Source organism: Vicia villosa, linkage group LG5, assembly GCF_029867415.1.
Source record: "Vicia villosa cultivar HV-30 ecotype Madison, WI linkage group LG5, Vvil1.0, whole genome shotgun sequence".
NCBI lineage: Eukaryota > Viridiplantae > Streptophyta > Magnoliopsida > Fabales > Fabaceae > Vicia > Vicia villosa.
The window spans coordinates 111,663,121-111,735,209 of record NC_081184.1 but is presented as its reverse complement, the minus strand read 5'-3'; the positions used below and the strand labels follow the sequence as shown (position 1 = coordinate 111,735,209).

General features: G+C 38.9%; 2 protein-coding genes across 2 annotated transcripts; both read left to right on the top strand.

Annotated features, from left to right (window-relative positions):
- Positions 1 to 17,301: 17,301 nt before the first annotated feature.
- Positions 17,302 to 18,642, top strand: LOC131605172 (uncharacterized). Its single transcript, XM_058877562.1, has one exon. It carries the CDS (start codon positions 17,302 to 17,304, stop codon positions 18,640 to 18,642), a length of 1,341 nt encoding a protein of 446 aa, XP_058733545.1.
- A 1,673-nt stretch (positions 18,643 to 20,315) lies between these two features.
- LOC131605170 (uncharacterized) lies at positions 20,316 to 70,756 on the top strand. The gene is made up of 2 exons (XM_058877561.1): positions 20,316 to 21,480; positions 70,578 to 70,756. The coding sequence occupies exons 1-2, from the start codon at positions 20,316 to 20,318 to the stop codon at positions 70,754 to 70,756; spliced, it is 1,344 nt and encodes a 447-aa protein (XP_058733544.1).
- The last annotated feature ends 1,333 nt before the right edge of the window (positions 70,757 to 72,089 follow it).

Below are 72,089 nucleotides of genomic sequence, written 5' to 3'. Positions count from 1 at the left end.
TAACCACTCGGCCAAAGCGACTCGGTTGAATGCAATCTAGTGAACCAATTATTAGAAGTATAAATACTGCTTAACATGTTGACAAAACCCAAATCTATATCCTACTGTTTTTATCTCATACTAGTTCTATAACAAACTAACATTTTCATAATCATATATTAACCTTTATCCTACTTCTAACTTGTATAAATAATTACACGCTCCAATTTAAACAACTTTTTCTTTTTTAATTTTAAATCACTAGAAAACTATTTATTCTTTAAACAACACTACTTTTTTTTTATTTTTTTTATTTAAACAACGCTATTTTTAAACTTGTTTTTTTTTTTTGTGCTCTAAATGTGTTTGTTAAATATTTTTAAAATAGAAAATCAATTTTAAAAAATAAAATAATAAATGCTTTTTATAGATTGTATTTCAGAAATCAAATTCTAAGATTTTATAATAATTATTTTATATTTAAGAGTATATGAAGATGTATTTTAGAGGCGATTGTTAACACTTGCCTTCTTTAAATAATAGATTAGAAAAATTATGGTTCCTCTAATCAGGGTTCTAGGTAATAATAGAATTGAGTCGGGGTCCACTCCATAGCACTTCAAAGTGTCGCAGTATTTGACAAAGATCGGAAGGTGCGAATTTGGGTCATCTGTTGGGGAATCGGAGAACTGGTTTGATATCTAGCATTATCTTCTTTTAATTGATTGATTAATCTAAAAAGTTAAGCGTAAGATGGTTTGATATATGGAATGGTATCTCTCTTGTAGAGTTCCTTTAAGCACATTTCATCTTCTTTGTTAGAAGAGGACTCTTTGATATTTCTCCCCGATTAGTTGATGTTTCTCATCTTCTTTCTTGTTCGAGTATTGAAGTGAATTATTTATCTTCTTTGTTATTCCTTGAACAAGGGGTTACTTCGTTTGATGTTGAATTTTCTAAGGATCTTTCAACTACTAAGTATGTTCTTATGAAGGATTAAATAGGAGTTTTATGATAGGAGTAAGATGAGGATGATGATTCTTCAATTTAGATTCCCTCATGTTTAAAATTCTGGCACTTTCAATATAGATGTCAAGACAAATGTTACAACATCTTTTGACAGACAGAAACAAAACAGAATAAACCACACTAGACTGTAGGTATGCCGACTTAAATTACAAGATGTCTCAACACAAATCATAATATCAGGCAAGATTTCTTGACATCATCTACTGACAGAACATACTTTTACGAAATAGAAAATCATGTAGAGTGGTAAGTAACACAACATATTGTTTACATAATTCAGTGCAACATCATCTACTTTAGGGGATATTAAGCCAAGAAGGAAATTGATCTCACCTGATCAGAATGGATCGTCACGGCAGCTGGATCTGGCTTGAAGAACAAGGTGGGGGGTACCTGCAAGGTTCTTCGATGCTAAAGTCAGAAGCTATCAGAGAGAGTGAGGGTTTAAGAAGTAGAGAATGAATACCTGACCCTCTAGTGAAAGAGGGTATTTATAGCCCCTAGCGCTGGGCCAAAGTCTCCTAATTGGGCCAAATCCAATTGGAGGCCCACGTGCTAGGAGACTTCCAAAACAACCTTTGCTAGGGCTGAGTCAGCAGGTGACTCACGTTTTGGGTGAGCATGGCGTAGGATTCGGAGGTGATTGACCGGATCCTTCGCTGAAGCGTTACACACGTGGTCTTTATGCTTGACAAGTTCGTAACGGTAACAAGATGGGCACAAATGGATTGGGCCTGCTCGGCTGGCAAGGGGAGCTGGGCCTGCTCGGCCCAGTCCAGAACAGGAGCCCCCCAAGTCGTTAGTTCTGTGGGAGTGACGACTTTCGAGCATACGTCCAAACAAGTGTTCATGGTAAACTAAGGTCTTCTTGTAATCTGGGTCCTCGGCTCGCGGGAGCGGAGTTATTGTGGAGAGACGTCCAGGTCGAGGAGACGATCGGTTCGATGGTGCATAGTTCGGCCAAGGAGGTGGACGGAGTTACTGTTGGTCTTAAATTGAAACGTTTTGATCCGTCTGGTTAAGCTTTGGCTGACAGGTGGCGATTGCTTGGAGCGTCATCATTATTCTGGCGTCTTTTAGTTCAGGCATTAATTACGCCTCATTAGGCTTCCCAAGGCACTTTATGGTGCCTTTTGCGTTTTTCCATGCTGGGAGCCGCCTTTAGGGTGTAGGCAATGATTGCGTTTCTTAAGCTCCCTAGGCAATCATGGCGCCCTTTGGCCTCCTTCCCCTATATAAAGAGTGAGGAGGCCATTCATTTGTCACTTAGCATTTGAAACTCCCAAGACTCGCTCAAGGATTTCGCCTTCCATCGTGTGCTCCTCCTCTGCTATCTCAAGTAAGTGTCCTCGTCTTCTCCTTCATATTTACTTCAAATTTAGGAGATCTAGCTATGAGTATGCAGAGCGGGTTAGGAAATGGCGTATATTTTGTATGTGTTTGCCGAGAGAGGTTTAGGGTTGACGAGGGAAAACGGTTGCGTGAGCCGAATAGGCTATGATCCTAGAGGGGAGCCGAATGTGTGCGTCGACCATGTTGTGAGAGTAATCTTTGAATTGTGCGTGTGTTTTCCTAAGGTAGTTTGAGTGAGACGAGGATGTTATTTGAGGATTTTGTCTAGTTGGTCGTTGAGGGCCAGTGTTGTCGTCGAACTCTAGCCGGATAGACTCAGCCATCACTGAAAAGTGCCTCGGCGGTGTCGGTCATAGGTGGGAGCTTTTCTTCGCCTGTTCTCCTCGCCCTTTCACTTGGCTTGCGGTGGAAGGGTGGATTTGACATGTCAAATTCACTGTTTCCTCTGCTTTTCAGGTAAATGGCCGACGAAGCCCGGAACGATGCTGTCCTCGACATATCCGACGAAGATGAGGCGATTGGCTGTTCGCAAGATGAAGACGTTCCAGTTGTGGAAGTCTCCTCGAGGAAACTCGAGGATTGGGTGGCCGTCGCCCCTCGAACAATCGCCTCGTGCTTTACGACGCATCCTAAGGAAGCTTTTAACGTTTTTGAAGACCTTGGGTCGGGCATGGACCCTTCATGGGGTGCTTTCACGCCGAAGTCTCACCAGAGGATCTGCTCGGCCTATGCCGGTCCTCGATTTGCTATGTATGAGTTCGTCTTCAAGGAGGTCGGGCTGAGGCTTCCCTTCACGCACTTGCAGTGAAGCGTTTTCAGGTGGTTGCAGTTGTGTCCGTCCCAGCTTCATCCCAACGCCTTTGCTTTTCTATGGGCTTTCGAAATCGTGTGCGGCTTCTTGGAGGTCGATGCAACTCTGCCTCTCTTTTTTAGAGTGTTTCATCTTCAGAGGTTGCGCGATAGGGACGACAAATGGAGTTGGGTATCCTTTAAGCAGCCGAAGAAGCTGTTCACTATATACCAGAATTCTATCAAACACTTCAAGAGCCGATACTTCATGGTCAAACCTTTTACTCCTGAGGCTAAGGATCATTTATTTGAGATCCTTGAATACTACCAGGATGGGGTGAAAAAGGTGGGTCCTTCTGCTCGGTTTCCATTGGAGTGGCAAACGACCATTTTGAGAAGGGGACCGACGCCTATATCTTCAGGGACGAGGACCTAAATGAGCGAGATTCGACGGGATACAGGAGGCTCGTCACCTTTGTGGATGGGTTTAGGCCGGCCATGTGCATGCTGCCCAACGGGGATCCTTTGTTTGACGAGGATGGGGGGCCTATGCTCGAACCTCGACATATCAATACCAAGGCTATCCTAGAGTGTGAGACTGACAGGGATGCAATGATTTTACTTGGTGAGGAAATTTTTTGGTTGCTTATTTTGCACTTCTTTGTTGCTAATTTCTTTTGTTTTACAGGACAAATGGCTGACTTGCATGACAAAGTTGTGAAGATGAGGGCGAAGAACAAGGCGGACGTACAGGGGGCGGCGAAGAGGACTCGCGTCGAGGAGATTAAAGCGGCTGTTGCGGCTGGTGTCGGCTGTAGTTCACCTTCCTCGGCAGGGATTACGCTGGGGAACTCTCCGGCTGAGAAGAAACAAAGGACTGATGGGGTTCCTAAGATTCGTCCCCTGATCAACGACAACCCTACTGACGATGACATTGTGCTGCCTCCTTGCACCTTGCACCGGGGGCTCTTCTCGAGAAAGAATCTCTTGCTGGAGAGGGACGAGGTGAAGCATATCATTAAGCGGGACAAGGTAGCTCGGGGAAATGATCTGGCTGAGGACGTCGAGGGGATGATGAGGGTGGCCGCTCTGTATATGGCTCTTAATGCTCAAAGGGTTTGTCCCCAGAAGGATTACGACGTCCTGCTGCAGAACTATGAAACGCTGGAACATGAGTTCGAAACTTATAAAGATAAGTATGAGATTCACACTCATGTTGTCGAAGACCTCTGCAAGGCTCAAGACAGGGTCAGGGAATTGGAAGCCGAGGAGAAGAGGTTGCGCGAGTGGGTCGCCGAGTTGGAGGAGTCTCATCTTCCCGCGGCCGACGAGGCGGAGGACGAGAAGGCTTTGGAAACTTGTTCCCAACTGTTGGGCAAGGTGAGGGAGCTCGAAGTGGATTGTGTCGCCACCCTGGGGGTTAGTTTCAAGGCGGCCGTGGAGCAACTGCGGGTCCTCAACCCGCGTTTGGTCACTGTGGGGATTAACCCGTATAACAAAGTTGTGAATGGCAAGATTGAGGCGCACCCGGACTTCGATGAGTGGGAGGCCGAGCAGGGTGATGAGGATAACGGGGGTGAGGAAGATGATGGTGGTGATGCGTGATTGGTTTGTATTTTCTTGTTTTTTTTTCGGCCTGCGTGCCAAGATTTTGTCGGCCTTAGAGCTGTGTATGACTTGTATAATGGGCGTTTGCCCAGTATTTTTGGGGCCTTCGAGTCGTCGTAATGCACTTCTTTTAGTGATTGTTATTGTATTGTTTGTATGTTTATTTTAGCAATTTGTTGTGTTTTCTTTCTTATGCTCGACCAGTATTTGTCATCCAAGTGTGTAGGGAACGAATCGGGTAGGCGGGGTGTATTCCCGACCTGAAGCGAATTTAAGGCTGCGTTCGGAACCAAGAACTCAAAGCGCGGACTATCCATCGCGAGCTGGCGTCCGGCCAGTGTGGTACTACGACGGCGTAGTTAGATGTAGGTCCCCCCGTCAAATTGAGTAGCTGCTAGGTGGGAGTTGCGACGCGATTTATGATGTTTGAGAAAAAACGTCTGTACCGAGACGCGTCTCTTGGCCGACCAGGTGGTGTCGTTGCCGAGCGATGGTCGGTGATCTTGACGTAAGTTTTAGCTGTAGTATTGACGGAGTTTTTTGGCGTTCCATGGTCGAGCGAGTTTTTCCCCGAGTAAGTTTTCGAGGTAGTAGGCTCCGTGCTCAATAGATACAAACGTCACCATCATGTTTGCAAGGTCCTAATTAGCCAAACTGGGCATTTTGTTTTTGTGTTTAACAACGATTTTACAAGTTTGATTGTTCCAGGTATTAGCTATAAAAAAAGCGTCGCTAATTCGTAGCTAATTTATAGCTACAACTCAAATCTGGAATTTGCAGAAAAACCGTAGCTAATTACCAGAATTGGTAGCAAAACCGTAGCTAAAACGAAGCTACTTCGTAGCTAAATTGTCCAGGTTATAATAGCGAAGATGAATACGTGGCATAAGGGCGTGTTCTAATTTATCCCTTCCAACATGCGTGGGGCCCAAGTCTGACTGCGTTTGACTTTTCCAATTAATCCTGCTGATTTTAGATATATGCTTTTTTGTTCATTCTACTAACATCAAAATGTTACAACTCACATGCAAGAATGGAGACCATGCAACCAATTTTTCACCGATTTCACCGATTTCCCAACTTTTCACCAACTTTTCATATTTTCTTCCAATTAACTAATTTAATTAATATTAACCACTAATTAACCATTAGCATTAGGATTAGGGTTTAGGTTAATAAAATAATTTTCTTTCTCACACTCAACTAATTTAATAAATTAGGTTTTATTTATTTAATCATGTAATTAATTTATTCATAAAGAAATATAAAAAAATAATTAGACTTAGGTTAGTTGATTTACTTTCTCAACATTGTTTTTTAATTGACTTAATTAGGATTTGTTTTTAGGATTTAATCAAATTAATCAATTAGAAATTTAATTAGACTTAATTTGTACATAATTAGATTAATTGGATTAATTATTTAGAATTAGGTTTTCACTTAAACATTAACATCAAATATTTTTCTAACCTTAAATCTTTTCCTTCTCCTCTTCAATATTTTCTAGACTTTTCAATTCATTCACTATTTAATTCTCTCGCATAATTTTTTACAATTTATGTATCTGCTCATGGGATGTAATAGATTAATTAGGACTTTTAATTTCCGTACTGTACTTTTTTGCAGTTTTTTTTGTAATCATCGTAATCCCCCCATCCTGAAGCCTTGTAATAGCGTAAGACTTTACTTTCCGCAATTTACTTTCCGCACCTTAAACTGCTATTATCACTGCTATATGTATGCTAATAGGATTGTATGGTAAGACTAAAATTGAACATAGCTAACCCTAATCTCAAGATTAAATATCTGAATTGACACACTTGCACTCAATCACCTCTAGGGTAACCCTCTCTTCGTTGCCTTTCGATTAACATGGTCATGTCCCTCGAACGTAGGGATATCTTGGCGAAGTTTCCTACGAATAAATCATCATGGCCCCTTCAATATAAATATCATAGTCCCTCGATAACCCTTCGATGTTGCCTACGAAATATGATCTAGTCCCTCGAGTTGCCTACAAAAACGATGATAGTCCCTTCGAACGCTAAGATGTCCTTACATGACCTTCTATGACCATTCGACGACCCTACACCTGTCCCCTCACATCAAATAGATAGGATTTACTACCAACAAATGGTATGGATAATACTATCTCCAAAACAGAAAAGAAATAGAATAGGAAAGACAAATACTTAGTGGGTAGGTGTTCCTAATTGCTTCTTCACACTCATATTCATTTTCACACCTCATACCTTCAAAGCAATTTTCAAAAGAAAAACATTTTGTATACATTCATACAAGAATCATTACAAAGTCAAGTTTTCTTACAAACTATTTCCAAACACAAATATTTTCAAAAAATAAGACTTTGTATACATTCATACAAGAATCATTACAAAGTTAAACTTTTTCAAAGTACTTTCAAATACACACACACAAGTCAAAACAAAGTGAGCTAAGAAATTAAGAGCCCATGGATAACCATGGATACAAAGGGTGCTAACATCTTCCCTATGAATAACCTACCCCCTGAACTCAAAATCTTTTAAAGGTCTTTCCTGTTCTTTTATGCCTTTCCTAAATTAAATTGGATAAAATAAAAGTCGGTGGCGACTCTTGCTAACTGCAACATGTTTTGCGAAAAACAAAACAAAAATTTAGTTCTCCCACTGTATTACAAATCCTTTTGGGAATGTCTGGTTACCTTTGCTTTGGGTTTCTTGAAGTAGACTGCCTCAAATTGATAGATTCTTGGAGTGACTGCTTTATTACGCGCTTGAAATGCTTGCCCCAACATGAGTCTTGAAGAGATATTCTTGGTTAACCAATACTCGGGACAGTTTGCCCTAATCGACAAATCTTGAACTGATTTTTTGATAAATAGGACCTTGAAGTAATTTGTCTCTGATAAGATCATTGATCAAGTTTCTCAATTCTTGGAGCTTCCTTGATGATGAATGCTTAATTGCAAATAAAATTGTTCATTCAAAAATGGTAATTTTAATGCAGTGCTCATGCAATTTTTGAGACGAAAATCATTATAGGAATGATGTTCTTGATGTACACCAAGTGGATTATTGGTCAAAACACAATATTGGTTTAGACATTCAAAGTGAAACATAGTGCGAAGGTACGGTACCAAAACAAATGATTAGCAAATCTATTTGGAATAAGTTTATGCAACCTTGTTGTAGTATGCATTCAAAATAAACCTAGCTTCAATTAAGTCTTTTGAGGGTTGTAAGGTGGTATGGTTCACTGTTTTTGAAACAGAGAATATAAGGATCAAAATTTTATTTTAAACCATCACATTCTCCATGATGATCTTCATTCTTACATTCACTTAATTCAACCTGTTCATTCAGATTCCAATATACTTTTGGAATCACACTTCTAATAATGATGATGGCTCAAAAGCCAAGGGAAATTTTTGAGATGGCGGTCACCTTTATCTTTTTAATAGTCACAAAAATTTGTTTTTGAAGAGGATTTTGGTTACTTCTCTTGATCGATTTTTCTTTGGATTATTCCTAATTTTTTTCCTGTACTTCTTCTTTGAAGTTTCTAGTCCACCGATATGCCCTAATTTTTGCCTAAGTCACCTTCTTAGGTTTTGACTTAGCGGACTCTTTTTAATTTTTTGGAAAGATAGTGATTGCCTTACTAATAGTTGATGAGAACAACCATTATAACCTTTTTTTATTTTCATGACTTCTCTGACACTCTTTTGATGTGTGTGAAGGAACACTTATGATTGGAACTCTTATTAAAAGTTATATGGAATGACTCTTTTGAATTCGAATGCCTAGCCAAATTAACTGAGAACTACCCTACATGTTAAGATTACAGGTTTTTTTGTACATAAAGAAACACCATCTTCTAGGCTCAAAGGGGTTGACAATGGATTAACTTCCTTATTTCTGCAGTGTTTGGGAATTGAAACAATGTGTTATACCCCAAAATTTGCCCGCGTCTTTTTTCAAAGAGAAGTTAACAGACTTCTGTCTAAAAATTTGAAGTTTTATACAATCTTGGATTTTTATTTCATAAATATCCTGATTTTATGAATACTCAATTTTTAGAATTTTTTATACAGTATTTTGGTTCGCTGTTGAATTTATTCTTACATAAACGCCAAATACTGTTTATCACTTCATACACTGTTTATTTGAGATTTATTTTCAGATAAATAATGCTGACGCAGTTGGTACAGAATTAAAATTTGCAGGCGCAGAGTCCGGGGTTTCAGATTATACTGGTAACAATTAAATTATTATTGGTTTTGTTTCCAACTAATTTTTATTTTATACTATATTATTTTTCAAAATCTCTTTCTTTCTTTTCAATTATCTTCTTTCTTTTCAAATCTCCTTCTTTCAAATCAAATCCTAACTTTATTTTATACCTCTTTCTTTTCAAAACCTACCATATTTTTTTCAAATCCTACTACTATTCAAATTTTCCCTTTTTACGGTGCCACTCTATTCCCCAACGTCTCTATCTCTCTTTTCACTCTATAGATACTCCTCATTTTTTCCGTAATTTCTCACATCAAATTTCACTCATCTCCCAAATTTCTATCATATTATCTCCTAATCATTTTCTCTTCTTCCTCGGCAAAAATGGCAAAGTGGAAGGAAACGTTTCTTCTTGGGGTCATCACTATTTTTGTGGTGATCTTGTCCTTTTTCTGTCTTCATAGTCCTGAAAAATGCGGACCTGGGATGTTTACACTCCCGGGCATCTATCTACTGTTGTTTATAGTGTGGATCTTTAATCGTCATACTTAAAGTTTGTCGTGTTTGTTGTTTTCAAATAATGTACCGTTCGTTGTATGTGTTATAATGTATTGTTCATTGTTTTTGTCGTTATGTAATATTTGTATTGTCAGTATTAAATATTGTATTGTCTGTTGTACCATCGTTTAATTATTGAGATAATATTATTTGTGTTTATTGCTAGTTAAATATTTATTTTTTCTGTGCATTAAATCATTTATCATTTTATTTTCAATATTTATTCGCGTACGCTATATATTTTATTTATTCTGTTTTTGTTTTACTAACAAATCATGTAAATAATTTTCCACAATCCACAACAAAAAGAAAAAATTAACTTTAACTGTTAAGTTTTCACTTTAACTGTTACGCTAATACCCGGACAGCCAGTTACTAGTCAAACACGCTATCAACGCAGTTCTCCATGTTTGTACCATCAGTCAAATCAATCTTTCGCACTTCAAATTTCCAAGATTTTTGTTCTAGAAGTTTCCTGATAACCACATGATCAACAGAGACTCAAAACTGCACAAAAATCAGGTACGCCTAACTGTCTCCTACACAAACAGTCCCTAACTAGGGTTTTTGTTTTTTTCAGGAGAACGAGTTTTTGAGACCTCAAATGGATTTCATGGATTTCCATATGTCTCAAAGTACCACCAAACAAATTTTCAAACTTCGATTCGCTCGGACGCACAGTCAACAGCTCAAACGGTCAACAGACGACCAGTTTGACCAAAAAGTCAACAAACAGTCAAAAATGCAATTTTTTGTCAACATCCATATTTTGTCAAAATATTCATCATTTGATCAATGGTTGATCATAATTCATCAAGAAAAGTTCAGAAATCGACAAAACTCCAAGTTTCAAAATTAGGGTTTTTTCCTAAAAAGTCAACTGAACTTTGACTGGCCATAACTCTCTCCTCGTTCATCAGAAAAATTTCAACCAAAGCTCATTTTGAAGGAAATTCAATTATCTTTCAAATGAAATTGGTCCCATGGTCATTGGATTTACCATTTGGGAGATATGAGCCAAGACATTATATGTCATTTTCAAAGTCAACAAAAAGCAGTTTTTTGTCAAAGCCCATAACATCAAGATAACTTCTCCAAATGCATAAAAGCTTCCAAAGTGACTTGTAGAAGACATCTTGAGGATTCTAAAAAGTACAAGAACTCCTTCATATGATCAAAATTGAGGGAGTTATGCCTTGTTGAAATTGGCCATTTTTTTGGGAAAATACATGAAACCAACATTGATCAAACTTGATTTTTTTTCCAAAGGGGCCTAATCTTTTGTGATCCAAACATGTTTCTAAGATTGCTTAAGGCCATCCATGACCAATCTTAGGCCCATGAGGGTTTTATTTTATTTTGATTTAATTTTATTTCATTTAAAATTAAATTAAAAAAGAAATAATCAAAGATATTATCCAAGGCTTTGTTTCTAGTGTGAGCTGCCAATCAAGATTGATTCAAAGGGGCAGAGGGTGCAGAAGACTTATTGCAAGAGTGGTTGAAAGGAAATGATGAAAAATGGCCAATTTGTCAAGATTTCTATTCATGAATATCTCAACAAAATCAAACCACTCAAGTAAGCAAAATGGGACTTTGCTTCATTGTGATCAGCTTCAAATCATTGCCTATAAATACATGAGCTTATCAGATGCAAAAAGGACGAATTCACAAGCCAAGAACCAGATTCTAAGCACTTCAAATTTTTCATAGAAACTTGAAATTTGAATTTTAAGTTAGAGCTCAATTCAAAGAATTCTAAGCATCTAAACACGATCCTTAAACATCACTGAACCTATCCCAATCATAAGCAAGCATTGAAACACACTAAACCAAGCTCTATAGCTCACAGTTTGTTCAAACAAAAACTAACACGAATTCAATCATACATGCATATTTAACAAGATGTAATTGCATATCTGTGTTTGGTTAGATGCTCTGATCGTTTCTGGAGCTTTAATTTGATTTTAACGGATGTTTGAAGCATATGCCATTTTAGGGTTCTTGGAGCTCGAAACGGGGTTTTTCGTTTAAGGCAAAATCAGACAAAACTAAGGCCATGGTTGTGATCAGTGGACCATTTGCAGTCGATCCATGGTCTCATGTTTTATTTATATTGCATGTCTTGTGATTTTTGATTTGCAGGAGTTTTAGTGACGGAAAAAACCGTAGGTAAAACCTTTACCTACGGTTGCAGGATTTTGGAACGAAGAAGATGAAGCGTGGCGCCACGTGATTGGTCCATTTAAACCAGCGCGCGTTTTTACCCTCCCTGGTTCCTGTGCTTTGCAGTCCACGAGCCTGCCATGTTCCCTCAACTATCAGCCATCTGATCAAGATCCAACGCACCTGATCACGCCTTCCACACCATAGACCCTCCGGTCTACCACACTTGATCCAAATTTAATATTTTTCTTTTTTAATTTAGTTTTCTTTGTAAAATTGTTTTAAAATAGTTTTTAAAAAATCAGAAAATTATATTAATTTTACTTTTAGGTTAAGAAAATGTTTAATTATTTTATGATTAAAAAATATTTTATTTTTCTTCATGATTAATTTATTTTGATAATTAATTAGTATTTATGTAAATATTTACTTTTTAATTAATTTCTAACCTATCAGAAAATTCCAAAAAAATATTTCTTTTATTAAATTAGGTTTATATGCTATAAACTAATTTTAGACATAAATAGATTTATTTTTATTATTAAGTTTAAATTATTTGTATAATTATTTGCATAATTATTGATTAATTAACTTAATAACCTCAAAAACAATTTCAAAAATCACAAAAAAATTAATTTTATTTTAAAATTAATTAACAAACAACTTGGACATATTTTAGACTTAATTTTTTTAGGTTTAAATTTTTTTTCTAATCTTTGACCTTTTAATTAGATTAATTATGCCTTTAATTTTAATTAAAACACCATCCAAAAATCCAAAAAAAAAAAACTTTTCCTTTTATCTTATTGCAATTTAAATTCTTAGATAAGTGTATTAGGTTGCAAATTTCATGTAAATAGCGTAGTTTACATTTCTCGCACAATCGATGTAATAGTGTTGCACCCCAAAATTTGCCCTCTTTATTTGAGCTATAAGTTAATAATGACGTTTATTTCGTCATTCAAAAATTGAGAAAAAATAATAAAGAGTTTTCATGGGTTTAAGAAGATACGGTGTGAAAAATGGTTTAAACAGTGGAAATACGAGAAAATTCGCAAGTCATATTTGGAAGGTGATATGAGCTAAGTTCCCGCGTTGTCTTGACTGTTTCGACGATATCTACAACTTTCGTGTTCGGCTCGGAAGCCAATTCTTTGAGGAAGGTCGTCAGATTTGCAAATTACTTGAGGTTTCACAGTGAAAAAACAGTGCTGAATGTAGGGTTTCGGACCTCGGAAAATTCGTATCTCTTAATCCGCTCGTCGGATTCACTTGAAAATTTAACTGGAGATCCGTAACATCATTACCAAGATTTCATATGTTCGGACCGAAGGCCAATTATGCACGGAAAACTCCCAGAATTTTAAGGATCGTCGCGTTGTTTCGGTAAAAAGTGTGTTTTCGAGTATGTCGCGCCGAGTTCGAAAATTCATAACTCCTTCGATTTTTATCGTATGAAGTCCATTCCGGCGGCATTTACTTGGAAATTTCGTTAGCTTCGATTCTTCGTCACACATGCCTGTTCAGATTCTGAGCCGAAGATAGGGTTTTATCGAGTTCTTTGAGCGGTACTCACAAAATTCTGCACAGTCGCGCCAGATGAATCGACGTTTCTCGTCATTCAAGCGCGCGTATTTTCTTCATCGCTTATCGGATTGAGGTGATTCTCGCGGCTACGAGTCACGAATTTGGTCATCTTCACAGTGGCATTGGTTTCGTTCCGAAATTCGGAGCCGAACCGAGTTTCCTTGAAAACGAGCCAAAATAAGACGCATCGAGGGCAATTTGGACATTCCGCGTTGACATTATATAAACATTTTGCTCTTCACAAATCAAGGGGGGGACTCTCATAACTTCAATTCACCAAAAAGATCACAAACACTTTCTCTCAATTCTCTCTCAATTCTCTTGAATCAAAACTACAAATCACATAAAACTTTCATCAAAATTCATCAATCTTCATCAAGATCAAGAACATGGATTGAAGAATCAAGATTGGAAGTTCGAATTTCTTCTCCTCTCTCCACATAGAGTTGCGCGCCTCTCTCTCTCTCTCTCTCTCTCTCTCTCTCTCTCTCTCTCTCTCTCTCTCTCTCTCTCTCTCTCTCTCTCTCTCTCTCTCTCTCTCTCTCTCTCTCTCACTTCGGATTTCGTTCGAGTTCGTGTTCGCGTTCGTTCGTGTTCGTGTTCGTGCTTCGGTTAGATCTTCATTCGGTAAGCTTTCGGATCTTGAATTAAGTGCTTAATTGTTGATTATTATGTGAATTCGAATCCCGATCCGCCTCTTGTTCTTGATTAATGGATGATTGATGATGATTGATTGTTGAATTTGCTCATCTTTTGCTCAAATTAGTCGTGTTCATGTGAATCGCGTTTGAATTGATGTTTGATTGTGTGTAATTGATATCCGTTGATGATGAATTGTGGTATTCGTGTATGGATCTATGATTCGGTGTTGATTTTGTGTGCATAATTGTTAATATCCATGTATGTTACTTGTGTCGCACTCAAAGTGTTTGTATAAATGCATGTGGTGCACTTTTGCTTGATGTTTGCTTGGCTCGACGCGTCGCACTTTGCATAATTAGGATAATTTTACTTGTGGACTTGTGCTTAATTCATAATTTGATGTTTGCTTGTGATAATTGCCTATTGAAAAAACTTTGGATTGAGTACGAATGGCTCCGAGATCTTAAAAATGCACAAAAAACTTGTTTTGCTACGCCAGGAACCGGGTTGTCCCAGGCGGGAACCGGTTCCCACTCAATCCAAAGTTTTGGCCTCTGAGTTTTAGTACCAGGAACCGGGTTGTCCCTAGGTGGGAACCGGTTCCCAGTTTTCTGTCTCTGGTTTTTAGTACTAGGAACCGGGTTGTCCTATGCAGGAACCGGTTCCTGTGTGTAATTTTTGTGTTTTCTTTTCTAACTTCAATCTTGCATAACTTTTTACTCATAACTCCGATTTGCACGTTCTTTATATCGTCGGAAAGCTTACGAGACGTACTATCTTACTAGATACTTGGTTTTCATTAATTTGTAGATCCTTCATGTTTAATTTCTCTTTGATGTTTCATTGTCCATTTCATGTTTATGCTACTTGCCCATTTCTTTTGGTTTATAGCAATAACGCAATTCCGATTGCGATGTTTGTTATCTCTAACTTGTGTGCTAGTGTGCAAGGCCTTTGGATAGTCACCGATCGACGATTATTACCCGAGTGTTCCGCTTCATTTGCGGACACAATCCTATTCATCTGTATCGTGTTCTCATCCGGGAGACACGATCCTTTTACTCTATACTTGCTTGTTTGGTTTGCTTGTTCCTCTTGCAGGTGTATTGTGATTATGCTCGACGTGTGTGTCGATCTTTGCGTGCTTTCATGGCTAATCGGTGTGCTGACCATTTGCTTTTGCTTTGCTAGCTCGCTCGCGGGATTCTTAGTTTCTTCGCTTTGCTTCGCTTTAGTTTACGGATCATCATCCGTTTGGTATTGATCCCGTTTCATTTTATTTCTATTGCACTTTATCGCTTTCTCGCATCATCCAATAACATGAGAAGTAGGATCTAGGCATGCATCTGGCCAAGCCCTCGAAAGAGGCTCTGTTTTTGTTGGTGTGTTTACATTTGTGCTTTGCGGCAGGGAGTCACAGTGTAATAAGTCCTATATGGCACTCCGTTAAGTCCTCATGGAAGGCATGCGGAAAGGGTTAGCAATCAACCCCCGCCTAGTCTCATCGAGTCCGTTCAGTATGCGCATGCAACGCGTTGCTCGCTTCTGAACCTGCACAAGATCTTGTTATCGAGTATGTCAGGAAAAGGGTTCATGCAGCCGGACCCCCGCCTTTCCTATAGCTCACGTCGCTCGACGTTGATGCTCGGTGTACGCACGCACCGTTTTCCTTTACGATCCGTGACGGCTTGGTTGCTGAGAGGGGTCCGTCCTCTTGTCTATGGCCTGATCATTTTCGCGAGGTCTAATGCTTGGTTGACTTGGGTTGAGCTGCTCCCCTTGGCTATGGCGGGACCGCTTTTCTACCATTCGGTCAGTACCGTTGGTTTTGTTTGCTTTACGAGCGGACGCTCGTTTGTGTGATATTATTGTGTGTTTCCCTTTTCCCTCGTAGGTTGATTGCTTAGCTTAGAATTGCACCCTTTGTATGATAACATTAGGTAGCAAGCTTCCCCCCTTAGCTTAGGTTTTCCTCATGCATTCTTTAAAACACAAACCACACTCTTTGATTTTCTTTTCTTAAGAACTTGTTATTTCCGCTCCATTCCCAAGCATAAGTCTCCAAAGGTCGAGCAGCGGAGTGTGAATGTAACTCGTTCACCTAAAAAACACAAAACAAACAAAAATTAGTTAGCCGAGCTACGGTACCTCTGATTCCGCAAAACGGATACGTAGGCAGCGGGGTAGGGCCCGTGCGAGCATAACTCTTTCTTTTCCCTACATTCTGCATGCATTTTAGTCCAGATTAGCGCAGTTTGTTTACACACCCATAGATTTAGACACTAGCGTGGATACCATTGAGTACGATGGGCGCGAGGGGTGCTAATACCTTCCCCTCGCGTAACCGACTCCCTTACCCTTTTTCTCTGGTCGTGAGACCGTTGTTTTGTTTTGTGGTTTGCTGGCATTCCCTTCCTTTTCAGGATAAATATGTTAGTGGCGACTCTGCTAATTTTCGCGGTAGCGACAGCTGGCGACTCTGCTGGGGACGTCTCGACCTGTTGCTGGTCCGGACCTAGCGAGTCGATCCTAGCGCTTATGTGTTTATCATTGGGTGTTTTTATTTCTTTGCATATTATCTGTTTGCATTGCATTCTATGTGCGCTTTTACTTTCCTGCATCATATTCTGGACTGTCTGGATTTCTATCTGTGGGTGGGTGTTTCAAGAGGTAAAAGGCCCAATACCCAGGCTATGAGTGATACCATAGGAACTAGGACTAGAGTGGCCGTGGCGGACAGAAGGCGTATGCCTGATTGATCTGATCACATATCCACGGGCAGAGCTTGGTGGAATGAGGCAATATCGTATGATAACGCCTACATTCGATCCTCTGTTGGCTTTTTGACCTACCTTGGCCTAGATTTACCCGTGAGTGGGGCGGGAATCAATCATTGATTAACAGGTACATTGATGGTGACTTTGTTCTTGTTCGTGGGTTACCGCTGTTCTTGTTCGTGGGTTACCGCTGTTCTCGTTCGTGGGTTACCGCTGTTCTCGTTCGTGGGTTACCGCTGTTCTCGTTCGAGTGTACTATTGGTTCCTGTTCATGGGGTACTATGGTTCTCGTTCGATTGGTGATCTGTGTTCTATTCCATTGTGTCGTTGACTACGGGCTTTGGTTCTGTGGATTGACATTTTATGTTCCGTGCGATGTACCATTTGGGGGCTGAACCTTTGGCTCTGTACTATGTGTGTTACCGGCAGTCCAGAATGCCTGGTGGGCGGCAACAAGTCCCACCACTTTGCATCATAGCATATTTATTTCCAAAAGAAACGCAAAAAAAATGTATAATAATAAGCATTTGCATGTCATATTTTCAGGGATATTCAGGAGTTCACCCAAGTTGAAGATGGACATTCCCACTGATACCGTCAAAGAGCGTACGAGGCATACCGGAGCTTATAAGATTCCGGATATTGATGTTTCGGGGTTGATTGGTTTGAGTTCTCGGTTGGAAGGGGAGGTTCTCCGTGACTTCAATCATGATTACGGCAATTTGCTCTCCATCCTCAATACATCTTTCGATCCAATGGCTTTGATCACCCTGTTTCAGTTCTATGATCCACAGTTGAGGTGTTTTACATTTCAGGACTATCAATTGGTCTCAACGCTCGAGGAATTTTCTTACATACTCAACATCCGAATCACTGATGATGTACCTTTCATTCGAGTCCCCGAGGTTGTAAGATTTGAAAAAATAGCTGAAGCTCTTCACATGTGTATAAAGGAGGTGGAAAGAAATTGGAAGTCATCAGGCGGTGTTTCTGGTTTCTATCTTTGCTTTTTGATCAGTAGGGCTGAGGATGCGGCTAAGAAGGAGCAGTGGGTTGATTTTAGTCGTTTGCTTGTTATCATGATTTATGGTATTGTCTTATTCCCATCAAGAGAGAACTTTGTGAGTTTGGCGGCGATTTGTGTCTTTATGAACAAAAACCCCGTGCCAACGTTGCTTGCAGATGCTTATTTTTCGATCCATTCGAGAAGTAAGAAGGGAGGATATGTTGTTGGTTCTTGTCTTCCGTTGTTGTACCAGTGGTTCATGTTGCATTTGCCGGTGAGAGGACCTTTTGTGCTCAAGAAGAGTTCTCTTAAATGGTCAGATAGGATTGTTAACCTCACATCTTATGACATCAGGTGGAACTATTGTGTGGGGAAAATTTGGAACATCATCACTAGTTGCGGTCAGTATCCCAACGTTCCTCTCATTGGAACCAGAGGTTGCATTAGTTATAATCCCACACTCGCCTATCGTCAATTGGGATATGCGATGGAAAGGGCTCAGAATGATGTAGAAGCGTTTGAATCAGTGTACTTTGCTGATGGTAAAGATCCTCCGGAGCTAGAGAAGATAGCGTCTGCTTGGACTAAAATCCATAGGAGAGATCAGACTACTTTGAGCAAGAAAGTTCCTATTGCTATGGGTCCTTACCGAAAGTGGGTTGAAGCAAGAGTGGCAAATCTGTTGTTGCCATTTGCGAGGTCATGTCCATTGTATGAGCAACCTCCCGTGGTTTTATCTGATACCGTTGCGGCTGAACTATATATTCAAACTGAAGCGGACAACATCAAACTAAGAGCAAAGGACAATGAGGTTGGCTTGGAGAGGTATTTTCAAGATCGAGAAAAGGCGGAATTGGTTCGTAAGCTCAAGCATGCGCGAGGTGAAGGTTCAAGCATGACACGTGCCTAAAGGCGATCGCATGACTTGATGGAAGAAAGCTTATACCGAAAACAGCAGGAATGTGCGAAGTTGCGAAGGTTCGAAAACAATAGCAAGAGAAGGATGCAGGATTCAGAACAACAGTTGATGGAAGAAAAAGCCAAGTCAGGTCGACTTGAAGAAGAGCTCGCAAGCCTCCGATCCCAGCGGAAAGGAGATGGAGGAGCTCATTCTGTTGTCAGACGATCCTAGTGCTGCTGTGGATTGGATTTGGTTGGCCCATGGTCGATTTGCTGTGTATTCTTGATGTTTGTCGCCCATGTCCAGGATTGTTGGATGGGGTCGCATTTTGATATTCTGGATTTCTTTTGTATGCCTTATGAGCACTTTGTGACACGATTATGTGTTTTATCTGTATGAACTCAAATTCTCAGTTATGTTTGAATGAAATATGCTCAGTTTGCTGAATTATTCTCGTGCGTGGATTGCTGTTCGAATATATTCAGTATCAGGGTCTCTATGTCCTATCTGAAAGTGGGATAAACTCTGGGATACCTGAAAATTGGCAAACATTTCATGCATATCATTCATATATCATACATGTCATATATTTGCAGGTTTTGCAGGTCTTATATCTTATGTCTTGCTGTTTTGTTACCAGAAGGAGTTCTAAGACGGCTAATCACCCACATCCGACTAGGAACAATCAGAGAAGGCAGATGGAACAGATTCAGGAACAAATGGCAGAGATGAGAGCTCAACTGACAGAGCAGATGAATGCGCAGATGGCACAGTTTATGGAAGCATTGACTAATGTGACCAAGGGGCAGGATGACTTGCGGGTTCTCGTCGAGAACTCCAGAAGGGTTGAGAATGGAGGACATCCAGGGCTGTTTGACGATGTGTCTAGTAGAATTGACGATCACCATGATCCGCATGAGTTTGATCACGTGGGAGGACACTATAATCCTTTCAATCAACATCATGGTTTTCCACCTCTTCCTCCTTCTCGTCTGTTGGGAAGGAGAGATCATCAGAACCGTGGTAATTTGGATTTCAATGTTGAGAACTTTGACCAGGTATCAAGGCATAGTGCTGAGGGTGCACATGATGAAGTTGAGAGGTATCGTCTGATCGAAGAACGTCTCAGAGCTGTTGAAGGCAAAGGGGTGTTAGGCATGGACATCAATGACTTGGGGTTGGTTCCTGGTGTGAGGATCCCACCAAAATTCAAGGTTCCATCTTTTGACAAATACAATGGGGCGACTTGTCCCATGACTCATGTTAAAGCATACTATCGCAAGATGTCAGTTTATTCAGAGGATGAGGGTTTTCTAATGCATTTCTTCCAGGATAGCTTGGCTGGAGCTTCCTTGGAGTGGTATGTTCAACTTGAACGCACCCATATCCATTCTTGGAGAGATCTTGTGGAGGCTTTCATTAAGCACTATCAGTACAATGTTGATATGGCACCCAACAGGACCCAGTTGCAGAGTTTGGTTCAGGGGTCTAAAGAATCTTTCAAAGAGTACGCTCAGAAATGGCGTGAGTTAGCTGCGAGGGTTCAGCCACCTATGACTGAACGTGAGATGATTGACATGTTCACCAGTACCTTGTCTGGACACTATTACTTGGCTTGCAGTGCTTCAGCTAACTTTTCTGAAATGGTGAGATATGGCGAACGTGTTGAGATGGGTCTAAAGATGGGGAAAATTCAGTTGGGAGCTTCTTCTAATTCTGCTGGTGGGAAGAAACAAGCTGAAGGTTACGCCAGAAGGAAAAAAGGAAATGCGGATGCCATATATGGAAGAAGGGGTTCAGGGAGAAGCAATTCACAGGTTAATGCTGTCATGATCCCAGTACCACAACAACCACAACAGCAGGGACAGCGTTCCAGTAATGATCGCTATCCTCCCAGGACTAGACCTCACCGAAAGATTGATCTGATTCCTATGACTTATGCTCAAGTGCTGCAACATTTGCTCAAGATTGAGAAGATTACTTTGAGAGATGCTCCGAATGCTCCGGACACGCAATCTCCGAATTACAATGCAAACGCACGATGTGCTTTCCATTCAGGTGCTGCTGGGCATGATACCGAGAGGTGTATTGCGTTGAAGAATAAGGTCCAGGACTTGTTGGATCAAAAGATTATTCAATTCACTCCTACACCAAATATTGTCAATAATCCGATGCCTACTCACGGAGGTTCGGGTGTGAATGCCATTGAGAGTGAAGAGATAAGGGTTGTATCTGATGTGAGCTGTTTGATTTTTCCTCTTGTATCTGTGAAGCAACATCTGATTAATAGCGGTATCTTCCCGGGCTGTGAAGTTGATTGTGAGAATTGCAAAAGTCAACCGGAAGGTTGTGCTGATTTGAAAAGTATGGTACAAAAGTTGATTGATGAGGGTCCTCTTCAGTTCTATCGAAGGTTGAGAGGTGCGAAGAGTAAGGATGGTGAAGTGTCCGTGATCTCAATTCCTTATGATCCAGTTGTTCCAATATGTATCCAAGTGCCTATTCAGATACCTGTCAGTATCCCGTATGAGGAACAACCAGCGGCGTTGATGATTACTGTGCCAGGGCCTATTCCATATGAGAGTGAGAAGGCCATCCCTTGGCATTATGGTTCAGACGTATATTACTATGGCACGAAGGAAGAAGGCGAGCCATCTAAAGAGAAGCTTGTTGAGGCCTCAGTTGCAAACACTGATTACTTCGCTGGTACTGGTAGGATCACTCGCAGTGGTAGGGTGTTCTCTCCTCAGCTTATTCAAAACAATGCAGATGCTTTGGCTAAGGCCAAAGGAAAACAAGTAGTGACTGATGTCCAGAATTCTCCGACCCATAAGGGGGCACCTGATAGTGCTGTGTCTTCCAAGGATGTGGAAGAATTATTGAGAATCATCAGGAAGTCTGATTACAAGGTTATTGAGCAGTTGGGTCAGACCCAGTCAAAGATTTCTATCTTGCAACTGCTGATGTGTTCAGAAGGTCACAGGAATGCTCTCTTGAGAATCCTGAATGGTGCTTATGTAACACCCCTTTTATACCCCAAAATAAGTAAGCATATAATCAGAGAATAAGCATGCATATAATTCAAAAGGGCGTCACATCGATGTTTTCAAAAACTTAAAGCTTTTAAAAACCGACAGCATTTACTTACAATATATGATACACTTGGTCATTTCAAATAACACTTCTCAATTCATCATATTTTATCCAGAATATGCATTCACAGCGGAAACTACTAAATACTCATGTGTTTCATAAAATGATCCATGCCCCATACCATGATCAAGTCTCAATAATCATATCAACATAAATTAAAACATAATTCAGGATATTTGGCTTGAAAGCCTCTCAAACAACAAGTAGCCAAATAACAAGTTCTCAAGTCATAAACATAATACATAACCAAATAGAAACATGAGTTCAACACGACTAATCTACCCAGTGTTACATGACCAGAGCATCGACTCACTACCTAATCTCCAACAAACACGGAAGAATCTCCGGCTAGATCACACACGAGCTACTAAACTCCAGAACCTGCATGTCGCCAAACGAGGGCAACATTAAAACAGAAGGGTGAGAATACGAACCATTATGAAGAAAGTATAATGAGATACAATGGTTAAATCAACAATTATAGGAATGCATTACACTTGCCTAATCATAAAATTAATGCTAATCATAATTCACATATATTAAGCATACACCAAGTATAAGAGTATAATATCTCAATACTATATTCTCAATTATACACATAGCCATAATTATCACATATTCCCGCATTTAACCAATTACGTATTCAAACATCACCCATTCTCAATTATCAACTAATACAAATATCGCTACAACACCAAGTGTACATAATCAATTACCAAACTCATACACATAGCATTACGACATCAATGCACATAATCAATTGTTCACTCGTACACTTATTACAACAACATAATGCACATAATCAATTATCACAATCATGCACATATCATGACAACATAATGCACATAGTCAACTATCACATAACTCTAATGTGACTCAATGAAACATGTGACACTATGCATGTGGTACCAATGTGAAATTCTAAGTTTCACCGGCCTCCGATTCATATCTCTAGAATCTAAGCCACACTTCCGATCCGGACAAGACCAAAGTCCACCAATTGTAAACATATAGTTTACGGCTTCCGAATCACTCTAGAATCCAAGCCCGCTTGTGTTTCAAAGCAAATCCACCTGTGTTTCAAGGCACACTATGATATGAATGTATGTACAATATCACAAATATATGCAATTAAGATCATCTCTACCATCTTAACTTTCCGCATATCACAATAATTCAACTCTATGAATTATCCACCAATTGTACACAACATTCACAACACACACACATCATTCACATGTGAGAGGTCAATTAATAAATTACGATTCACACAATCTAATTAACACTAGTAACCATACTATCTCATGTTAATTCTCATTTTTGTCAATTATACATGAACACACACTTTCCACATCAAACAATTAATTATTAGAATTAATGATATCCAACTACTCATAGAGAATCAATATTAGCACAACATCATGGCATATACATATATTTATTCTCAACATAAACATATTCAAGCCAAAACACAATTACGGACAAATTCCCAAAATACCGTAATTTACCGATAACCGAATAATTTATCCAAGTCCAAGTATATTCCAAATAAATAGTCTTATTAAAATTAATTCAACTATTAATTTAATTAACCAATTAATAATCACACTATATTAATTTAATTCACTTCTATTTCTACTCCATTTCCAATTTATAGCATTCTATTGCTCAAGACCATTTTTTTATTGAAAAGAATATCGCGCTAGCTTTCTAACGCTTCGAACGGAGACTCAAACGGAGTTACGGTTCAAAAGATATGAATTGTTAAAGTTTCAGCGAAAAAGCAAACACCGACATCATACACTAACAACTCTAAACATGTCAAAATTACGCAAAACAAATAAAAGTATGACTCTTAATAACTCAAAACAACTCTGACAACTTATTTTCAACTCTAACAAATCTATTGACAATTCTAACAACTCTATTAACAATTCTATTAAATTGTTATAATTTATTTATAAAGAATATTTAAATAAAACTCAATTTCGGTCGATTCATAAAAATCATAATTTCAACAAAATTACACCACCACGTTAATCAACTAATTAAACTTAGCTACCACTTAAATTTTCATTAAATTTCGGACAACTAATTATACCGCTTAATTTCGCTATTCGGTCAAACGGGACTGTTTGAATTATATATAATTCCTATTCTCTATTTAGCACTACTGTGTTGAAGAAAGACTACATACTACCCATTTATTCATCATGCTGTGGCAAGTGTGAAACATGTATCTACTTTTCTTTCATTTGTTTATCCATGTACCATTTATTATATGACATAAAAAATAATATGGTACTACTCATCTCTAATTACTACAGGGAAGTAAAAATAACAGGTAGTATACTATATATATATATATATATATATATATATATATATATATATATATATATATATATATATATATATATATATATAGCAATTAGTAATTCTAAATCATAGAACCATGGAAATTTAGGGGTTTTACTCTAAACATGTTAAAACCTAAAAATTTGAAGAACAAAATTCCTAATCATGTTAATCTACTCAAAGACCCAATTATACTAGCCCATAATAATAGGGATTCCCCCCCTTACCTCTTCAATGTGCTACAAACCCTAGCTTTCTCCCTTGTTGTTCTTCCCCTAGCTTTTTCTCCTTTCTCCTCTCTTAGTCTCCTTTCTCCTCTTCTTTTGCAAATGAACAAAGTTATGATACCTCTACTCTTCCAACCCTTACTATATTATTCATATTGGGCTTAACCCATATAATTCCATTTCCTAACTAATTAGGCCCAATTGATGAAATAGAGTAGTTCAAATAAATAATTATGCTCCAACAAATAATATTATTACCCTTAATATTATTTTCCGATTAATCCAATTAAATCCGACTTTATCTCAATTAAATAAAAATACAATAATAATATTATTTCTAATATTATTTCTCAGCATATTCCACTTTATTAATTCTTCGATTAACCGAATAAATTCCAACTTCACTTAATAATCCGAACATGTTTCTCAATAACAGTGACGATCCAATTAATTATCAAACTTCGTCCAAATTAAGTAAATAAATCCTTATTTTAATTTAATTAGTCAGTTAATTAAATTCGGGTTATTACAACTCTCCCCCACTTAAAATATTTTCGTCCTCGAAAATTCAGTCGACACAACCATCTCAACACCAAAACCCCGTCCACTCTCTCTCTCTCTCTCTCTCTCTCTCTCTCGATTCATACCGATACAAAACGTTCTACACTTACGACCACACAAAGCTTCAAAAGATGTCATTCCAATATTAGAAGAAAATACCATGCAAACACACAATCCTTCGATGCGCAACTTAGTAAGTCTCTTAATCGAATAATCCATCTTCATCGGAATAAACGAGCACATTTCGTCAACTATCCCCACTGACCCAACTCACTCCACAATTACTCAATGCCTCGCCAATCTCGAAACAAAATCCATAGAGATACTATCTCACTTCCACTCAAAAATAGATAACTGTTGCACCAAACGAAAGGGTTCCTGACAAATCCAACTCAAATATACAATTCTGGTATATCCCTCTTCATACTTTACCACTACACATTTCCTCAAATCTCGATACATCATTAACACCATGATTAATACTCCAATCATTACGATGTTCCTCATCCAAAATTCTCTTTTTCCTTGATTAATCAATATCATCTTGTCAACCAATTGAAAAATCTAATTTCTAACCTTCTCAAATCTTGTCAAAATATTCCAAGTAGGCTTCAACATACCAACTTAACACACGAAGACGTCGCTTCACAACCAAACTTAACCCTCTAAATCGTTCCAACGATTTCTAATTCTTGAATCCTCAACATAACTTATAAAATTATTTCCTACTCAATGCATCGGTCACAACCTTCACTTTTCCAGGGTGGTAATTCAAACCAAAGATTAAAATCCTTCGAAATTCTACTCGTCTTGTTTACCTCATATTCAACTCTTGTGATCACTCAACTCATCAAACCTTGATCCAAACAAACAATGCCTCTTACACTCCAAAACAAACACAACGACAAACAACTCCAATACATACATTGAATAATTCCCCTTATGAACTTTAAGTTACCTTGAAGCATAAGCTACCACTTATCGATATCTGCATCAACACACCTCAACTCGAAATCCCATATCCAAGAAAATTCACTTCTTCCAACCAAAACCCATATTCATAAAACTTTACATAACCTTCTTCTCTTTCAGCACCGATAACACAATCCTTAAATGTTAAACATGATCATCGTCGCTCTTTGAATCAAATGTCTTCAAGAAACATTACCTCATAGAACCTTCTTTCTTCTTACTCGACGAACAGGGGTAACTCTACGACTATACACTCAGACAATGAACCTCTCCTTAAACAATTCCTCAAATCTACTCTTCAACTTCTCCTTAGTCGCTTTACACGCTACCAAGTTAGTAAGACAAGTCTATCTCGTTCAATACGATGTCGTCTCCTATCGACAATAGATTAAGGGTGATCAAGTCCTCAATTTGTCAATAGACAATCGACAATCATAATGAAACATAAACTACCGTTACTAAACTATAATAGTGTTCCTTCAGAACTCTCACTCGAAATCACTTAAAACACCAAGATTCAAAATCTCCCCTTAAAGTTACAATTACTTGATTCAACTCCAAACAATTCATACCAAAATTCATCAACTTGGTCTAACGGAAAACAACCTAAATGAATTCTCAAAATATGTACCAAAGATGCTCAACGGATAATTCAAACACGTAAAAGAAATAGAAACAAAGCCACAGCAGTTGTATCAATAACTACACTTCTATGCATAACAGATAAAACAAGATCCAATCTTATAGCACAATCCAAAGAATGAAATAATGTGTTGCACCATTATCAATAATAAAGCACGTACCTCAGATTAGCTTATCCTTAGAAGTAGTCTCAGCACCAGACAACGCAAACACTTTTCCTTTCGCTTGATCCTTCTTTGGCTTATCGCACATGGCACAATTGTGTCCTTGCTCACCACAACTGTAGCAAATCCTACTCGAACCAACTCCATAATCAACAGTTTTGTGACCCGTCTCGCCACACCTGTAGCACTTAATCGGAGTAGAAGCTCCTCCCCCACTTGGCTTCTTGCCAAGACCAGATTGTTCCCTCATGTCATCATACGATTTCTCACGGAATTGTTCTCCTCCTCGTTTCAATTGTAGAAACCTCACTTCTTTCTTTCCACGCACATCTTCTGGAAAATAGTTTCCCAAAAATGCATCACGGGAAAGAGTCCAAGCAACTTCAATACCTTCTATACATCAGTACAACTCACGACTTGAAAGATCTTCTCAATTTCTCTCATCCATGCGTGCGCTTTGTCCGGTCCATACCCTCCTTCAAAGATCGGCGGGTTGCACCTTTGAAAGTCTCCAAAAGCACGGAACTCATCCTTTCCTCCATAACCGACATTCTCTAGCGGCGCTTGTCCAATCGCACCAGTCCACCTCATCATTCCCTCAACATTAATGTCAACATTCCTTCCCGCAACCATCGTCCTAAACAACCAAACAACCAGAAAAAAACAGTATCGATCGTGTCAACTACACGAATTAAATACAACAGGATAAAAGACATTAATAACCTTGACCAACTGGCCGACCATGCTCTGATACCACTAATGTAACACCCCTTTTATACCCCAAAATAAGTAAGCATATAATCAGAGAATAAGCATGCATATAATTCAAAAGGGCGTCACATCGATGTTTTCAAAAACTTAAAGCTTTTAAAAACCGACAACATTTACTTACAATATATGATACACCTGGTCATTTCAAATAACACTTCTCAATTCATCATATTTTATCCAGAATATGCATTCACAGCGGAAACTACTAAATACTCATGTGTTTCATAAAATGATCCATGCCCCATACCATGATCAAGTCTCAATAATCATATCAACATAAATTAAAACATAATTCAGGATATTTGGCTTGAAAGCCTCTCAAACAACAAGTAGCCAAATAACAAGTTCTCAAGTCATAAACATAATACATAACCAAATAGAAACATGAGTTCAACACGACTAATCTACCCAGTGTTACATGACCAGAGCATCGACTCACTACCTAATCTCCAACAAACACGGAAGAATCTCCGGCTAGATCACACACGAGCTACTAAACTCCAGAACCTGCATGTCGCCAAACGAGGGCAACATTAAAACAGAAGGGTGAGAATACGAACCATTATGAAGAAAGTATAATGAGATACAATGGTTAAATCAACAATTATAGGAATGCATTACACTTGCTTAATCATAAAATTAATGCTAATCATAATTCACATATATTAAGCATACACCAAGTATAAGAGTATAATATCTCAATACTATATTCTCAATTATACACATAGCCATAATTATCACATATTCCCGCATTTAACCAATTACGTATTCAAACATCACCCATTCTCAATTATCAACTAATACAAATATCGCTACAACACCAAGTGTACATAATCAATTACCAAACTCATACACATAGCATTACGACATCAATGCACATAATCAATTGTTCACTCGTACACTTATTACAACAACATAATGCACATAATCAATTATCACAATCATGCACATATCATGACAACATAATGCACATAGTCAACTATCACATAACTCTAATGTGACTCAATGAAACATGTGACACTATGCATGTGGTACCAATGTGAAATTCTAAGTTTCACCGGCCTCCGATTCATATCTCTAGAATCTAAGCCACACTTCCGATCCGGACAAGACCAAAGTCCACCAATTGTAAACATATAGTTTACGGCTTCCGAATCACTCTAGAATCCAAGCCCGCTTGTGTTTCAAAGCAAATCCATCTGTGTTTCAAGGCACACTATGATATGAATGTATGTACAATATCACAAATATATGCAATTAAGATCATCTCTACCATCTTAACTTTCCGCATATCACAATAATTCAACTCTATGAATTATCCACCAATTGTACACAACATTCACAACACACACACATCATTCACATGTGAGAGGTCAATTAATAAATTACGATTCACACAATCTAATTAACACTAGTAACCATACTATCTCATGTTAATTCTCATTTTTGTCAATTATACATGAACACACACTTTCCACATCAAACAATTAATTATTAGAATTAATGCTATCCAACTACTCATAGAGAATCAATATTAGCACAACATCATGGCATATACATATATTTATTCTCAACATAAACATATTCAAGCCAAAACACAATTACGGACAAATTCCCAAAATACCGTAATTTACCGATAACCGAATAATTTATCCAAGTCCAAGTATATTCCAAATAAATAGTCTTATTAAAATTAATTCAACTATTAATTTAATTAACCAATTAATAATCACACTATATTAATTTAATTCACTTCTATTTCTACTCCATTTCCAATTTATAGCATTCTATTGCTCAAGACCATTTTTTTATTGAAAAGAATATCGCGCTAGCTTTCTAACGCTTCAAACGGAGACTCAAACGGAGTTACGGTTCAAAAGATATGAATTGTTAAAGTTTCAGCGAAAAAGCAAACACCGACATCATACACTAACAACTCTAAACATGTCAAAATTACGCAAAACAAATAAAAGTATGACTCTTAATAACTCAAAACAACTCTGACAACTTATTTTCAACTCTAACAAATCTATTGACAATTCTAACAACTCTATTAACAATTCTATTAAATTGTTATAATTTATTTATAAAGAATATTTAAATAAAACTCAATTTCGGTCGATTCATAAAAATCATAATTTCAACAAAATAACACCACCACGTTAATCTACTAATTAAACTTAGCTACCACTTAAATTTTCATTAAATTTCGGACAACTAATTATACCGCTTAATTTCGCTATTCAGTCAAACGGGACTGTTTGAATTATATATAATTCCTATTCTCTATTTAGCACTACTGTGTTGAAGAAAGACTACATACTACCCATTTATTCATCATGCTGTGGCAAGTGTGAAACATGTATCTACTTTTCTTTCATTTGTTTATCCATGTACCATTTATTATATGACATAAAAAATAATATGGTACTACTCATCTCTAATTACTACAGGGAAGTAAAAATAACAGGTAGTATACTATATATATATATATATATATATATATATATATATATATATATATATATATATATATATATATATATATATATATATATATATATATATATATATATATATATATATATATATATATATATAATCGCTACAGTTTGATATAACATTTGAATTTTAAGTGGTATACCCACTTTTCGCTACTGTTAAAACATAAAACATATATAGTCTTCTTTTTTTTTTTTTCAATGTTGCTGCTACAGTGGTTTAAAAAAACATATATCACTTATTTTTCTATGTTCTCGCTACAGTATCCATATATGTATATATATATATATAGCAATTAGTAATTCTAAATCATAGAACCATGGAAATTTAGGGGTTTTACTCTAAACATGTTAAAACCTAAAAATTTGAAGAACAAAATTCCTAATCATGTTAATCTACTCAAAGACCCAATTATACTAGCCCATAATAATAGGGATTCCCCCCCTTACCTCTTCAATGTGCTACAAACCCTAGCTTTCTCCCTTGTTGTTCTTCCCCTAGCTTTTTCTCCTTTCTCCTCTCTTAGTCTCCTTTCTCCTCTTCTTTTGCAAATGAACAAAGTTATGATACCTCTACTCTTCCAACCCTTACTATATTATTCATATTGGGCTTAACCCATATAATTCCATTTCCTAACTAATTAGGCTCAATTGATGAAATAGAGTAGTTCAAATAAATAATTATGCTCCAACAAATAATATTATTACCCTTAATATTATTTTCCGATTAATCCAATTAAATCCGACTTTATCTCAATTAAATAAAAATACAATAATAATATTATTTCTAATATTATTTCTCAGCATATTCCACTTTATTAATTCTTCGATTAACCGAATAAATTCCAACTTCACTTAATAATCCGAACATGTTTCTCAATAACACCGACGATCCAATTAATTATCAAACTTCGTCCAAATTAAGTAAATAAATCCTTATTTTAATTTAATTAGTCAGTTAATTAAATTCGGGTTATTACAGCTTACGTCCCGCATGAAATATCTGTGAATCAGTTAGAGGCGGTAGGCAATAACATCTCCGCTGGGAATGGTTTGGGATTCACTGATCATGATCTTCCTCCAGAAGGGAGAAACCATAACAAGGCTTTGCATATTTCGATTGAGTGTAAGGGGACGACCTTGTCCCGTGTTTTGGTCGATACTGGGTCTTCTTTGAACGTGCTTCCCAAATCAGCTCTAATGAGAATTGACTATGCCAGTGTGGAATTAAGGCCTAGTGAGTTGGTAGTGCGCGCCTTTGACGGTTCAAGGAGGTCTGTGTTTGGAGAGGTAGATCTACCAATCCAAGTGGGTCCTGTAACACCCCGTAATTTCATAAATTAATTTAATTAAGTTAAATTAATTATTTGGAAATTATTTGATTATTTAGTAATTAAAATTGGATTTTTGGAAGAATTATGAGAATTATTGTTATTGGACCGTGACGTAGTTAGTAAAATGGGAGGTGCCAATGGAGAGGCCTTACTCACTAATTATCCTATTTTTTTATAAAATAGAGAAATTGTGAAAATAAGGAAAAAAGAGAAGCAAAAGAGGAAAAGAGAAGGAACGTGAAAGGGGAGAAGAGGAGGAAGAGAAGAATTCAAGGTTCTTGGCTAAGGTAAGGGGTGACTAATCCTTTTAGCCTATATTATCAGTTTAATGATGACGGGATTGATTATGTAGGTTTTGTATCTCAATTGAATGTGTGTTAGATTTTGGGGTTTTGGAATCTATAGGGCAAATTGGATGTGTTTGTGATGATGTGAATGATGTATGATTTATGTTCAATGGATGGAATTGATGTGTGTATTTGAGTAATTATATAATGCTGGTATTGAACTTGAAGAATTAGGACTTATAATGATTTTCTGGTGTGTAAAAGATGGGTTTTTGGGGGTTTGAAGGTAGAATCCCGTAGCAGAAGAAAAATACAGATTTTAACACTTCTTCAGTGATGTAACCGGTTACATGGTTGAGGTAACCGGTTACCTATGAAAAATGATGAAAAACGCAACTTTCTGGGTATTTTTGGGTGATGTAACCGGTTACATGGTTGAGGTAACCGATTACATCGAAGAAAAATGGGGTATTTTCACTACTGGAACTGATGTAACCGGTTACATGAATGATGTAACCCGTTACATCGCTGTGTTGGCATTTTTTTCAAAACTTTAAAAATTCATAACTATTGATCCGTAAGTCCGTTTTGGGTGCCGTTCGAAGCGTTACAAAGCTAACGAAATGCTCTTTTTGATGGAAATAAATTGATTAGCACAAGATGATTTAATTATTATGTGGTTGTGAAAATGACATGTAACCGTATATGTGTATGTCATGGAATAATGTTATTTAAGAACAATATGTATTGGTGTTGTGTACTATGTGCTAATTGTGATACATGGGATTGATGAATGATAAATTCTATGCATTGTTGTGATTATTATGTGATAAATGCATATTGTATAAGTGGTGGATAATTCAATATGTTGACTTATGGTGATGTGCGTAAATATCAGAATCGCATAGATAATTCTTAATTGCATATGTTTTTGGTAATTGTATGTATACATGAGGCTTAAGTTATCAAATGTAGATGTTGTTTTTGGTGGTTGTTGAGGATGACATTGATTGTCTTGTGTGCAATATGTCATTTGTATTTGACAAAGGCTATGTGATTGCTGTGGTGATAATATATTTATGTGTTAAATGTATTATGTTGTGGTGAATATCAAATGGTTGTGATATGAGTTTTCTTTGTGTGTTATGGATGAATGATTATGAACCTTTGGTGGATGTTGATGATGTGCATGTTATGGTTGATGCATGTATTTCATGATCATGTTGTGGGCTGTATCCTTTACGGTGGTGGGACAACGGTAGCTAATTCCCATTGTGTGGAATTAGTGAGAGAAGTAGCCGAATCTTTATGGTGGTGGATCGGTGAGATGGGTTTGTCCCATGTTTGGTACCACATGCATTAGTTGCATTGCATTAGGTTGTTGTGTAGGATTATAACATGAATGGAAGTTGTCCAATGTTATAATTCGTATGTGTTTGATATGAATGGTTGTGTGTTTGATTAACTGTTGTGTATCTGAAATACATGTGATGATTGGGTGGATAATCTGCTTATGATATTTTGTCGTTATGAACTTATAATATAGTTTAATTGTGATATGTCTCACCCTTACTGTTGACATTTTTCAGATTAAGGAGTAGCGGCTTGTGCTTGGTGAGGATAACTTGTAGAGTTACTTCGTTTAGTCGGTTGTGTCGGGTCATGCTCTGGTCTTGTAACACTGGGGGACGTTTATTTTAGTATTGTCTGGTGGATTAATTCTTATGCTAGAATGATGTTTTGTTGGTTTTAAATCGGTAAATTCTTGGTGTTGAATACCGTTGTTTTATGTTATTCAGTTTTGAATTATTTTTCCGCTGTGTTAACATGATTACTGAATAATGTATTTTGAAGTTCCTCATAAGGCATGACATGGCTTAATGTATTAAATATTTTGAAGTTGTAATACCCTTTTTTTATGTTTTACTCTGATTTTTGTTAAATTTTCCGCGGGGTTTAGAAGGGTGTTACAATAGTGGTATCAGAGCAGGTCGGTCCGTCCGGCCAATTGTAGAGTCAGTTGAGTTGCACGGCTGTTGAATACTGTCGGCATATTATCCCTTGGTACGCGACCTGTGAGTGAATCACTGTCGGTACTTAGTTGTTGTTGCGGAAGTTGGTTTGAAACAAGTGGGGGAGAAGCTTGGCTTCTCGGTTATGTTTCAGTTGTAAGACGATTGATTCAGTAGGCTGTTGTTGGCAACCGTGCAAGCGTTGTTGGAGTTGTTGTTTTCCGAATCGAAGGTGACTTGAAATTAGGACTTGACTGGTAGTTAAGTTGGAACATCTGGAAGGAAAATGATTAGAGGTAATTGATGATTATTTATAGGAGAGGGAAATTAAGAAGTTGTAATGTATCAGCTCTGCTGATGGGCTGCGAAGTTGTCAGTTGAGTAGCCGTGCGTCTCAGAAGAGGTTCAGCTGCAAGTTTGCAAAGAGGATTGATGTCGTAATGTTTCAGAAATCACACTTCGGCGATTGGATGTGTTGCTCAAGTTATAAGAATGTTTGGAAGTGAAGAGATATGATAAGGGGATGTTTGGAATATGATCGAGTTGAAGAGAATGAGTTTTGGAGTGAAATTTTCGTAAGCAAAACGCAGGAAAATTGGTAAATAGCTGCAGAACTTCGAAAATTCATAACTGGAGTTCTGTACATCCGATTTGAGTTCTGTTTGAAGCATCGGAAAGCTAACGAGATGAACTTTGTTATAAAAATGGTTTCAGCAGCTGTAACATAATTAATTGTGACAGGATGACGTTGGAAAGAGGTGAAGTTACGATTACTCTTGTTCTTTGAACTAGACTTGTTTATTGGTACTGCACGGGATGTCAGTGTCAGTGTTGAATGGATTGAAGGAATAATTAGAAGGTTGTTGAGGAGTAATGTTAAGAATTGAATATACCATTTGAAGAGTTTTGGTAATACCATATAGAGCGTCGCTGCATGATGTCGATGTTGCATTTTGGATGACGTTGGAAAAAATTCATATCTTGAGTTCCGAGTGTCGAATTAACTTGCCGTTTGAACCTATGAAGAGGAGAGATTATGTTCTACATTATGAGAGATTTATAAGTACAGTAGATTAATCCTATGAGGAGATGTTGTGAAGTCGGTTAAGGAAGCGTGAAACTTGTCGAATAAGAATGCCTACTACCGCGATTGTTTGAAACAAAGTTGAGTAGAACATGTTGTTGATTAATAGGTTGATGAGATGTTCGATAATAAAGATGATTCGAGTGCCTATGGATTTTAGTGAAGAGTGAATTAGTAGGAAAGATGAAATAGACTTTAGAACGGTTGGAGTTATATTTGTGATGCTAAAGCAACGACAAGTATAAAAGAAGAATTGTAGAGAATTTCTAACATCTGTTGATGAGAGGAAGACTTCATTGAGATTCCGAGTGGAATGATATTTGGACGTGAAGGATGTCATGAATTTGGATTAAAACCACGAGTTATGAATGTTGTCTTGGTCTTGCAGGTTAATTGTATGGTTCAAGATTCGAAGTATTTAGTGATCATAAGAGTTGAAGTACCTCTTTGATCAGAAAGGGCTTAATATAAGGCAGTGGAGATGATTAGAGTATTTTTTTTTTTAGGATTATGATTTTGGTTTGAATTACCATCCTGGTAAGAAAAATGTTGTGCTATTGTGTTGCGTAGGAAGTCTTCAAAAATGTCGGTGCTAATTGTGAATAGTTGGATTTAATTGGAAAATTTAGAAATTGAGTTTGGTATATGAAGGTGATCCTAATAGTGTTAGATTGGGTATGCTAAGGCTGACTAGTGGTATTCTTGACGAGATTAGAGAAGGTCAGAAGGTTATGTTGAGTTGATCGATAAAGTTGACTTTGAATTACCAAGGTAAAGGCGGTGAATTCAGAATCGACGAGAATGGTATAATGAGGTTAGTGATTGGGCTTGTGTTCCTGATGTTTTGAGCTTAGAAAGAATATTATAGAGGGACACCATAGTGAATTATTAACCTATGACAATGTGAATGAGTTTGAGTGCAAACTCGGAAAGGACACTATTATGTAGTAACGACGGTTTATGCTTACATATGGTTGTCGGCTATCTATTGACAAATTGAGGACTTGATCACCCTTAATCTCTTGTTGATAGTAGGTGGAATCATATAGATGGGATGAACTTGTTTTGTTACCTTAATTGTTTAAAAAGTGATGAATACTAAGCCGTGAGAATAATCACTCACTATGTTGTGTGAACTTATGAAGAGGTGAATACGAAAGAGTGAAATATATTGGATGATGACTTAAGACGGGTAATCAGAGTCGCGCAGCGAAAGTGTGATGTGGAGTTGTGTTGTGAGTACTACTCGTAGGCAATGAGGAATTAATATGTCGGGAACCTACGTAGAGAACATGTATTGATCTATATGTTGGATTTATGATCTAGTGGATGTAAAGATGTTGTACCAGAGAGTTAGAACTCTTTTGAATAATTGTCGAGATGATGAATATGTTATTATGGTTGTACGTAGTTAACGAGTATGTATTCGGCGAAATTAAAACGAAGAGTTGATACTATATGATGCTATAATAATTTTGTGTTGTTGAAAGATGTTATGGTAGATTTCCAGATATAATGAATAATTATACTCTATGAAGGACGAAGTCGATTTAATTCTTGGAGAGGAGTGAGACTCAGTTGAGCTATTTCGTAAGCAATGGTATATTGAGGTTGATGAGTGTGGTTATAACTACTCATGTGTACTCGTTTCGATGGTTGGAATGTCTTAATAGGTGTAGTAACTCAGGAATTTGTTGTTGAATGAGTATAGGTATTGCTAAGTGGTAAATTAGTACCATGTATGGTAAAGAATGATTTTTGAACGAATGAGTAAAGAGGGCCAAAGTTGGGTATAACTCAAAAATCTAATTGGTAATGATGGTTGTAATGAAGAGTCAGAATAGTGCAACAAAAGTGGAGTGTAACATGTTAGATAATTACTGGTGTGACTTGAGAGGAGTCAGATAATTGAAATCCAATAGTATGAAGAATACAATTATTGAGTTTTCTTGAAAGAAGCAGTTGGTGAAGAGTGTAAGTATTATTTCATCGTTCAAATGAAAAAGTATGTTTAAGAATGGTACGTTCGGTATATGGAATACATTACTGCAGTGTTGATCGGGTGTGGTCATACCATGGTTCTGTAATTATACTATCCAGTTATTGAGTGCATTGTATGGGATGTACTTCAATGTTCTTTTGTCGTTAACCTTTTGGAGGTACAGCGAATGGTACACTTGTGAGGTGGTCGAATGCGACGTAAGAGCTGAGATTGAATGCGTGAGATATAATTTCTGTTGGTTATGTCAAATGAATTTTGAGGATCGACTATGGAAATGTTACCTGGGAACTAGAGAGTCAGATGAAGGACTCATATTCAGAACTTTTCACTTTAAGTATGTTTTCGAGGACGAAAACTCTTTTAGTGGGGGAGAGTTGTAACACCACGTAATTTCATAAATTAATTTAATCAAGTTAAATTAATTATTTGGAAATTATTTGATTATTTAGTAATTAAAATTGGATTTTTGGAAGAATTATGAGAATTATTGTTATTGGGCCGTGACGTAGTTAGTAAAATGGGAGGTGCCAATGGAGAGGCCTTACTAACTAATTATCCTATTTTTTTATAAAATAGAGAAATTGTGAAAATAAGGAAAAAAGAGAAGCAAAAGAGGAAAAGAGAAGGAACGTGAAAGGGGAGAAGAGGAGGAAGAGAAGAATTCAAGGTTCTTGGCTAAGGTAAGGGGTGACTAATCCTTTTAGCCTATATTATCAGTTTAATGATGACGGGATTGATTATGTAGGTTTTGTATCTCAATTGAATGTGTGTTAGATTTTGGGGTTTTGGAATCTATAGGGCAAATTGGATGTGTTTGTGATGATGTGAATGATGTATGATTTATGTTCAATGGATGGAATTGATGTGTGTATTTGAGTAATTATATAATGCTGGTATTGAACTTGAAGAATTAGGACTTATAATGATTTTCTGGTGTGTAAAAGATGGGTTTTTGGGGGTTTGAAGGTAGAATCCCGTAGCAGAAGAAAAATACAGATTTTAACACTTCTTCAGTGATGTAACCGGTTACATGGTTGAGGTAACCGGTTACCTATGTGAAAAATGATGAAAAACGCAACTTTCTGGGTATTTTTGGGTGATGTAACCGGTTACATGGTTGAGGTAACCGATTACATCGAAGAAAAATGGGGTATTTTCACTACTGGAACTGATGTAACCGGTTACATGAATGATGTAACCCGTTACATCGCTGTGTTGGCATTTTTTTCAAAACTTTAAAAATTCATAACTATTGATCCGTAAGTCCGTTTTGGGTGCCGTTCGAAGCGTTACGAAGCTAACGAAATGCTCTTTTTGATGGAAATAAATTGATTAGCACAAGATGATTTAATTATTATGTGGTTGTGAAAATGACATGTAACCGCATATGTGTATGTCATGGAATAATGTTATTTAAGAACAATATGTATTGGTGTTGTGTACTATGTGCTAATTGTGATACATGGGATTGATGAATGATAAATTCTATGCATTGTTGTGATTATTATGTGATAAATGCATATTGTATAAGTGGTGGATAATTCAATATGTTGACTTATGGTGATGTGCGTAAATATCAGAATCGCATAGATAATTCTTAATTGCATATGTTTTTGGTAATTGTATGTATACATGAGGCTTAAGTTATCAAATGTAGATGTTGTTTTTGGTGGTTGTTGAGGATGACATTGATTGTCTTGTGTGCAATATGTCATTTGTATTTGACAAAGGCTATGTGATTGCTGTGGTGATAATATATTTATGTGTTAAATGTATTATGTTGTGGTGAATATCAAATGGTTGTGATATGAGTTTTCTTTGTGTGTTATGGATGAATGATTATGAACCTTTGGTGGATGTTGATGATGTGCATGTTATGGTTGATGCATGTATTTCATGATTATGTTGTGGGCTGTATCCTTTACGGTGGTGGGACAGCGATAGCTAATTCCCATTGTGTGGAATTAGTGAGAGAAGTAGCCGAATCTTTATGGTGGTGGATCGGTGAGATGGGTTTGTCTCATGTTTGGTACCACATGCATTAGTTGCATTGCATTAGGTTATTGTGTAGGATTATAACATGAATGGAAGTTGTCCAATGTTATAATTCGTATGTGTTTGATATGAATGGTTGTGTGTTTGATTAACTGTTGTGTATCTGAAATACATGTGATGATTGGGTGGATAATCTGCTTATGATATTTTGTCGTTATGAACTTATAATATAGTTTAATTTTGATATGTCTCACCCTTACTGTTGACATTTTTCAGATTAAGGAGTAGCGGCTTGTGCTTGGTGAGGATAACTTGTAGAGTTACTTCGTTTAGTCGGTTGTGTCGGGTCATGCTCTGGTCTTGTAACACTGGGGGACGTTTATTTTAGTATTGTCTGGTGGATTAATTCTTATGCTAGAATGATGTTTTGTTGGTTTTAAATCGGTAAATTCTTGGTGTTGAATACCGTTGTTTTATGTTATTCAGTTTTGAATTATTTTCCGCTGTGTTAACATGATTACTGAATAATGTATTTTGAAGTTCCTCATAAGGCATGACATGGCTTAATGTTTTAAATATTTTGAAGTTGTAATACCCTTTTTTTATGTTTTACTCTGATTTTTGTTAAATTTTCCGCGGGGTTTAGAAGGGTGTTACAGGTCCTCAGATCTTTACTACAACCTTTTATGTGATGGACATTCAACCAGCTTACTGTTGTTTGTTGGGACGACCGTGGATTCACAAGGCTGGTGCTGTGACATCCACTCTTCATCAGAAGTTAAAGTATCCGGTTGACGGTAAAGTGGTGACGGTTTGTGGTGAAGAAGATTATATCGTGAGTCACTTGTCCTCTTTCCGATATGTGGAGATCGAAGGTGAAATACATGAGACGTCGTTCCAAGCATTTGAGGCTGTGAACGCTGTGAGAACTCCTCCTTATGAGATAACGAAGCCAGAAACGGTTATGTCCTCTTTGAAAGATGCTCAGGTTGTCGTTAAGACTGGAAGAGTGGAAGGCTGGGGGCAGGTAATTGATGTGCGTCCCAAGTTTGACAAGAATGGTCTTGGTTTCAGCCCAAGGAAGCAGAATGCATCGCCTAAGCCCGGTATCCTTAGCCCGATCAAGTTTGTGAGTGGTGGTGTCTTTCAAGACGGTCAGGTTGACGCCATTGTCAATGGTGAAGAGGTGGATAGTGATTGTGACTTTGATAGCTGGATTCGTCCAAGTATTCTTGGAGAGATGCCTTGCAACTGGACAATCGAAGATGTCATCCAAGTTACACAAGCTCAGGAGTAAATTCCTTGTTTTTACTTTTCTTATCATGACATAATTCCTACGCTCTGCCCAAGGCGTAGTGAATCATTTGTAGGGCCATGCAGTTCGCATTTTCAAAGTTAATCATGAAATAAAAGGACGTTTTTGCATTCAAATGTTTCGCTCTTTGTCTTTCTTTTTAACTTTTTCCTTTAAATGGTAATGTTTTGCACACACTTGCACATATCTTAATAAAAATAAAACTAAAATAAAAACATCAATCATGCAGATGTTCCACCACCACGGATTCCATTGGTAACAGTTCCGCTATTGCTTATTATGATTTTGACAATCCGATCTACCAAGCCGAGGAGGAAGCTTATGAAGATTGTGATCTTCCCGATGAGTTGGCCAGATTGTTGAAACAGGAAAAGAAAGCGATTCAGCCGCATCAGGAGGAAATTGAGATGGTAAATGTTGGTACTAAAGAGCAGGTCCGAGAAGTCAAGATAGGGGCTGCGCTTGAGAGTAGTGTGAAGCAGAGGCTTATTGATATGTTGAAAGAGTATGCGGATATCTTTGCTTGGTCCTACGAGGATATGCCAGGCCTTGATACAGATATTGTGGTACATCGTCTACCCCTCAAGGAAGATAGTCCTCCCGTCAAGCAGAAGCTCCGAAGGACTCGCCCAGATATGTCTGAGAAGATTAAGAAAGAGGTGGAGAAACAGTTTGATGCTGGTTTTCTGCAAGTTGTGAATTACCCGCCGTGGGTTGCGAATATTGTTCCTGTACCTAAGAAGGACGGAAAGGTTAGGATGTGTGTTGATTACAGAGATTTGAATAGGGCGAGTCCGAAAGATGATTTTCCTCTTCCCCACATTGATGTGTTGGTGGATAATACGGCTCCTTTCAAAGTGTTTTCCTTCATGGATGGCTTCTATGGGTACAATCAGATCAAGATGGCACCAGAAGACATGGAGAAAACAACGTTTATCACACCGTGGGGAACTTTCTGCTACAAAGTCATGCCTTTTGGATTGAAAAACGCAGGGGCAACGTATCAGCGTGCCATGGTGACTCTTTTTCATGACATGATTCACAAAGAGATTGAAGTGTATGTCGACGACATGATTGCAAAATCTCACACTGAAGAAGAGCACTTGGTTCACTTGCAGAAGTTGTTTGAAAGGCTTCGGGAATTCAGACTGAGGTTGAATCCAAAAAAATGCACTTTCGGAGTGCGATCCGGAAAGTTATTGGGCTTTGTTGTCAGTGGAAAAGGTATTGAGGTTGATCCTGCAAAAATAAAAGCTATACAAGATATGCCTGAGCCGAGAACAGAAAAAGAGGTTCGTGGTTTCTTAGGGAGGTTGAACTACATTGCTAGATTTATCTCTCATCTTACGGCCACTTGTGAACCAATATTCAAATTGCTAAGAAAAGATCAGACGGCCAGGTGGAATAATGATTGTCAAAAAGCATTCGAAAAAGTGAAAGAGTATCTGCAGGAACCTCCGATACTAATGCCTCCAGTTCCAGGAAGGCCTTTGATTATGTACCTCACAGTTCTTGAAAATTCAATGGGATGTGTGCTGGGTCAACATGACGAGTCTGGCCGAAAAGAGCATGCAATATACTACCTTAGCAAAAAGTTTACCGACTGTGAATCCCGATACTCACTGCTCGAGAAAACTTGCTGTGCTTTGGTGTGGGCTGCTCGCCGGCTGAGGCAGTATATGTTGGTTCACACCACCTTATTGATTTCCAAGATGGATCCTATCAAATATGTTTTTGAGAAGCCCGCTCTTTCCGGAAGAGTAGCTAGGTGGCAAATGATCTTGACTGAATATGATATCCAGTATACTACCCAGAAAGCCATCAAAGGTAGTGTGTTGGCAGATTATCTTGCGCATCAGCCTGTCGAAGATTATGAACCGATGAAGTTTGAATTCCCCGATGAGGATGTTTTGTACATCAGAGATTGTAACATTCCCGGACCAGAGGAAGGACCCGAACCAGGATCGCGATGGACGCTCGTGTTCGATGGTGCCTCTAATGCACTCGGGAATGGGGTTGGAGCTGTAATTACTTCTCCTTCAGGTTTTCATATTCCGTTTACAACCACAATCTGTTTTGATTGCACTAATAACATGGCTGAGTATGAAGCTTGCATCTATGGTATCGAAGCTGCGATCGATTTGCGAATCAAGTACTTGAAAGTTTATGGGGATTCCAATCTTGTCATTAGCCAGATCAATGGAGATTAGGAAACTCGCCATCAGAATCTGATTCCATATAGGGAGCATGTGATGAGACTCATTCCGTACTTTGATGAGATCACATTCGAGCATATTTCTAGAGAAGAGAACAATCTTGCCGATGCTCTCGCTACTTTGGCTTCTATGTTCAAAGTGAAATGGGCCAATGAAGCGCCTAATATCACCATCAACAGATTGGACGAACCGGCATTTTGCTTTGAGGTTGATGTTGAACTGGATGGAAATCCATGGTATCATGATATCAAAAAGTTCCTCGAAACTCAAGAGTATCCTCCCGAAGCGTCGGTGACTGATAAGAAGTTTCTGAGAAGGTTTGCAGCTAAGTTTTACCTCAACAGTGGGGTTTTGTACAAGAGGCATCATGACGGTGTGTTGCTCCGCTGTGTTGTAAAGGAAGAAGCTTCAAAAATCATAGAGGAAATGCACGAAGGTGAGTTTGGTACCCATTCTAGTGGGCATACAATGGCTAAGAAGATCTTGAGGGCTGGTTACTATTGGTCCACTATGGAAACTGATTGTCATAACCATGTCAGAATTTGTCACAAGTGCCAGATCTACGCTGATAAAGTGCACGTGCCGCCCGTGCCTTTGAATGTCTTGACTTCTCCGTGGCCTTTTGCAATGTGGGGCATTGACATGATTGGAGAGATTAAGCCTACTGCTTCTAATGGACATCGCTTCATTTTGGTTGCCATCGATTACTTCACCAAGTGGGTTGAAGCCGCATCTTATGCGAATGTAACCAAGCAAGTGATTACTCGTTTTATCAAGCACAACATAGTCTGTCGTTATGGGATTCCTAAGAAGATCATTACTGATAATGGATCGAATCTCAATAACAAGTTGATGAAGGAGCTTTGTGAGTCCTTCAAGATTAAGCATCACAATTCTTCTCCGTATCGTCCAAAGATGAATGGCGCTGTTGAAGCGGCCAACAAGAACATTAAGAAGATTGTGCAGAAGATGGTAGTGACCTACCGAGATTGGCATTACATGTTACCGTTTGCTTTGCATGGTTATTGCACCTCTGTGCGTACATCGACTGGGGCAACTCCTTTCTCACTTGTTTATGGCATGGAAGCAGTACTGCCTGTTGAAGTTGAGATTCCTTCCCTGAGGATTATGAAAGACGTCGAACTTGACGAGTCAGAATGGGTACAAAATTGGATGGATCAGTTGAACCTCATTGATGAGAAGCGTTTGGCAGCTATTGGTCATGGTCAGGTGTACCAAAAGAAGATGAGAAAAGCTTTTGACAAGCGGGTGCGACCCCAAAGCTATAAACCAGGTGATCTGGTGCTCAAAAGAATCATCCTTCCTCAATCCTCGAGGCAAGTGGACTCCGACGTATGAAGGCCCCTTTGTTGTGCAGAAAGTGTTCTCTGGTGGTGCCATGATGCTTGCAACGATGGATGGCGAGAACTTTCCGCACCCTGTGAACGCGGATGTAGTCAAAAAATATTTCGCATAGACCTGATTGAAAAAAGAAAAAAAAGAAAAAAAAAGAAAAAAAAAAGAAAAAAAAAAGAAAAAAAAAGAAAGAAAGGAAAATAAATCAGGCAAAAGAATGAAAATGAAACAAATATACCCGCTAAGTTGAAAACCCGAAAGGGCGGCTTAGGCAAAAAAGGGACAAAAGCGAACGACTACATCTCGCATGCCACCTTGGCAATCACTCTTCATACATGCTTAGGGCTCCCGACCGAGGGATAAGCAAGACTCCGTGTTCTTGAGTTTGCACCTGGCAGCTCAAATCCCTAAAGCATTCACAAATTCCAATCACTTTGTTTAGGGCTCCCGACCGAGGGATAAGCGAGACTCCGTGTTCTTGAGTTTGCACCTGGCAGCTCAAATCCCTAAAGCACTTACCAAACCCCGTCGGGTCCACAAGTTCGGTGGCATTATCAGATCGGGCAGTGATCAATCTTAATGAGTACGGTCTTCCAAAGCAAGGAGATGAGAACGTCGAGGTTATAAAAGTGATAGCGGGATCGAAATCAATGGATATCCGTTTCACATTGCCATTTCTCTTGTACTCAATAAATGCGTGGTTACCTCTTACTAGGAACTACTTCTGAAATGTGTTCGCTCTTTAACGAGCATTCTGTTCGCAATTAATAAAAACTTTTTTATCTTAAATAGCTGTTTTCTTTTACTGTTTTGTTTGCATAAAACGTCCTGGGTTTGTGCTAAACTTTGCATATGAAAACTGCATTGCTTTTACGATACATGATTAGAAATGATAAAATCTTTGAAATTACTTCAAAGTCTTGTGTAACCAGGATGGCAGGCCAAGATGCCATGCTATATCCTAGGGCATTTTTCATTTGTTTGTCTCGCAGGTACGTCCTTGCAAGCGCTTCGTAGCAGCATATTGACAGACATAGCTATGAGAGATTCTCACTCCCCAGCCGAGTGCATCCTAACGAGAGATTCTCATTCCCCAGCTGAGTATATCTGGATGAGACTTTCTTTGTTCCAAGATTCTCATCTCCTCATCAAAGCACATTGTGGTGTCGTTTTCTTTACCTCCCCGTTTCACTTGGGAGGACGGCATGCTAAACCCTTCACGCGAAATTTGGAAGGAGAATGCGCCCGTGGTGGGATGAATTTTGTTTCAGTTCTTCCTACGATATCACACGAACTTTCTTATTGGTCCTACGAGTAGGAAAGGGAAAAAAAGATCTCAACTAAACCCTAGGAGTTTGCTAAGTGTGGGGATTTCACCTAGACTAGAAATTCTGGAGTCCGGGGGGTCGGTTATACACAGGGAAGTGTTTAAACACCCTACATATCTGTAGTACTCTACAGGAACCTTCTCTGTGTCATTGTGATTGTGTTTGCTGCTAATGATTGGGAAAGTTTCTCCTTTGTGTTAGGAGAAGGAATTGAATTGATTTGAAAAGACAGACAGACAGACAAACTGACTATTTTTGGTATTTTATTAGCTCGCTGAGATTCCTTGTGAACCTCATGCCTACATATCCCTAGTGGAAGTCAGAGCTTAATGTAGTTCGGGGAACTAACTAGGGAAATTACTTGTTTTTGGTGCCTTGCTTGAAGCTCAAGGTTGAAGCTTTGAATTAAATCTCTGTTTACAGTAAAGAGACATGAAATCATCTTTACAGAGAGGTATTTGTACTATTCTACCACAAACATTTAAAAGTGACAGAAAAGCTAAAAAAATGATGTTTCATTAAGAGGGGAGTCTACTTGGTTGATCAAGTATGACAGCCATCGTGCCTCTAAAATGAAAGAAAGATGCTCATCCAAATTAGGGAAAGTGTACAAGTCTGGGGATGTGCCAGAGCATGTCTTTCAGAGTCCTAAATGGGAGACTTTGAATGAAATTGAAATTAAAATGTTTGTTTGTTTGAATGTGGTAGAGTAGTAAAAATATCTCTCTATAGAGATAAGCTATGTCTATTTACTATATGAAAGATTTGACTTTAGCTGGCTTGAATGAGGCCCAAGCTTGAGGCTTTTTGATTGATTTTATTGACTTATTGAAATGATAACTCTACTGGGGAGTATTTAAACTAAGGAGTTTTTGGTGTTCTGTACGAAGCCCAGAATTGAGGCTGACTCTACTTAGGGAGACTCTATTTGGGGAGATTATCTCCTAAGAGAATGAATCTTTGATTTTTTGAAAGACTGATTTTGGAGGCTAACCCTTTCCAGGGGTTTTGACTCAGCTGGAGAAATTGTCTGTTAAAAGACTGACTTTATCATGTTTTTTTTTAGGCTGACCCTTTCCAGGGGTCGTGACTCTTTTTGATTAATTGACTTTGGAGGCTAACCCTTTCCAGGGGTTTTTATTGAAATGATGGATTGATTTTAATTGACTTTGGAGGCTAACCCTTTCCAGGGGTTTTTATTGAAATGATGGATTGATTTGGAGGCTAACCCTTTCCAGGGGTTTTTATTCTTTTGGTGAATGGCAGAAAGATTATCTAGTGGAGACTTCTTGTTTAAAGCCCAAGATGAAGGCTGACTCATGCTGAGGATAAGCAAATATGGATCCTAGACTCTGCTAAGGAAGATTGATGAAGATAAGGGTGACAGAGACTGTCCATGTCTCTCATTCCAAAAGGTGTACTCAATGCAAAATTGAGACAAACTTGGCTTGTTAAAAGTCTGGTTTAAATTGGAAGAAAACTCACCAGGGTAGGCTAAAAGGTGACTAAAGACCTGTTCCTATGTTTATAAGAAACCTGATGGGTCCTTGTATACAAGCTCAAGAGGAAGCTGGAAATGCTTTTAAGAAGCCTGTGGGTCCTTGTACAAAGCCCAAGAGGAGGCTAATCGAGGGTCCTTGTTATAGCACAAGAGAAAGCTATGTAGTTTTGAACTTATTTTGGCTCTAAGCAAATGGGTAAGAGGTTTCACCGGGAATAATTCCTCTTTGGGTGGATGTGTCCTATATTTTTGGATTCTAAGGTTTTTGCCAAGATGTTTCACCGAGAATAATTCATCTTGGGGGTTTGAACTACAGATCTCTAATTAGGAAAGAGCCTTCACCGGGAAGACATTCTCAATCCTAGGTCATATTCCTATAATATATATAGTTTAACTGTCCTAAGGTTTATACTCAAACGTAGTTCTAAACTAATATATATGCACAATTTATATTTGACAGTAATTTAAATAAAGACTGTAAATTGAAAGCTTGTAAAGCCTAACCTGGATGGAGTGGAGGCCTTGAAGAAGTATGTACAAAGCTTTACCAGCAATTGATGGATAATAGTTGAATATATATATGATAAACAGTTAATGGTTTTTGAAAACAGAAGAAGTGAAGATGGACAAAGGTCACATAGGTATCTGAAGAGTTTCACCGGGAATAATGCCCTTCAAATACCAGAAGAAGGTTTTGAAAACAGAAAGAAGATTTTGAAAATACAGTTTTGAAAACAAGCTAAGAAGAGAAGGTGTTTGGGACTTACACTCTATTAGAGGCCCAGTACTTTATAGTACTGGTGTAAAATTAGTTTTGAAAATGATTTGAAATAATATAAGGTTTTGTTGTTTGAAAACCTTAATTATTCGATTTATTCGGAGATTGAAAACAGTTTTGAAAATTGACAGAAAGTCAACTTAATCAAGGTAAGGAAAAAAGATCTATGCCTAAATAAGACCTAAATAATTAGGGTTTTATCATAAACTTTATTCACAAAAATAATTAGGTTAAAACAAAATGAATATATGCATTTAAAGTATTTAAGAAAACACTTAAAACATACTATTTTAAACCTAATAAAAATATATGAAATAAATAATATTTTTATGATTTTTTTGATTATTCATAAAATAGATATATTAAATGACAAGTGTGTGAAAAATGAAGTGAAAATAAATTAATTTGATAGGTTAAATAATTGGTTGAAGTTGTGAAGAAATCAAATGGAAAAAAGTGGTAAAAAATAGGGTTTTGTCACCAACCAGGTTTGAACCCACGCCCTTTATGTTACCAGCCCAAAACAACACCACTGAGCCAACGCGCGCTTAGTGACAATGACACACACCCATTTGGTTATGTTTCAAAACAAGTGGTAAATCATTGAAAAATAAAAGAATCAAAAAGTCTGGGGCGAGGGGGATTCGAACCCCAGACTTGAGGCATGAGGAGACTAAGGGCGTATGTGAGGCCACTAGGGCAAACGATGAATTCGTTTGTAAAACGCATACTACTCAAAATAAAATAAACCCTGCCCTTGGATTTGAATTTTGCGCGCCACAGCCATGGTCGTCTTCTTCCTCAAGCTCTCAAATTCTAAAATTTCTAACTCTCTGGTTTCTCAACTAAATGACATGATGTAAACATCAATTTTGCTCTAAATTTCCTCACGAACTCAGATATGTAACTAACATTTATTTATATTAGCTATAACTACCTAATTTCTCAGAGAACTCTAAGAACACATGAACCCTAAATTTGAAATTAAATGACAAACAAGATGAATAAATGAATGATGATAGAGGGTTTTCAATCCTCTGATGATGATGAACAAGATAGAATCGAGCTATAACATAAAGAGTGCTTAAATTAAAGAGGTGGAGTTCAGAAACTTACCTCTAAAAATGGAGGTCGTGAGGATGATAGAGAGCAACTGGGCTTGTATGAATGATCCCAAAAGCTTCCTTGGGACTCAGTGATGCTAACTGAATGCTTGTTGTAACCTCAATCTTTCTGAATTGTTCTATGGACCTCCCTCGATTTGAGCTTCAAGTGAACATGGAGAGTGATGATTCTTGAGTTACAGATGAGCTGCAGCCATCTGAACAGCTTCACTACCTCCTATGGAACGTGCCTGGATGCTTGGCTCGATTGGAAACCTTCTGAATTGCACTATGGACCTTCAACTGCAACAGCTTCAAAGTGAGAGCAACAATGGTGTTCCTCCACTTACAGAAATGATCCAGGTGCTTGGATCACCTCAAATGACCTCCCTTGAGATGTTAGAATGCTTACTTTCCAAAGATAAGCTCTGGTTTGAAGAAAACGATTCTTCTTGCCAAAGAACTTTGAAAAACAATAAGCATGAGAAGAGAAAGAGAAAGCAAGGAATATGGTTGCTTTGGTGTGTTTTTCTACTGAAGTATGCCCTCCTATTTATAGGCAAATGAATGCAGATCAATTGGCTGTGGTGAGCTTGCTTAATGAAAGAAGTTTGGTTTCTTAGCCAAGAAGAAATTTTGAAAAGATCCTAAATGCAATGATGCATTTTCGGGCTAGCTTCCCATATCCACTGATTCTATCTGATCTTGGGGAACATTTCAGATGCAAAGTGAGCTCTAATTGGTTGGTGAGAAGATTCCTTGGGTGATTCATCAATTTGCCATAAATTCACAAATGTAATCATTACATAATCACATGTTCTTGTTTTAGGAATCTTCTTCAATTATCATGGCATGGTAAAAATGAATGCATGGTATGTTTTCAGATGTGTTATGGTTCGTGTAGCATCCTTATTTGAGGTCATGTGCACAAAATTTCAAAGTTCCAAAATGATGCATGACCTATAATTTCACTTCATGAGGCCAACTTTGAACAAGCATAACTCTTAGCTCAAAATGAATTTGGAGAAGGTTGAACACAATTTGGAAAGCCCTAAACATCTACTTCAAATCATTAGTTTGGAGTTTCTTCAGAATCCTTTGGCAAATTTGTGAAAAATGAGGCCAAAGTTGGAAGAAAACTAGGTTAAAACACTTAGAAAAATTTCTAAGTGTTTATGACCTAAAACTCCAAAATTTCCAAAACTCTTAAATGATTGATCTTTTGAAAAAAGTTCCTTTGTAAGATGTTGTTTTATTTTGCAAGATCTACAACTTTCATGTTGGAAGTTTTTTGAGTTGTGTAGGTGAAATTTTGAGTTCCCACAGTGCCCTCAAAAACCCTAATTCCCGACTTTTTGCTCCTTGGTGAATCTCTTTGAATTTCTTTGGTCAAATGACTTTAATATCCATATATTGATGATATTGATCTTTGAAAGTCATGGTTTGACCAAAAATCTTAAAAGTCAAAGGTGAACCCATATAGTTGACTTTTTCCTGATAAAGTGAAAATTTGGACTTTTGTGTAGAATCAAGATCTTCTCCTCAAATGAATGATGTAAATGGATTATATTGGGGTAGTAGAGGTTCTTGAATCATGTCTTGAGTTTTAGATCCATGCCCTGATTAAAATTCAACCATCCTGGTGAATTAGGTCAGAAACCCTAATTGTCGACCATATGAAAATAATGACTGTAGACTTTGAATTGAGGTGTGATGTCCAGTGGATCTTGTCATATGATCTATTTGAATATGATTGATGTCTTTGAATGATCCCCTGGGGCTTTTTAGGGTTTCCCAAAGGTGATCCCTGATTTTAGTCCTTGATAGGCTAAAAAACCCTAGTCTGGTGACCTGAGTAAACCTGTACTCAGATGACTGGGTGTCTAATCAACCATAGGTGAAATAATGAAGCTCTTGAGTCTTATGATTGTATTAGAGACTAATCCTTCTATTGATTGATCCTTTGCCTGAGTTTTCTTGTTTTTGAGCATCCTTAATTAAATGCCAGATGAAGAAGTGACTGCTCGGGGTACTTGCTTTGACCTGATGAAAATCCTAAAGATATGTCATCTCAGGGGGGTCAAAAATTAGGGTATGACACACATCTTAATGCATTCTCTATGTTCCAGAAGCCTTATTCCCCGGCGGAATGTCTTCTCCCCAGTTGAGTCATGATTGGATGGTATCTGATTCCCTGGCAAGCTCTTAAGGAGGTTCCTTGACCGAGTTCCTCATTCTCCCCGGTAGAGCGTTTCTCTCCCCAACAGATTGACCTGTTTTCCCCAGGAGAGTCATATTGTTCCCCAGTGGAATTGCCTTAGCAAAAGGTTCTTTTGCTAAGTTCCTTATCCCTAGCAGATCTCTCATATCCCTAGCAGATTGTTGTGCATAAGTATCCATCTTCCCCACTGAGTTTCTTTCCTCAGCAAAGATTCACATGCATCCTCAGCAGAATCTGTTTTCCTTCAAGGATTTCCCCAGCGGAATGCGTCCTATACAAGCAAGTTGGTCACTTCCCCATCAGAGTTGTCTCCATGACTTGCCTTTATCTTCACATCCCCAGGGTGTCGAGATTTTGCTTCTCCAATGAAGTTGCCGGGGTATCCCCAAGCGGGATTTATTCCCTAAACAGAGCTCGAGTCCATATTTGATCATCTCCAGCAGATTTCTGATCCATCTCTGTCAGTTCGCAGTTTGTGACTTCTGGTCACTCATCTTGTCCTCCCCGCAGAGTTCCGTACTCTCTCTCCAGGACTTCTTCAGCAATTCTGTGCTCTTCCGTTGTCTCCCTAAGCAACGTTCGAATCATGCATCATTCGCATTGCATTCTCTAAGCGTGTAGCGTATTCCTCCTCGGAAACGTTATTCCATACACATTCATACATGCATCATGCATAAATCATATCATATCTGTCTCTTTCTGCAGGAAAGTTATCCAGATTCAAATGCTCCTCAGAGAGCAATGTTCGCCTAGTCATTACAGGCGCTTATCCTGATGTTTTGAATCAGAAGAGGATTGTTCTACTTATTTTCTGGCATAGCTCAGATCAGTTCAAAGACATTCCTATTCCCGATGCCCCCAGATCGGTGGAAGATATTTGTTCCTAGCCTGATATCCAGCTCAGTTGAAGGAACCGCCTCCGGATCTCCCAAGATCTTCCGAAGGAGCAAGCCCTCTGATACATCAGATCAGTTGGAAATATCTACTCCCTGACGATTTAGTTCGTTCAGAAGAAGAAACTCGTCTGCCCAGTCCTGATGCCTAACCACCAGTTGAAGACGCTTTCTTTACCCGGCGTACATAGTTCGGAAGAGATATCTGTTCCTATCCTAATATTCAGATTCAGATTAGTTGAAGGAACCGCCTCCGGATCTCCCAAGATCTTACGAAGGAGCAAGCCACTGATATCATCAGATCAGATGGAGATGTCTGCCTGATCGACTTTGTCTTTCAGATGAAGATTGTCCTACTTATTTTCTGGCATCATGTCCAGATCAGTTTAAAGGCATTATTTCCCCAGCTAACACAGTTCGGAAGAGATATTGTTCCTATCCTGATTTCCAGTTCAGTTGAAGGAGCCGCCTCCAGATCCCCATGGTCTTACGAAGGAGCTAGCCGCTAATTCCCAGATTAGTAGGAATATCTACCTGATGATTTAATTGCATCAGAAGAGATGTCTGCCCAGATTCCCAGATCATGATTCTCAGATCAGAGATACCTATCACCCGTTGATGCCCAGGTCAACCGGCGTATCTCCTTCGATTCCCAAATCGATTTAAGACATCTATCCCGATGCATGTTTGGAGACATCTGCCACGTCTGATACTCAGATCAGTCGAGATGTTCCTTCTCTTGATGCCCAGATCAATTGAAGTGTTTCCCCTGCCTGTGGGTGCCCGTTCCTTCTTATCACAAGTTGGAGCATATTTATTATCCAAATCAATTGAAGTTTTTTCTCCCTGCTTGCGGGGTGGTACATTCCTTCTTATTGCAAGATGGAATCTTCTATTGATCAAGAGCGCAAATTTTCGAGTTCATTCTGGTATTCAATCTCCTTCCACCTCAACGGTTCGAAACTTTCGTTTCTCACTCGTCAGGTTCAAGAAGTTTGAATAGGGGCAGCTGTTGCACCCCAAAATTTGCCCTCTTTATTTGAGCTATAAGTTAATAATGACGTTTATTTCGTCATTCAAAAATTGAGAAAAAATAATAAAGAGTTTTCATGGGTTTAAGAAGATACGGTGTGAAAAATGGTTTAAACAGTGGAAATACGAGAAAATTCGCAAGTCATATTTGGAAGGTGATATGAGCTAAGTTCTCGCGTTGTCTTAACTTTTTCGACGATATCTACAACTTTCGTGTTCGGCTCGGAATCCAATTCTTTGAGGAAGGTCGTCAGATTTGCAAATTACTTGAGGTTTCACAGTGAAAAAACAGTGCTGAATGTAGGGTTTCGGACCTCGGAAAATTCGTATCTCTTAATCCGCTCGTCGGATTCACTTGAAAATTTAACTGGAGATCCGTAACATCATTACCAAGATTTCATATGTTCGTACCGAAGGCCAATTATGCACGGAAAACTCCCAGAATTTTAAGGATCGTCACGTTGTTTCTGTAAAAAGTGTGTTTTCGAGTATGTCGCGCCGAGTTCGAAAATTCATAACTCCTTCGATTTTTATCGTATGAAGTCCATTCCGGCGGCATTTACTTGGAAATTTCGTTAGCTTCGATTCTTCGTCACACATGCCTGTTCAGATTCTGAGCCGAAGATAGGGTTTTATCGAGTTCTTTGAGCGGTACTCACAAAATTCTACACAGTCGCGCCAGATGAATCGACGTTTCTCGTCATTCAAGCGCGCGTATTTTCTTCATCGCTTATCGGATTGAGGTGATTCTCGCGGCTACGAGTCAAGAATTTGGTCATCTTCACAGTGGCATTGGTTTCGTTCCGAAATTTGGAGCCGAATCGAGTTTCCTTGAAAACGAGCCAAAATAAGACGCACCGAGGGCAATTTGGACATTCCGCGTTGACATTATATAAACATTTTGCTCTTCACAAATCAAGGGGGGGACTCTCATAAGTTCAATTCACCAAAAAGATCACAAACACTTTCTCTCAATTCTCTCTCAATTCTCTTGAATCAAAACTACAAATCACATAAAACTTTCATCAAAATTCATCAATCTTCATCAAGATCAAGAACATGGATTGAAGAATCAAGATTGGAAGTTCGAATTTCTTCTCCTCTCTCCACATAGAGTTGCGCGCCTCTCTCTCTCTCACTTCAGATTTCGTTCGAGTTCGTGTTCGCGTTCGTTCGTGTTCGTGTTCGTGCTTCGGTTAGATCTTCATTCGGTAAGCTTTCGGATCTTGAATTAAGTGCTTAATTGTTGATTATTATGTGAATTCGAATCCCGATCCGCCTCTTGTTCTTGATTAATGGATGATTGATGATGATTGATTGTTGAATTTGCTAATCTTTTGCTCGAATTAGTCGTGTTCATGTGAATCGCGTTTGAATTGATGTTTGATTGTGTGTAATTGATATCCGTTGATGATGAATTGTGGTATTCGTGTATGGATCTATGATTCGGTGTTGATTTTGTGTGCATAATTGTTAATATCCATGTATGTTACTAGTGTCGCACTCAAAGTGTTTGTATAAATGCATGTGGTGCACTTTTGCTTGATGTTTGCTTGGCTCGACGCGTCGCACTTTGCATAATTAGGATAATTTTACTTGTGGACTTGTGCTTAATTCATAATTTGATATTTGCTTGTGATAATTGCCTATTGAAAAAACTTTGGATTGAGTACGAATGGCTCCGAATCTTAAAAATGCACAAAAAACTTGTTTTGCTACGCCAGGAACCGGGTTGTCCCAGGCGGGAACCGGTTCCCACTCAATCCAAAGTTTTGGCCTCTGATTTTTAGTACCAGGAACCGGGTTGTCCCTAGGTGGGAACCGGTTCCCAGTTTTCTGTCTCTGGTTTTTAGTACTAGGAACCGGGTTGTCCTATGCAGGAACCGGTTCCTGTGTGTAATTTTTGTGTTTTCTTTTCTAACTTCAATCTTGCATAACTTTTTACTCATAACTCCGATTTGCACGTTCTTTATATCGTCGGAAAGCTTACGAGACGTACTATCTTACTAGATACTTGGTTTTCATTAATTTGTAGATCCTTCATGTTTGATTTCTCTTTGATGTTTCATTGTCCATTTCATGTTTATGCTACTTGTCCGTTTCTTTTGGTTTATAGCAATAACGCAATTCCGATTGCGATGTTTGTTATCTCTAACTTGTGTGCTAGTGTGCAAGGCCTTTGGATAGGCACCGATCGACGATTATTACCCGAGTGTTCCGCTTCATTTGCGGACACAATCCTATTCATCTGTATCGTGTTCTCATCCGGGAGACACGATCCTTTTACTCTATACTTGCTTGTTTGGTTTGCTTGTTCCTCTTGCAGGTGTATTGTGATTATGCTCGACGTGCGTGTCGATCTTTGCGTGCTTTCATGGCTAATCGGTGTGCTGACCATTTGCTTTTGCTTTGCTAGCTCGCTCGCGGGATTCTTAGTTTCTTCGCTTTGCTTCGCTTTAGTTTACGGATCATCATCCGTTTGGTATTGATCCCGTTTCATTTTATTTCTATTGCACTTTATCGCTTTCTCGCATCATCCAATAACATGAGAAGTAGGATCTAGGCATGCATCTGGCCAAGCCCTCGAAAGAGGCTCTGTTTTTGTTGGTGTGTTTACATTTGTGCTTTGCGGCAGGGAGTCACGGTGTAATAAGTCCTATATGGCACTCCGTTAAGTCCTCATGGAAGGCATGCGGAAAGGGTTAGCAATCAACCCCCGCCTAGTCTCATCGAGTCCGTTCAGTATGCGCACGCAACGCGTTGCTCGCTTCCGAACCTGCACAAGATCTTGTTATCGAGTATGTCAGGAAAAGGGTTCATGTAGCCGGACCCCCGCCTTTCCTATAGCTCACGTCGCTCGACGTTGATGCTCGGTGTACGCACGCACCGTTTTCCTTTACGATCCGTGACAGCTTGGTTGCTGAGAGGGGTCCGCCCTCTTGTCTATGGCCTGATCATTTTCGCGAGGTCTAATGCTTGGTTGACTTGGGTTGAGCTGCTCCCTTTGGCTATGGCGGGACCGCTTTTCTACCATTCGGTCAGTACCGTTGGTTTTGTTTGCTTTACGAGCGGACGCTCGTTTGTGTGATATTATTGTGTGTTTCCCTTTTCCCTCGTAGGTTGATTGCTTAGCTTAGACTTTCACCCTTTGTATGATAACATTAGGTAGCAAGCTTCCCCCCTTAGCTTAGGTTTTCCTCATGCATTCTTTAAAACACAAACCACACTCTTTGATTTTCTTTTCTTAAGAACTTGTTATTTCCGCTCCATTCCCAAGCATAAGTCTCCAAAGGTCGAGCAGCGGAGTGTGAATGTAACTCGTTCACCTAAAAAACACAAAACAAACAAAAATTAGTTAGCCGAGCTACGGTACCTCTGATTCCGCAAAACGGATACGTAGGCAGCGGGGTAGGGCCCGTGCGAGCATAACTCTTTCTTTTCCCTACATTCTGCATGCATTTTAGTCCAGATTAGCGCAGTTTGTTTACACACCCATAGATTTAGACACTAGCGTGGATACCATCGAGTACGATGGGCGCGAGGGGTGCTAATACCTTCCCCTCGCGTAACCGACTCCCTTACCCTTTTTCTCTGGTCGTGAGACCGTTGTTTTGTTTTGTGGTTTGCTGGCATTCCCTTCCTTTTCAGGATAAATATGTTAGTGGCGACTCTGTTAATTTTCGCGGTAGCGACAAATAGCGTAGATTTATTTTCCGCACTTTACATTCCGCATTTTAATTCCTGTACATATAAAACTGCGTGTATGACAAGAATAAAACTGAAGCGCTAGATCACTAATCTCAAAGACAAAAATATCTGAAAACAAAACATAATCACACTTGCACATCTTAGGGTAATCCCTGTTACTCTTTTCAAATCAATCATACTGTTTTAAATGCAATTCAAATTCCTATTTGTATCCAGTTAGGAAATATTTCCTAAAAGAAATAGGAAAGGACCTTGCGAACTTAAGGTAAACCTCCTAATTGCTTGCTCAAACAAAATCAAACAAAAAATGTTTCGCACATCACTGTTTTTCCAAAACAAACTTTCAAAAGACTATACTTTGTATATATCCAAACAAGGATTATTACAAAGTTAAAAATCTTTTTCAAACCATCAAAACATCTTTCAAAGATAAACACTTTGTATATATCCGCACAAGGATCATTACAAAGTTAATTCTTTACAAAAGGGTTTAAAACCACATACAAGCATTTCAAGCAAGTCAAACGATTCAAACAAGTGAGCTAAGCAATTAAGAGCCCATGGATAACCATGGATACAAAGGGTGCTAACACATTCCCTTTGTATAACCTACCCCCCGAGCCTAAAATCTCTTTAAGGTCTTTTTCTGTTTCTTTTATAAACCTTTCCTTAATTGGATAAAATAAAAGTCGGTGGCGACTCTCTGATTTTTGCAATTCAAAAAATAAAAAGAAGAGCCAGTTCTAAAAAAAAATTGAGGTGACAGAACTGGCGACTCTGCTGGGGATTTCAAAACAAAATGTTTTTAAGAGGGGTTACCTTAGAGTTTAGATCACTTCGATGTTTTCAATTGTTTGTTTTGTTTGCTCTATTTTTCAAAGGTTTGTTTGGGAATTGGATTTACTTGTGTGAAAGATTCTAGCCCGAATCTCGAGATACCTTAAGTATGTGGCAATAGACCAAGGAAACTGTACGGCATGTACCGATATGGTTAATCTGGTAGTCACCGTTAGTGCGACACTTTGGTCTGTACTGATATCCCTTGAATGCGATCAAGGAGTATGTTAGGCTTCCGAAATGTCATCAAGCACTAATTTGCCTTAGAACCTTTAGTTGAACTTGACTTGTGGCCTATTAAGTGGCTAGCTTTGAAATTGATCGAAGCTGGTTATCCTCGAGGAATGTTTTGATCGGCCGTCCGAGTGCCGTATTGAGATGTTGTCTCCAAGGATCAGAGAACCCGAATACCATTCTAAGACAGGTTTAAACCAACTAAACTTCAGTGGGGAGGGTATCACCAATAAACCTCGTGCAAGCCTTTAAACCTAAGGCCTTTGTATGACTTGTTTGTGTTTTCCACATGTTTGACATCATAACATCATAACATCATAAACATATCATTTTCACTAATCATTTCAAGGACCGAAGAGTTTACTTTTGTTCTGTTGTTGTAGGTAATGGCTCCTGCTACCAGAAATTACATCCGGATCAACATCTCAACAGTACCATCTGAACTTAAGGAAATAATATCAGAATTTCCCAGAAATGCTCAATTCACCGAAAGGCATGGTCACCTACTCCATTTGGTTACCTCAAAATTTGAAGAAGACATGATACGGGTCCTGTTCCAATTCTTTGATCCCAAACATCATTGTTTTACATTTCCCGATTACCAGTTGGTCCCTACCTTGGAGGAATTCTCTGAACTGATTGGGTTACCTATTCAAGATCAATTACCTTTCACTGGTTTAGAAAAGATTCCGAAGCCTGAAATCATTGTTGCTGCCTTACATTTACGGAAGTCAGAAATCGAGTCTAATTGGGAAACAAAGAGTCGAGTCGAGGGTTTGCTTGCTAAGTTCTTGATAGGAAAGGCTCGATCACTATTAAAGGATAGGAGTTACCAAGCTTTTGAGGAAATTGTGGCTCTTTTGATATATGGGTTGGTGTTATTCCCTAATCCCGACCAATTCATAGGCGTGCACGCTATCAACATTTTCTTAACCCGCAATCCGGTACCTACTTTGCTGGGAGACATTCTACATTCTCTACGCACTCGTACCATGAAAAAGCGAGGGACTCTTATGTGTTGTGTACCACTACTGGCTAGATGGTTTACATCACACCTTCCCCGATCGGTGTTGAAAAACGAGCAAAGGATGCAATGGTCTCACAGAATTATGTCCTTATCTCATTCAGATATCCGGTGGAACAACTTCTTTCAAGAAGACATCACTCTTATTGACCATTGTGGGGAGTACCCTAACGTGCCGCTCCTTGGCATTAGGGGAGGAATCACCTACAATCCCTCTTTAGCTTTGCGCCAATTTGGATATGCACGAAGAAATGGTCCTCATGACATGATCATCCATGGCATTGTGTTCGACTACGAAGATGATTCCCAAGGATATCGACAAAGGTTTATACATGCTTGGGACAGTGTCTACAAAGTAGAAAGCAAGTCTTTAGGACAATGGAATTCTATTCCCATGGAGCCTTACCTCAAATGGGTGCGTGCTCGTGCTCAGAAGTTCATCATGCCATATCCCGCTATCCTACCTGTGACCATTGAGCCAGAAGTCGAAGGGGAGGAACCTCGAGTTATTCTACATCCGGACATGCCGACTGACCTGGAAGAGCTACAGAAATCTTGGGTTCAACTAAAAGAAGAAAGGGACACCTTCAAAGCACATTGTCAGGACTATGAGAGGAAAGTGTTGGAGCTCACCAAACAACTCCATGAAGAACAACAGATCAACATGTTCCTGGGTGCAAAGAGAAAGCATCCATGGGAGGCTTGAAGAATCTTTTATTTTCTTTTATTTGCTTTATCTTGTAAGCCCGAAAGAAAAAAAAAGAGAGAAAAAGAGAAAAGTAAAAGAGAAAAGAAATAAAATGTTTGGCTAATAAACGTTTGTTTCTCTTTTGTTTAAACGAATCTAAATTCTAAGATCCTTGAAAACATTGCATATGCATCTCATTCATAAACATTGCATAACAGGTACGCATAACAGGTTTCTCATCTTCTCGCTGTTTATTTCAGTTAGAAAGGATGGATTCCAAAGCAAGCATCAAGAATCTCGAGGCACAGAGCGCCCAAGTTCAGTTAGCAATTCTGGAGCTAGCAAAAGGGCAAGAGGAACTGAAAGCCCTGATGGCCAAGAAGAAAAAGAAGCCCAAGGGATCTGTAGGTTTGAGCCACCTCGTGAGGAAAGTCAAAGTCCCAGCCAGGAGGTTCAAAAAGGCGCCGATCCCTGAAGTAGTCGGTGAAGGTGATCAAGAAGACAATCACAGCAACCAGGGTTCTGCCAAACCCTCTCTCTCTTCTAACGAAGAAGATTATCATTCCGAAGACGAACAGGGTGATAGCAAATACCAGCAGTTGGAAGACTGCATGAAAGCTATGGAGATACAAAAAATACCTGGTTTAGACTTCAACGATCTTGGACTCGTCTCAGGGGTTGTTATCCCTCCAAAGTTCAAAGTTCCTGTCTTTGCAAAGTATGATGGAGTCTCTTGCCCAAAGCTGCATCTAAGGTCCTATGTGAGAAAGATACAACCTCATATGGCGGATAAAAAGTTATGGATTCATTTCTTCCAGGAAAGTTTGTCGGGTACACAACTCGAGTGGTACTACCAACTGGAAAGTGCAAAAGTTCACACCTGGGAAGATTTGGCTGCTGCTTTCTACAAACAGTATCAATACAACGTTGACCTTGCACCAACCCGTACTCAACTACGGGGCATGACCATGGCACCGAAAGAAAGCTTCAAAGGGTATGCACAAAAATGGAGAGATCTAGCTGGAAGGGTTCAACCTCCCTTATCTGATCGCGAGATGGTCGACATGTTCATGGGCACTTTAACTGGCCCTTTTTACAGTCATTTGCTGGGAAGCTCGTCGTCAGGTTTCACTGACCTGATATTAACTGGAGAGCGTGTCGAAAGCGGCATTCAAAGCGGAAAAATTCAAGTAGGCTCCTCCTCTGGTACTAAAAAGAGGCCCATCAGCGGGAAAAATGAAGTCAATACAGTGCACAGTCAGAAGGGTCGCAACAAAAGTGAGCATCACCAATCTGTAGGGGCTGTTCTGATCTCTGCGTCTGCACCTCAACAAGATTAACCGCCGAAGTATACGCGTCGACCAGACGCACCAAGAAGGAACTTCACCAAAATCAACATGCCAATCTCTCAGGCATTACAACACTTGTTAAAAGCAAATCTAATTACACTGAGGGATCCTCCGAAGAATGTCAACACTTCCTCTCCTAGTTATCGCCCCGACGCAACATGTGCATACCATTCCAATTATCCTGGACATGATGCAGATCACTGTTGGGCCTTGAAAAATAAGATCCAAGACATGATAGATGCTGGGGAAATTGAATTTGATCCTCCAGAGACTCCAAATGTCATCACTGCTCATATGCCCAAGCATGACAAGGCCATCAATGCTGTATATGATGCTTCTCATGTTGCTGATGTGATGAATTTAACTACTTCCCTATTAGTTATCAAAGCAAAGCTGCTACAATCCGGTTTATTTCCGGGTTGTAATGAGAATTGTTACCATTGTGCTTCTCAGTCCAACGGCTGTGCGAAATTGAAAGAAGGCATTCAGCGCCTGATGAACAATCATGCAATAATGTTTGAAAAATTCCCCATATGAAGAACTATTTCCAGGATTTGTCTGTTATTTCCACAACCCCTGTGAAAATTTCAACAAATAAACCCGTCAAAATTACTGCTGCACCCAGAGTAGCATCTGTAATCATCACCAATCCGGCTCCATTTCCATATTCCTCAGACAAAGCTGTTCCGTGGAGCTATGGCGCGAATGTTTATGTCCATGGAGTTAAACAAGACACCTCGACTGATGAGGCCGTGAGGGTTACTAATCCAGATGTCGACAATATTGTGGGGACTAGCAAGATTACAAGAAGTGGAAGGATCTTTTCGCCGGAAATTTCTCCAAATGTTACTACTACTCCAGTCCAGGTCCCAGTTCCTAATCAAGCTGTCAATGCTCGAGGCAAAGAGCCATTAATTGAACCAGTTCAAGTACCTGTTGAAGTCACTGTTGAAGATCCTTCAAAGCAAGAAATGGAGGAGATTTTGAAAATCATCTGCAAAAGTGATTACAATATTGTTGAACAACTGGGGCACACTGCTTCAAAGATTTCAATGCTATCTCTGTTGAGGTATTCAGAAGCTCATGCCAAGGCCCTGATGAAATTCTTGAAAGTTGCACATGTACCACAAGAGATCTCAGTCGACCAATTTGAAAATTGTGTTGCCAGTCTAACAGTGGATAATGGTCTCGGTTTCTCTGATGCTGATTTAACCCCTGCCGGGAAAAATCACAATAAAGCCCTGCACATCTCTATTGAATGTAAAGGCACCACTTTGTCTCATGTGCTGGTAGACAATGGTTCCTCGTTAAATGTGTTACCAAAAGTAGTACTGGAGAAACTTGACTTCGATGGAGTTGTGTTACAACCAAGCGATGTTGTGGTAAGAGCCTTCGACGGGTCAACAAGAACAGTATACAGAGAAGTTAAGCTCCCAATCAGAGTGGGCTCTCAGATCTTTGATTTTACCTTTTACGTGATGGACATTCATCCAGCGTACTCCTGTTTACTAGGACGCCCTTGGATACATGGGGCAAGCGCTGTAACTTCTACCCTGCATCAGAAGTTAAAATATCCGATAAAAGGCAAGGTCGTCACGGTTTATGGTGAAGAAGAATATGTGGTTAGCCACCTAAGTAACTCCAAGTATGTTGAGATAGATGGTGAATTCATCGAGACCCCCTGCCAAGCTTTTGAGGTGGTCCCTCCGGCTGTCTTTACTGCCAAACATATCTTTGCTGCTCCTGCTACAAGAATAACTCCAACAATGGCTTCTCTCAAAGATGCTAAGGCTGTGATCAAAGAGGGTGGCTGCACAGTATGGGGACAACTCCCTGATGTGCCTTACAAGTTCGATAAGCTAGGTCTGGGCTATGCTAATGGAACTCAGAAGAATAATCAACATCCTCGTTCTAAACGATTAATGTCCCATTTCATCAGCCAAGGAGTAAATGCTATCGAAGACGACAAAGTGATCTCAAAACTTATTACTAAGCAACATCCAAAAGAAGTTCCACCCGTTCCCAAAGAGATTTGGGATACTTTGGGAGAACCGAGCGGCAAGTACGACTTTCTAGTGAAGTACACTGTTCCTTAGAGTTCTCTGATTGCCATTGAAGACATTGTCCCAATTGGATGGGATGATCAGTTCGAAGATGACAAAAGTATCACAGGTTCCGTTGCTAAGCAATGCCAAAGTCCACCTAATCCACCTATTCCAAAAGAAGTCTGGGATACGCTGGGAGAGCCAAGTGGCAAGTATGATTTTATGGTGAAGTATTCCGCTTCCTTGAGCTCAAAAAACGCCATTAAAGACATTGTCCCAACTGGATGGGATGAACATTCCAAAGACGATAAGATAATCACAAGCCCCGTCACTCCTGAAGAAATCTGGGATACACTGGGAGAACCAAGTGGCAAGTATGATTTTCTGGTGAAGTACACTGCTCCCCAGAAGGCGCAAATCTCTATCAAAGACATCATCCCAACTGGATGGGATGATCTTATCGAGTATCTCTCTCAGCCAACAGAGGTACCTCAGCCTGGGCTCTCATCTCCAACAGAGCATCTTGCTCATCCTGAAGAATCAATAGCCCGTCTTGTCACCAAAGAAGTCAACGCTGTGGAAGACGAAGAAGACAACTGCAACTGGGGCAACTGGATATTCCCCACTCATAACAATGGATTGAACAATTGGGAAGCCGAAGATGTTATCTCCTTTGATCAGGAGTAAATGCAATTTTCTGTTTTCGTTGTTTATATGTTCAAAAAAATGAAAATGGTTCATGTACTATTGAACCATGAACTTTAAAGCCAGGTGCCTTGCCCGGGGCACACTGGTCCTTTTGATAAGGGTTTGTCATATCATGATCATATGTTCATTCAATAAAATCATGGGACGTTTTCATATTCAAATTTTGCGATCCTTTTTGTTTCTTTTTTTTTACTTTATTCGTTTTCAAATAACTATGTGTTCTTACACACACCCACATAATAAATGCAGATTCACATTCACTCTGGATCCTGTTGATAACGATTCTGCTATTGCTAGTCATGACGTTGAAAATCCGATCTACCAAACTGAGGACGAAAGTGAGGAAGATTGTGAAGTACCTAGGGAACTTGCAAGGCTGTTAGAACAAGAAGAAAGGGCTATACAGCCGCATGAAGAACCAATTGAGGTTATCAACCTGGGAAGTGACGAAGAAAAAAAAGAAGTCAAGATAGGGGCTGATTTAGAAGACAGCGTCAAGCAAAGACTGATTCACATGTTACAAGACTATGTCGAGATATTCGCTTGGTCCTATGAAGATATGCCTGGTCTCGATACCGATATTATGGTCCATCGCTTGCCGATCAAAGAAGGTAGCACTCCAGTTAAGCAGAAGCTACGGAGAAGTAGGCCCGACATGTCCAAGAAGATTAAAGACGAGGTTGAGAAGCAATTCAACGCTGGCTTTCTAAAAGTTGTGAGTTATCCTCCATGGATAGCTAACATTGTGCCTGTACCTAAAAAAGACGGGAAAGTCAGAATGTGTGTAGACTACAAAGATCTAAATCGGGCAAGCCCCAAGGATGATTTCCCTTTACCTCACATCGATGTACTGGTTGATAATACTGCACAATGCAAGGTATTTTCCTTTATGGACGGATTCTCCAGTTACAATCAGATCAAGATGGCGCCAGAAGACATGGAAAAGACAACCTTCACAACACCCTGGGGAACCTTTTGTTACAAAGTGATGCCCTTTGGTTTAAAGAATGCAGGAGCAACGTATCAGCGTGCAATGGTAGCTCTGTTCCATGATATGATTCATCAAGAAATAGAGGTTTATGTGGATGATATGATTGCAAAGTCCAACACCGAAGAAGAACATCTGGGTCACCTGCACAAGCTGTTTGACAGACTCAAGAAGTACAGGTTGCGACTGAATCCGAACAAGTGTACCTTTGGGGTGAGATCTGGTAAACTGTTAGGTTTCATTGTCAGCAGCAAGGGTATTGAAGTTGATCCTGCCAAGGTCAAAGCCATTCAAGAAATGCCCATACCCCGTACCGAGAAACAAGTCAGAGGATTCTTGGGATGTTTGAACTACATCGCCAGATTTATTGCCCATATGACTACTACTTGTGTGTCGATTTTCAAATTGGTGAAGAAAGATCAAGTGGAAAGATGGAACGACAAATGCCAATTAGCCTTTGACAAGATCAAATAATATCTTCAAAAACCACCAATCTTGTTACCACCAGTGGAAGGAAGACCTCTGATAATGTACCTAACAGTGTTAGAAGATTCAATGGGGTGTGTACTGGGGCAACATGACGAGTCTGGCCGAAAAGAGCATGCAATTTACTACCTTAGCAAAAAGTTTACCGACTGTGAAACAAGATACTCACTGCTCGAGAAAACTTGTTGTGCCTTAGCATGGGCGGCTCGCCGACTAAGACAGTATATGCTAAACCATACCACTTTGCTGATCTTCAAAATGGGTCCTATCAAATATGTGTTCGAAAAACCTGCTCTCTCTGGAAGAATAGCCAGATAGCAAATGATCTTGACAGAATATGACATCCAGTACATTTTGCAAAAGGCAATCAAAGGAAGTGTGGTAGCTGATAATCTGGCTCATCAAGTAGTGGATGATTATCAAGCGTTGAACTTTGACTTCCCATATGAAGACATTATGCTAGTTACTGACTACTAACAACCCGGACCGGAGGAAGGACCCGAGCCAGGGTCCCGATGGACTATGGTTTTTGATGGAGCCTCTAATGCACTTGGCAATGGCATCGGAGCTGTAATTATTTCTCCCGCAGGAGGACATACACCATTCACTGCCAGACTATGCTTCGACTGCACTAACAATATAGCCGAGTACGAAGCATGTATTTTGGGTCTCAAAGCTGCAATCGATCTGAGAATCAAGTTCCTGGAGGTATACGGGGACTTGGCCCTTGTAATTTATCAAGTTAAAGGAGAATGGGACACAAAGCACCCGAATCTAATTCCTTACAAAGAACATGTGCTGAGTTTGATTCCTTACTTTGAAGAAATCACTTTTGAACATATCCCGCGAGAAGAAAATCAACTGGATGATGCTTTAGCTACCATGTCATTTATGTTCAAAGTCAGGTGGGACAATGAGGCGCCTATGATCACCATTTACGGACAGGATAAACCAGCCTATTGCAATGAGATTGATACCGAAGGAGTGGAAGAAAAACCATGGTTCCATGATGTAAAAAGATATCTCGAAGCTCAGGAGTATCCTGAAGGGGCATCCATTAATGACAGAAAGTTTCTAAGAAGATTTGCTGCCAAATTCTTTCTAAGTAATGGAACCCTGTACAAGCGCAATCATGACTCGATTCTGCTTCGTTGTGTGAACAAGAAGGAAGCAGAACAGATTATGGAAGATATATACGATGGTGCCTTTGGTACTCATTCAAGTGGGCATACAATGGCTAAAAAGATCTTAAGAGCAGGTTATTATTGGTCTACCATGGAGACAGACTGTCATCATCACTCCAGAACTTGTCACAAATGCCAGATATATGCCGACAAAGTACATATACCTCCAGTCCCATTAAACGTTCTGACGGATCCTTGGCCTTTTGCAATGTGGGGTATTGATATGATTGGAGAAATCAAGCCTACTGCTTCCAACAAACATTGTTTTATCCTGGTCGCTATTGATTACTTCACCAAATGGGTAGAGGCGGCCTCGTTTGCTTCTGTCACCAAGAATGTTGTGGCCCGGTTTATCAAGCACAGTCTCATTTGTCGGTATGGCATCCCTGAAAGGATCATCACAGACAATGGCACAAATTTAAACAACAGGATGATTACTGAAATCTGCACGCAGTTCAAGATTAAACATCATAATTCCTCTCCATATCGACCAAAGATGAATGGTGCCGTGGAAGCTGCCAACAAGAACATCAAGAAGATCATACAGAAGATGACAATAACCTACAAAGACTGACATGAGATGTTACCTTTTGCTCTTCACGGTTATCGCACATCAGCATGTACTTCAACAGGGGCAACTCCATTCTCCTTAGTCTATGGTATGGAGGCAGTTCTTCCAATTGAAATTCAGATTCCTTCCCTAAGGATTATGAAAGAAACCGATCTAGACGAAGAGGATTGGATTCAGACTCGGTTGGACCAGATAAACTTGATTGATGAGAAGAGGCTTACGGCTATTTGTCATGGTCAGTTGTACCAGAAACATATGATCAAAACCTTCAATAAGAAAGTCAAGAATCAGGCATATCAAATCGGTGATTTGGTTGTAAAACGTATTATCTTACCACAGGGTGACCCCAGGGGCAAGTGGACTCCCACTTATGAGGGACCATTTGTAATCAAGAAAGTATTCTCCGGCGGAGCCATGTTGCTTACCACTATGGATGGCGAGGATTTCCCACACCCTGTAAATACGGACATAGTCAAAAAGTACTTCGCTTAAAGAAAGGAAAAGCTCGCTAAGTTGAAAACCCGAAAGGGCGACTTAGGCAAAAAATGGGTGTCTCGGTGGATTGAAAACCTGAAAGGGCGATCCAGGCAAAAATTAGAGACTAAAAAAAATATATATAAAATTTATCCCGGTAGGCTGAAAACCTGAAAAGGAGTGTCGCGGCCGGCAAAAATTAACAGAGTCGCCATCGATATTTATTTGTTCCTAAAGAACGGGTAAAACGTCGAGTAAAACCTACAAAGGAAAGGGAATGGTCATCGCAACCATATCGGGTTCGGGAGTCGGTTACGCAAGGGGAAGGTATTAGCACCCCTCACGTCCGTTGTACTCAACGGGACCCATTTAGTTAATATTGTGCTTGAGTTCTATCGTAAAATGTTTGCGATCTTCTACTTAGGAAAGAGAAAAGAAAGTTTTTTTTTTAGTTTATTGGGCTCGCCAAGACGTCGTGTCTTGTGCCTACGTATTCCCTCGTGCAATGGAAAAGTCAGAGCTTCGTAGTTCGGGGTAAAAAACCACGGGTTTGTTGGTTGATTTTAGAAGAACAATTCATTAGACATTTGAAACGATTGAACTTTGACTTGTTTGCTCGTCTGAGAGGCTAAGTCTTTGTGTTCGTTTCGTGTTGAAATGGCTAAGGCACATTCATTTTGAAAAGGTTTTCGGAAAGTCACACAAGGGCGAAAAGGTAGTTTGATGGGTTGAGGTTATTTTTATGTGGGTGACAAGTATTGGATCACAAGTCTAGAACAACCAACGATCCAATTACTAGAAATCGGAGGAGCAAGCGGTGCTCAACCAATTGTCTTTCATCCCAAAAGTTTATCTTACGAAAATGGTGAAGTGAAACAAGGTTCACTTATTAAGTTTTTTATGCATGGAGGACGAGTCTTAGACAGTAGGTTTAACAACCAACCAACGATCTAAATACTCGGATTGGAGGAGCAAACGATGCCCAACCAACCTTTTTCACATCCAAATTTATTGTGAAAACATTTTTGAAAATACAACACATCGCTGGATCGAGGTTTGAGAATTTTTATTATGAAAGTGTTTTAATAAGACATGGTTGATGGTGTTTAATATCGGATCGAACGTTTCAATCCTTAAAAAAATGATTTTAGTGTTAATCTTGAATAAATTCTGACTTGTGGTATCTAATTAACCATGTATTAGAAACATTATGATAATAAAAAGAATAAAATAAAAGTAACAAAAAGCAAACAATAAATAAATAAACAACAAAACATATTCATCATGTTAAGTTAAGTATGCATATCAAAAAGAAAAGAAAAATTATAGATTCTAAGCAGTAGCTTTACGTAGCATCATGACACCATATAACCATTTTATATTAACCATGATAACCATTCATTCATTCATCATTTTCAGGGTATAAAGATACTTACCTCAAAGGACAATATAAACGAAATGCTAATTAGAACTCACTGCACCACTTTTATTCAACGACACAGAAAATGGTGATGCGATTGATGGGAAGCTCCGGCGCCGGCAGACAGTTACATGGAGACCGGCAGCTATTAAGCGTGATTTCGGGAGCTTATAGTTGCGTTTCAGGTGAGGAGTTGAATGTTTGTCACAATTCTCACAGTTGAAACGTTTGGATCTGATTCCGTAGGCTGCTACGGTGCTGAATCGGCGGGGTATAGTGGTTTTTGATGTTGTGTATGGTTGATGAATGAAATTATGAAGGGAGTTTTATGGTTTGAATCATGGTGATGGATGCATGGATGTTGAAGTTTATGTGATGACAAGATTCACGGTGGATGGAGTGTGATGTGTTTCAAGATGGTGGTGATATGTTTAGCATGGAGGATCTCACGGTTTATGGAGGTTGGTGGCAAGATGATGATTGAGAGTTCGATTGAGAAAGAAGTTAACTGTGTGAAGTTTTTTTTCTTTCGGTTTTTGCAGCCTGTTATATATTATGAAGTTGTGTGTTACGTGTGTGTAGGTTAGAGAACTTTCAGGGCTTCGTATTTGACTGAGAAATCGGGGGATTGAGGGTTGAGTTGTAGGAGAATTTTTAGGGGTTGAGTGGACTGAGAAAAGCCAGGGAGTTGAGGTGGACTGAGTTAATTTACTGAGTGAATTGGTCAATTCGTATTTTGAGTTTTAAAGATGAGTTAAAATAAATTAATTAAATAAATTTTAAGTACTCAAAATAAAAATCAGAAGAATGACACAATAAACTCTATTTTTTTTATGGATATATTGACAAAAAAAAAACGAAAAAAAATGAACTAAAGAATGAATAAGAATCGGGCAGAAAATGCCCGTAAAAATAAAATGAATGCACCAAAATGATCAGCACAAAATATACTTTCGGAAAACAAACATGTTTTGATTAAATTTTGCAATAAAAATATCCGATTAAACACGCTCTGACAGATAAAAACGTGACCGCTAAAAGAGTCGGAAAATAAAATAAAATGAGCACACCAGGCTAAACTACGCGACCCGTAGATTAATAAAATTGACGTCGGCAAGCTCGATTTAAAGTTTTTCGTCTGCTAATTTTACGTACATTTGAGAATTAATTCAATCGGTCTGCCTATAGATCCAAAAATTTATTCTGCTTGACATTTTAGGCACTATGCGAGATGAAATGCATGTTATGATATGCATATGAAGCGAACGTCTGGTAAATGAATGGACTTATATATCGGGGGGCAAAATTGGGGTATGACAGCTGCCCCTATTTAAACATCTTTAACTGAACGATTTGAAGAGAATTGTCTTCAAATCGTCGGGTGAAAGATAGTTTAAATACTAACATACCCAAATTTTGCCCTCAGATGCAATGAGTATGAAGACGCTATGCAAAATGTTGGGGAACCAAGATTCAATCGCTCTTGACTAGCATGAATTTCTCCAAAGTTGACAGATCATCGCCTTACCGTGTATTGTAGACGACAAATTGCAACAGACATGAAGATATCTCTACTGGGGGTAGAAAAATCATGTTCAGTGCTCTTGACTAACATAGATAATTTTAATGTTGACAAAACCTCGCCCTTCTGACGAATTGCAGAAGTGGAATGCAACAAAACAAATCTTCGATGCTGATAAATCCTCGCCCCTCTAACGAATTGTAGAAGTGAATTTCAACATACAACCGATAAATGTTGGCAGATCCTCGCCCTACTAGCATCGACTAACAGTGGATCACCACAAACATGTAAAACATGTTAATATAAGCTTTGATGTTGACAAACCTTGCCCCTCTGACGAATTGCAGAAGTGGAATGCACCAAAAGCAGTTTTCGATGTTGGTAAATCCTCGCCCCTCTGACGAATTGCAGAAGTGAATTCCAACACGAGAAATAGTAACATATCCTCGCCCTGCTAGCAATTAGCTAACGGTGGACTGTACTAAATGTGCTTTACATTGACCAATCCTCGCTCCCCTGACGAATTGCAGAAGTGGAATGCAATAAAAGCGAATAAAGGTTGACAAATCCTCGCCCTGTCAGCATCTGCTGACAGTAGATCACAACAGCCATGTAAATAACTTCATAGGAGAAAATTTTGTTGAAGGTAATATCTTCGGATTGAAATCATCTAGATACCCTTTTGTAGGGATAGATTTTGTTGAAGTGAGAAACTAACTGGGGAAGTAAACACACCAGAGGTTTGCTGGGGATTAATTGAGAAGAACTCAAGAAATATGTTCTATAGAGGGCTCTTGCCACTAAGACTTGCTGGAGAGATTGTTGTCTGAAAGATTCTAAAAAGATCTTGTTGAGAATAACAATGTTGAGGATACCGCTTTGGTAATCCTATTGAAATAGGCTCACTTGGAGAGCAATTAAAGCTTCACTGGAGAAAACTTCGAAAGAAAACTTTGTGGGGAAATATCACTGGGGAAACTCAAGAAGATGTTTCGTTGACACAAGAGTTCACTAAGGGAATATCAATCACCTTGTTGGGGAAGAAACTTGATTTGAGAATCGACTCCAATACTGATTGATTTTTGAACAAGTATTCAAATTGTACTGGAGAAAGCTAAGTCTTCCATTTGAGAAATATTCTTCAACTTGATCCCGTTGAGGATAACAACTGAACTCCCTTGAGGTCACTGAACCTTGGCTGAGGCTGTGAATGATATGCTTTGTGCATGATATGCTTAAGTGAAATGACATGATGAATGCATGACAATGATTTGTGTGATTATTTATGCAATGATTGATCAATACATGCACGAGTTATTTGATGTGTGCTAACTGAAACTTAGACTTTGAAGGGTGAACTACCATATGAGAACTGACTTTAAAGAAAAATATCAGACGAGAACTGGATTTCAATTAACAGTCAGACGAGAACTGTCTGCCAGGAAAGAACTGTATTTGAATTAATTGTTAGAAGAGAACTGACTACCATGAGAACTGGATTTAAATTAACAGTCAGACAAGAACTGACTACCAGGCGAGAACTGGATTTAAAATAACAGTCAGACGAGAACTAACTACCAGACGAGAACTAGATTTAAATTAACGGCCAGACGAGAACTGACTACCAGGATAGAAATGGATTTTAATTAACAGTTAGACGAGAACTAACTACCAGACGAGAACTGGATTTAAATTAATAGTCAGGCGAGAACTGACTACCAGACGAGAACTGGATTTAAATTAATAGTCAGGTGAGAACTGACTACCAGACGAGAACTGGATTTAAATTAATAGTCAGGCGAGAACTGGATTTAAATTAACAATCAAATGAGAATTGACAGCCAGGCGAGAACTGGATTTAAATTAACAGTCAGACGAGAACTGACTTGAGGTACCAACCAAGGTTGGATTTTTTTTTTTACATATGGGTGACCCCATGACGTACAAGATGAGATGTATGACATAATGCAAGAGTAATGATAATGCATGCATGATTGATGACAATGCATGAAAAATGCTTTGAGTGTTTGAAAAATCAAGAAAAAAAAGGTTCTTGCAACAAATTTCTCGTCAAGAGGATGTTGTGCTAGCATAATTCCAGAAACTCATTTTAAACTCAAAGGTTGCTGATATAGTATGACCGAAATTCTCTTGAGCAGCTTGAAGGTATAGAGAATACTTGTTTGTTTGTACTTTACCCCAATCTGCGGGGTCTCTGAGGAGTTTTGTCTCGAACGGACATTTATAGACAAAGTACAGTAATCTGACATTGAGATGGCTTGCCCCAGTATCTTGTATTTCAATGTAGGATGCCCCTTATTAACTTATCCTTGAGAGATTTTACTGTATCTCGACGTGACTGCCCCAGATTGACTTAACCTTAGAACAACCTGCCCCAAACAGACTGATATT

Bases quoted from the DNA above. Each gene is read 5' to 3' on its own strand.
- LOC131605172 (XM_058877562.1), top strand. From the start codon at position 17,302: ATGGACATTCCCACTGATACCGTCAAAGAGCGTACGAGGCATACCGGA.
- LOC131605170 (XM_058877561.1), top strand. From the start codon at position 20,316: ATGGGGAAAATTCAGTTGGGAGCTTCTTCTAATTCTGCTGGTGGGAAG. The intron at 21,481-70,577 runs GTGCTGTGTCTT...CTATTGAAATAG, and splicing joins CCATAAGGGGGCACCTGATA to GCTCACTTGGAGAGCAATTA.